Genomic DNA, 63,352 nt, shown 5'->3' with positions numbered 1-63,352 from the left:
GTTCCATGAGGTGCTGAGAGGCGGCCCAAGTGCAGGGCCATGAGTGCGACCACCAACATCAACAATGTGGTGAACCCAGCAAACTTGAAGCAGATCTTTATCTTATCTTATCTTGATCTTATCTTCACCGGTTTGAGAGATGGCACCATAGTGGTGGCCCACCCCTTTGTAGCCGGACTTCGTTGCCGCGCTAAAGCAGTTGGCTGGTTGATAAGCTTGCAGTGGGATAAAGGAATCCAAGATGGCCTCTCAGCAATTTTCACAGCAGTGGGAGTAATGAGGAGTACTTCGAATGGACCTCTGGCTGCCCCATCTGTTTCGCTTCAGCACCTTCATCAGAACCCAATGTCCTGGTTTCACGACCTGTGGTGAAAAAGCACAAGAAAAGTCTGGGAGATCACGGTTGATTTTGAATTGTTTTCAGCAAAAATCCTTATCGTCCAATATCTATAGTAATTCCATCCAGGCAGTGTAATAATGTGAGGAAATTTTTATCAGCCTTCCCTCCTCTTGAGGCATGAGGCAACTCAGGGCTCACCAGAAACAAAACACAAACAAAAGGAGTCCGATACCGGCAAGCATTGCGCCAACCCAACGTTAAAATTGGACCTCACATAACATGTGAAAAAAACAACCATCCCAAGGAACTTGCAATTACTAGTTCACGTCAGCAAGGGGCAGAGTTGTGCAACACAGTGTGCATAAAACAACAAAACAAACTAAAACAAACCAACAACTAACAAAAATAAAAACTATAATCCGTGTAAAGAAAATAGAAACTAAACACAAAAAGTGACTTACATCGCCTAGGAGTAACAGGAGAAATTATAGTAAAAGAGCTGTAGCAAAAACTGTAATCCAATTAAATCAAAAAGAATCAACCCATCTGGGAAAAGGGTAAAAAATAAAAATATCATAGACTCTATGTGTTTGCTTTCATTATGCCAGAAACTTTCACTTCTAATGACTTCTTAATTTAATCTCTTTGCTTCTAACACTGGAATTAACCAACAATGAAACCAGTCCTAATTATAAAAATAATATTTCAACTCCATATAGATTCAGTAAGGTAAGGTTGCGTCAGAGTACATCAACAATGTGCAATGGCACTCAATAATGCTACTCAAATAATGTGTATAATTTGTCACCAGGAGATAAATACTGCTAAACTAAAGCTCCATAAGTGAAATAGGACAACAGAATTATCTAAGTAAAATAAAACTCAGTACGTTAAATTGAACAACAGATTTTCCTAAGGAAAATAAAACTCATTTGTCACATAGAGACAGTGAACGATCAAAAATTAAACAACTGACGGTGTTCTTATAGACACACAACCCTAAATTTGTTTGAAAAGATTATATTTTTTCAGGAAAGGAAAAGATGTTATAAGTAAGTTGAAATTTGTAATTTGTAAAAACGTACACTGTGTAAAACGCTCTGAGGAAGAGCTATAATTTATTTTAAAGATCAAGCAGAGGGATAACAACTAAAGTATTTATATTTAGAAAACAGCAAGAATTAATTAAAAAACTACTAGATGTACATGAAATAGGTTAATCATAACATAATGTGACCATCAAAGAATAGTGTTAGGTCATCATGCCACTGATCAAATCTAAGGGCCATGTCAGCTTATAGTGCTCGTCCAGCAAATAATAAAAACAATGATGATGAGTCAAGGGTGAGAGCTGCTCTCTCTTTGTTGAATTAAGAAGGTGATAAGAAAGTGGGAGCTGATCTGCTCAAAAGTAGGGGCAAAATAAAGATTTAGTAAAAACAACAGAAAGTATTCACTAACCTACTAGGAAGGAGTTCAATATTAATTACATACACAGTTAATCTAGTTTAGAAATGGAGAGATAACACAAGGTAGAGAACTTTTCATAACTTCAAAGAACTAGATTCTTTAACTATTCAGTTAATTTAACAACTTCATAAAAAGTAACTCATCATAAAGTAGACGTTACCGAAATCATGGACACAAAAGCAAGTCTAGGTAACTTTAACTATTAATGGGGAAATCTGTTTATAAGACTCATTTGCTAAGAAAGTTCCAAAGTTATAAATGGACTAAACACATGGTTCTTGTAGGAGTCTGACCTTTAAGAAGTACAATGTCATATGACAACAGCAAACTAGATAAACCATTGTATCTAGAAATCTCAAATGGATAATGTTTATAAAGATATTGGATAGTCTCTAATGGATAATATCTAGGAATCTGCTCAAGGCAAGCGAACCAGATCAAGGTTCGAGATACAATAATGTAGAAACGACATAATCAGTACTTTTGAAAGTTCAGGACGTCATACATTAATCCCTAATTTCCTAAGGATAAGGTAATTTAGGTTTAAGAACAAAACATTTAACCGTCACTCCTATCTGTGACATTCCATGACAGTTCATATGATCTCCTATCAGGGGCAACTTGTACATTCTGCTTAAATATTATTTTGGTTTACTCTTATGGTCAAGGTATTATTGTTAATTCAGCAGACGCAAAAGCGTCATATAGTTGGCAGATCATCAAGAGGAATCAAGTAACCACCTGGCTCGTAAAAGGGTCAGGCCCCACTCTGTGTGTGTGAATAGGTCAGCGTAGCCTCCAGCGGTCTCCTTCTGTTTGGGTTATGATAAGGAGACAGTGAGGTTCGGCATGGCACTGAGAATCGGCCTTATCCCACTCAGTCACATCGTAGTCGTCGTCGTTGTCGTCTTCCTCCGCTTATCCGGGTCCGGGTCGTGGGAGCAGCATCCCAACTAGGGAGCTCCAGACCTTCCTCTCCCCAGCCACCTCCACCAGTTCCTCCGGCAGGACCCCAAGGCCTTCCCGGACCAGATTGGAGATGTAACCTCTCCAACGTGTCCTGGGTCAACCGGGGGCCTCCTGCCAGCAGGACATGCCCGAAACACCTCCCCAGTGAGGCGTCCGGGAGGCATCCTAACCAGATGCCCAAACCACCTCAACTGACTCCTTTTGATCCGAAGGAGCAGCGGTTCTACTCTGAGTCCCTCCCAAATGTCCGAGCTCCTCACCCTATCTCTAAGGCTGAGCCCGGCCACCCTACGGAGGAAACTCATTTCGGCCGCTTGTATCCGCGATCTCGTTTTTTCAGTCATTACCCAAAGCTCATGACCATAGTTGAGGATTGGGATGTAGATCGACCTGTAAATTGAGAGCCTGGCTTTCTGGCTCAGCTCCCTCTTCACCACGACAGATCAGCTCAGCGTCCGCATCACTGCAGATGCTGAACCAATCCGCCTGTCGATCTCCCGATCCCTCCTACCCTCACTCGTGAACAAGACCATGTGATACTTAAACTCCTCCACTTGAGGTAGGACCTCTCTCCCGACCCAGAGTTGGCAAGCCACCCTTTCCGATTCAAGAACCATGGTCTCAGATTTGGAGGTGCTGATCCTCATCCCAGCCGCTTCACACTTGGCCGTGAACCTACCCAGCAAGAGCTGAAGGTCAGAGCTGGATGAAGCTAGGAGGACCACATCATCCGCAAAAAGCAGAGATGAGATTCTCCTGCCATAAAACTCGACACATTCCACACCACGGCTGCACCTAGAAATTCTGTCCATAAAGGTTATGAACAGAGCCGGTGACAAAGGGCAGCCCTGGCAGAGTCCAACCCTCACCGGGAACAGGTCCGACTTACTACCGGCTATGCGGACCAAACTCACACTCCTCTGGCAAAGGGATTGACTGGCCCTTAAAAGAAAGCCACCCACCCCATACTCCTGGGGCGTCCCCCACAGGGTGCCCCTGGGGACACGGTCATAAGCCTTCTCCAAATCCACAAAACACATGTGGATTGGTTGGGCAAACTCCCATGCCCCCTCCATCACCCTTGCAAGGGTATAGAGCTGGTCCACAGTTCCATGGCCAGGACAAAAACCACATTGCTCCTCCTCAATCTGAGATTCAACTATCGATCAGACCCTCCTCTCCAGTACCTTGGAGTAGACCTTTCCAGGGAGGCTGAGGAGTGTGATCCCCCTAAAGTTGGAACACACCCTCCAGTTACCCTTCTTAAAGATGGGGACCACCACCCCGGTCTTCCACTCCACAGGAACTGCCCCCGATGACCACGCAATGTTGCAGAAACACGTCAACCATGACAGCCCTACCACATCCATAGCCTTGAGATACCCAGGACGAATTTCATCCACCCCCGGGGCTCCGCCGCTGTGTAGTTGTTTGACTACCTCAGCAACTTCTGCACCAGAGATTGGACGGTCCATCCCCAGGTCTCCCGGCTCTGGCTCCTCCTCGGAATGTGCGTAGGTGGGATTGAGGAGTTCCTCAAAGTATTCCTTCCACCGCCCAACTATAGCCCCAGTTGACTTCAGCAGCTCCCCATCCCCACTGTAAACAGTTTGAGCAAGTTGCTGCCTCCCTCTCCTGAGGCGTCGGACAGTTTGCCAGAACCTCTTTGGCGCCGATCGATAGTCTTTCTCCATGGCCACCTTGCGACCGCAGCTAGCAACAGCCGCCTCAACAATCGCAGAGTGGAACAAGGCCCACTCGGTGTTGATGTCTCCTACTGCTCTTGGGACGCGGTCAAAGCTCTGCCGGAGGTGGGAGTTGAAGACCGTCTTGACAGGTTCTTCTGCCAAGCGTTCCCAGCAGACCCTCACTATGCGTTTGGGTCTGCCAGGTCTATGCGGCATCTTCCCCTGCCATCTGATCCAACTCACCACCATGTGGTGATCAGTTGACAGCTCCGCTCCTCTTTTCACTCGGGTGTCCAAAACATACGGCCGCAGGTCAGATGATACAACTACAAAGTCTATCATGGACCTGCAACCTAGCCTGCCCTGGTAGCAAGTGTACCGATGGGCATCCTTATGTTCGAACATGGTGTTCGTTATGGCCAAACTGCGGCTTGCACAGAAGTCCAATAACGAAACACCAATCGAGTTCAGATCAGGCGGGCCGGGTACTCCAACTTTGTTTTTACTTCCATGAAAGATCTTCTGAACCGTTCTTTGTCTCACCCTTCACCTAAGACCCATTTGTCATGGCAGACCTTACCAGGGGCACAAAGTGCCCCAGACAACATAGCTCCTCCACCATGATAAGGTGGACTTACTGAAGTCCACACGGAGCGTCTCAAATGCAATAAAGTACTCAACAGCTGTACTTAATAGCAAAAACAAATAGGTAAATTACAATTTTGAGAACCTCTTCAAATTACATTTTCCATTTTTATTTTCTAGTTATAACCTTCAGGCCTCAATTGATACGACCTTATTAGCTCAGAGCACAGCAACCATTGTTTGGGTTATTTATTTTCTTTTGTTTGAGCATGGCTGTGCTCGCTCTCTGTTTCACAACTTCAACCCTTTTTTTCTCTCCACTGCTCTGATCTTCCTCGTAAACATACATTTGTGACACGTCAGCGGTTATCAAAATCACATTTTCCATCAATCCTCTGACAATTTTCAGATCCTTTCCACATTTCCCGGATTGACATTTCCACCAATGTACAATATTAACTCAAAAGATGTTTTGTGAGTTCTTTTTCCCCCCATATAGATACACACCGTCTCTTCTTCGGCATGAGGTCAGATTCAGGCTTACGAATCCACCCTCCAACTGTGCATCTACCCACAGCAGGGTTCGCTTATCAGCCAACCAGTTTAAAAGTCTGACCACCAACTTGACACGTGTGTAAATGAGTTGCAATATCCTTCTTTCTACAACAACAAGCAAGTCCAGACACTCGCTCAACCATTTGAACAACAATTAAAGCAGACAACATCTAAGACAACAAACTACAACACAGATAACTAGAAACTTGACAAAATCAGGGCTGCGTTTATATTTCCGTCCAAAACGCTCAAAAACCAATTTAACCTCTTATTTACCACACTGGTCTATTCACTTATATCTTATCATACCAGAGTTGTGTAAAAACCAAACCAAATCAGAGCTACGTTTATATTTCCGGCCAAAACGCTCAAAAACCAATTTAACCTCTGGTCATGTAGGATTTCTCTCGGTACCACAAAACAAACAACAAACTTGTCTCACCAAATCTCTCCACTCAGGGCTTGAGTGCGTGGATCCGCATTCCTCCTAGCGACGTCAAGATCCCACCGACCCCACCAGCAAAACTCAGCGCTGGAATAGATTTAGGTTGTCGTCAGTCCTCCGGCGTCGGTTCTTGGCGCCACGAGGTGATGAGACCCCAGCTTTCGAAGGACCAAATAATGTCATGGATTTTATCAATAACCCATTTCCTATAGTCGGAGAGAAAAAGGAGACAATGAACACAAGTCAAACAGTTATAACTGTGGCAAGATGCATGAGGCAAAATGCACCAAACATCCAGTCACAGAGTTTATTTATAGAGAGATGGGAGTGGAGAAAGATTGTGTCTGTGTGTGGGAAGTCAAGAATGTGTGTGTGTGTGTGTGTGTGTGTGTGTGTGTGTGTGTGTGTGTGTGTGTGTGTGTGTGTTTTGTGTGAGTGTGAGCATGCAGAGAGGCACAGAGCAATACATTTACATTCAGTTGATTGAGTCCATGATCAAGAATTAATAAACATAAATTTTTCCATAACAGTCACATTTTGATCAACTTTTTGTCCTATTTAAAAATAAATATTCTGATTTCTTAACTAAAGTACACACATTTTTCTTCTGTAAACCATCTTTTAGTCTCTGTAAAATAACTTCTGATGTTTTATCGATCTATGAAACACTCCCATTACATAATCCATCAGTGAAGAGCATCCATTGGCTGTTCAGCATTTTCTGACATCCAGATCTACTTAATTCAGAAAAGCAGCACAGTCTTACAGTAAAATCAGAACCCTATTCGAGTGCAAAGGTAATGAGAAATATAACTTGTGTTTGCAAAGGTCCGCATCCGTTTGTATCGTAAAAAAAGTGTGCGTGTTTATTACTCGGAGCTCGATGGGTGTGATGGTGGGAGAACATTTCAGTTAAGCGACGAGGAGTCCAAACCGGAATAATTTTTGGACCTTCAACATAAAAGCACGAATTTCCAATGTAATGACATCTAGACGCGCATTAGAGGAGTATTGCCATTTTTTGGTTAGAATGTTTACATATTTATCTTTAAAAGTAATCAAAAAGAATAATTTTGGATAGCTTTTTTTCTTTTGTTTTGTGGTTTATTTTATTTTTCTCGATGGAAATACGCAAACCGGAAGTTGTTTGCTGTACTAAATTAACTTAATGGTTCAATCCGAGCAGTTGGAAGGTTCAGCTGACAGTTGAACTGGGTGAGGTTTTTGTGTTTCATCACTTTATCTCTGGAGTTTGATTATTTATCGGCCAGGTTTTACTGCTCCAATCTTCGAAGAAGGACAGAATCTTTATGAAGCCGTCAAAAAGTCCGCCGTGGTCACGATGATGAAGTTACCCGCAGCGACACTTTGCTTTTGTTTGTTGACGCTGTTGGGGACAACTGTTTACTTGGGAATAAGTTCACCGGTTAGCCTTCGAGATTCAAGTAAGTACCCTCTGCGCTACTTTGCTTTCATTTTAACCGCAGTTACTTTAAATTCAACTCCGTTAAGGTCCTATTTTATGTTGAGCAACTTTTTTTATACTGACAGGATCAATAAAAACAACCTTCTTGGCTACAATTTTTAGGAAAATACAAACTATCTTTTGTTTATCTTGGTTAATAATGTGAAGTTATTTATTTCTGACAGGTAAAGACAAACTGCGCACTCATGCCTGTCTGCCGGCTTTCTGTTTCTGCTACATTACTCGCTGCAGCACCTTCTGTGAACCTGTCATGAGATGTTTTCTGTTGCAGAAAACAGGTTCTTTCATATTTAGCTTAAATCACCTAAAATGTCTGCTCAGTTTGAGTTCTGTCCATGTTTATTTGGGGCTTCTGAGAATATATTTGTTTCAAATCACTTCAATCGCCACTGAAATAAATTTTCTAGAATTTACAAACATTCAAAGGGACTTTGTGAAACTCTTTTTTTTCTATCCATGTTTATTTTGATGCATTCAGAACTTGCATTAAGCTTTGGGAGAAAACCAAACAGATGTGTTGTAACAAGAGGATATAGTTTAGTTTAGATTGATTTAATCAAGGACGACACAAAAATCCACTGTTAGCCTACATCTAAGAACAATGCAGCCGCTGTTTTGTTCAGAAGTTTTCCAGCCAAAGGCTAATTTGCAAAGCTAGTCCAGATTAGATTGATCAGATTATAGTTCCAGTTGTTTGCTTTTTTGTTGAAACATTTGTATATTTTTGGCGGGATTCTTTGAATCTGTCATGCCTGTAAAATATTCCTTGCAAGCCAAGTTTCTAATAACTGTGAGTCATAAGTTTCTTTTAATATTTCCTGTTTGTATTTGTGATAGAAACAGGCCTCAACACATTTCTGCTGCAGCTCTGGATCATCACCCTTAAAGGGACATTATGGAAGTTTGACAGCCAAAACGTATAGAAATAGTAAATGTCTTCTTCATACATTCTCCTGCAATGCCCTGGTCCTGTAGAATGAGTCCTGGCATTTTTACTGTGATTGCCTGTTTTTCTGTAAAATCACAGAAAAAGAGAGTTGCTCAGGTCGAGCAGGCTGCTTCATGCGCATTCACGCTCAGGCATCGCCCGTAGTATTTGCTATCAGTAGCTTTAGTCTTTGTTGCTGTTCCTAACGCCTAGTGACAAAGCTAGCTACATTTCTGAGGACCCTTAGCTACTTTCTGTAGAACTTTCTTCTAGATATTTCCTGCAAATTAGCAACAAAATAGCCATTTTGGCTCTGAACCGTTCTTTGAACGTTGTTTCAGCTATCATCAAGGATATAAATGTTACAGATGCATAGTACATCGCTGGCGCTATAGCTCACCTGGTAAGACGTTTGACTTTGGTGCATCAGACCCGGGTTTGATTCCGCATGTCAACATAATTTATTTAGAGTTTCGTTTTTACATTAGTGGTATATTTTTTTACAGTAAGATGACCACATTTTTATTTGAGACTTGCCGAATGGCATAGAATTCACAGATAAAAAAGACGTGGGTTCAACTTTCATTTTGGAACAATTTTTCCAGCAAGGGAAGGGAATGAACTGAGCATGCAGGAGGACTGACCCATCATAAACCTTTGTCGGCTGTGCTGAAGAGAAAGGTACAGGACCAAATTATTTAATTAATTAGCTGCGCGTTCTCCTGTCCTCTGTCCTCCGGGCCACACACACACAAGAGTCTGTCTCAGCTGTTATTTTCCTTAAGGAGTGTGCACATACAGCATGCGCGCCTTGTGCACGAGCCTACTAATGAAGCTGCCGTTTCGCTTTTGGCCTGAGGGGGCAATCGCGAGCATAAAAATTCAAAACTCCTTAAAGTCCCTTTAAAGCTCTGTGGCTCTTGGTTTACAGTAGAAATCCTGGTCGTGACATTTTTCTCACGGCCCAGAGTTTACTTCCAATGTTTTTCAGATTTTATTCAGACATTTATGATGAAATTTGGTCAGTTTGATTTTCATGTTCTTTGCTGTCACAAAAGGAAGTTGGTTTCCCTTTATTACACCCTGCAGCAGGTTTGAAGCACTTCTCCTTTATTCTCCACAGCTAGATTTATAAAACCATCTGACTGATGGAGATGTTTGCCTCTGCATCATTGATAAAGATGGTCCATCTCACTCTTTACCTGCTTATCCAATCTAAGGCAGTTAGGTCTTTGTTACTCAATTTTCATGTCTGCTTTTCCATTTTTGCTCACTATTAATTAGTCAAATTTTTTCACCAAAGATAATCTATAGGTCTAATCTGAGACTTGTGTTAGTCACAGGTCATTTTACAACCAAGTTAATGCAATAACTCATCAGTAATAGTTGTCCTTTTATTAATTTCAGATGATGCTTTCACCATTCAGCACTCGAGCACCAGAAAGTGCCTGGATATAAAAATCTCAGCAAACCTGAGCCTCTCCACCTGTGACTCAAGCAGGACCCAGCTGTGGAAGTGGGGTTCTGGTCACCGGCTCTTCCACGTGGACTCATCTCTCTGCTTGGCATTGGATGTTCAGTCAAAGACGCTGAAGGTGGTCGACTGTGGCTCCAGCGTTTTGCTGTGGTGGCGCTGCCTAGATGGGGTTGTTTACACCGTTTACGAAATGGGCCTGATGGTCGGTGACGGCAAAGTCGGGGTCAAACGGAACACAGATGACACCTGGGTGAGAGGAGGATCCCAGGATGACATCTGTCACAGGGCCTATCAGGGTAAATGTCAACTAATTTTATTCAGCTAACCCAGGCAGTCAAATGTTGTGAGACGTCAGTTAAGTTTTTAAGGATCTTAATGAAAAAACAGGAAGTGTTTTACAAACTACTTTTTATTAAAAATGTTGCTTTACATTCAAACGCTGAGGGAAGGTTGTGTTAAATCATACATCAACAATCTGACATCTACTCCGCCATCAAATATTGAGCGGCTCCTTAGTGGACGACAGGTGAGGCGTATGGAGGAAGTCACAGAGACAACCCAGATGCTTCCTGCATGGAAGTTGGTGACATGATCCCCCAGTCTCTGAATATCTCACCCAATTATGATTGTTAATTGACATTATGTTAATATTAACTGGGGAAATCTAACTGGGGAAATCCCGATGTTTTCATTTGGCACAGCTCCGGTTTTGTGTGGTTTCTTCTTGCGTCAGTCTGTGGGAGCAGTTAAGCCACTATGAAGCAAAACAAGATGTGACTCTAGTTTCACACTAAAACGGCAGAAATGTGCCGAAGGAGGACAGATGATCTACATTTTGAATCTAATGCATAACTGTTCTTGTAGGCCACCCAAATAACGGAGTAAATGAGCAGAATAGAGATATCTTATCAGAATAATGCAGAATTTCAACTTTGAGCTCTATACTTTCTAAAATAAAGCTGTCTTGTGTTTAGCCAAACATAAAATGTGCTGCATAAGATTTTACACAGCTACATTAAACATTAGAGGCTGACTGATATTTGCTTTTCTGTTGCAGATACTGATATGTAGGAGAAATGGTCAGCCGGTGGCTGATATCTAGATATTTTCCACCTTGTTTTTATGCTAAACTGTCACTAATAACGTTGGTTGATGCTGAATCAGTTTTTGAACTCTGAATTCAACTAACTGCTGTTGCTCAGTGTTAAAGTCAGACACCTAAATAAAGTTAGTATTTATTGTGCAGATGTTATTAGTGAATGGAAAAATACATTTAAATTAAATTCTGCAACAGCACCAGGCTGCACGAGGATGTGCCTGAACTTAGGACAAATATCGGCCGATGTATAAAAGATGGTAAATATCGGCTCAATATATCGGTTTACCCCTAATCTGGATCAAAACACATTTTTTTTACCCTCATCTATCTGTTCTTGGTGCCTAAAATTAATTTTTCCATAAATTGTAAAATGTAGTTTTGGTTTCTGTTTTACTCCCATGCTTTCTTTGCGTTCACTTCACTTCCTTTAACAGCAAACAAGATTTGCTAGAATTGTGGAGAAACTCAGTGAATCTTGACTAGATGTGTCTGAGTTCACAGATCTAGTGAAATGTCTAAAATTCAAACTCGGCACCAGTGGTTGGTGATCAGCTCTTGACTGTGTCCATGTTGGGTGGTGTTTGCAGTTATCCACACCAGCCAAGGGAACTCTGATGGAGCTCCATGTGAGTTCCCCTTCAAGTACTACAACAGCTGGTACCACGAGTGTCTTCCTGATGCCAGTGTTCCTGGACTGTTCTGGTGTGCTACGTCCTCAGACTATGACCAAGAGCTGAAGTGGGGGTACTGTCTAATTCCTGGTATGTTTATTTTCTTTTGTTGTTGTGGACACAAACTGTGTGTGTATGGCCTAACATGTGTGAATCCATCTGAGATGATCAGATTTCTAAAGAATGTTGTAACCTACTTGTTGATCAGGTTAATCTCAACATTAATCTCTATGACGTTCCAGAGAAAGGTTGCCAGTTTCTGTTTTCTGGCCCAGAAGGGGAATTCTGCTACCAGTTTGTTTCCGGTGCCTCAGTAACCTGGCATGAAGCTTTGGATTCATGTCGGAGTCAGGGAGCTGACCTGCTCAGTGTGACCGAGTACGACGATCTCAAATCCACCACCTGTAAGACTAACTTCAATCACCACCATAAACCCGCTTTATCTTTTTATTTCCTGGTGATGTTTAATAATAAAGTGCAGAACACAAGTTTACATGTCGTGTTCAGCCATGTCCTTCTGTTCTGTTCCAAGTGCAGGGGAACAAAAAGAAAAATTGCAGAATAAATAATTTCCTTAAGCAGAAACATCATAAAACAAACGTGATTAAATGACCTGGATAATATCGAGTACTGTTTAACAAGCCAAAGGGGGTCTTTTACTGATGAATCTATTTTTAGTTGTGTTTTTGTATCTTGGTAGTTTTTCTTTAAAAAATAAAAGAAAAAGAAGGGCAGGGGTATAATAACTCAGATCTGTTTTCTGTGAAAAGAGCCATAATTCTTAACTTTTAAGTTTTCCTGGGTGTTTTTTTATATCACCTGCATACTCTGAGCTCACTTTAAGGGAACTGGTACACTGACAGCTGCTGTAAGTGGGTGTGCTGAAAACAAGCCTTTTCATCTACTTCCTCCTTTTGTTCCTCTATCACTTTTTTTCTTTCTTGAGCACCATGCTGAGGGATTTCCACAAAACCATCAACTAAAAACAGTTGAAACAAGTTCAAGCGCCAGTGAGATATTTAAAGAGTAAACTAAACAGCTTTGAAAATTCAAAGTTGTCTCGGTTCCTGAGACCTTATTCAGTTTTATAGATCAGAAGGAACTTTTTTGGGGTTTAAGTCTCCAACAAGACTGCATACTTAAATGTTTTCATCATCACAATCTAAGCTTTTATCTCACAAGGGTGTCGTAGAACTTTTATTGAAGTACTTTTATGTTGTTTCTGGGTGAGAGTTTACTCTCTGTGGCACTAAAGCCTCTAGACTGTTTTGTGGAGATGGATCATTGTTGAGCCTGAAGATTTGGGTAGAAGAGGAAGTGGTTTCTTCTGTTAGATGACTCATCTGTGAAATTTGCCGTTTCGCCTCTCACCGAGTCTTAGTACGCCTTCCTTTCAGTCAGGAAAGTGTCTCTTATCCTTTAACCTAATGTTAATGCTTATTCATATTCATAATAAAATACATTTCCAAAATGGTTTATAGGATTAAAAAATGAAGCTAAGTGTGTTCTCCAATTTGTCGACATCTAAAGAGCATGTGGGACACTGAAAATCCATTTTTAATGATTATTTCTGATTAAAATCGGTCACACTTGAGTTTTTCATGCAGGCTGAACATGATGACAGTCTCCTACACTTATTACCCTGCATCACCTTCTGATAGAAAATAGACAGTGAAACTCTAGGATTTGAAAAGCCTGACAGATTTATGTCACACAGTCACTTAACATTCATGGACTCACCCATGTTGACTCACGACGGGGAAGACTGTTGTTTGTTTACGTCCAGGAAACCGCTGAGAACGCCTCGACTAGTAGAAGCTAACTGCTAGCATTAGCAACTCCACCACACGGGAGAAGCTCCTCCAGGTTTGTGCTATTTGTGGAGATAAAACATCAACTTAGCAAGTCAGTGGCATAGTCGTGTTGCTGTTGTCTAATCCAGGGCGAAATGTTCAAATATCAGGAAATAAGACTCCAAAACTTGCCGTCTGAAACTCCGCTGTGACGTGAGTCACTTCTAGTATGACTTACGAGGCGTTCATTCCTACCAGAGACCACTGCAAATGTATTGATTAAATTAGTGTCCCACATCTTTAAGATCCTGTAATGTTGTGATGTTGAATACAAAAAGATTGTTTTCTGTGTTACACACTTAACCTTTCTTCATAGATTCCTCTCTAGTTTTTGTAGGCAGAAGCGTATAACCATGGGGTGTTGATTTCAGGATGTACTGACCATCATACTTTTAAGGATCCTGAGGGCTGATGTTCTTCTCCACAGTTTTGGAAGGACTTGACCAAATGCCTGAGAGAATGTGGATCGGTCTTCACCAGTTGGACTTTTCTCAGGGCTGGCAGTGGTCTGACGGCTCCCCTCTCTCTGTTGTGCGCTGGGAAGCAGGTAACAAGTAACCAGATTCATTTTCATCAGCTGTTGAAAGATGAAAAAAGGGCCTTTGCCAGTGTTGGCAAAATATCCCCCAAACCATTTAGGGATTTGAATAAAACTGTCAGAAAGTCCTTGCATGATGTACAAGTCATTCACTTTTGGAGTTGGTTTGATTCTAGATGGCTGCAACATTCAGTTATCCTTACAGATGTTGAGCTGTAATTGCTGTGAGTCATATAGACACAATGGTGTTATGAACTAAACCAACAGCATAATTTCTGTTTTTTTCTAATCTTGGTTTGAAATGTTGTTGCTTTGTGTTTTGGTTTGTGGGGAAAATGAACCCACTTGCATGAAAAATGTTTATTTATTTATTTGGCACAAGCTTTTATCCAAAACGACGTACACTTGTTAACCTATAGGGCATGTTGTGATCTGTGGGGGAAACCGGAGTACCCGGAGGAAACCCACGCATGCATGGAGAGAACACGCAACTCCACGCAGAAAGACCACAGCTGGGTTTCGAACCTGCAACCTTCTTGCTGCGAGGCAACAGTGCTAACAACTGTGCCACCATGCACCATGTTAAGATGTTTAAGGCTTTTTTTTAAAAGTGCATGTATACCAAATATATACTGCAGATTGCACTTTCTGTTGCAAACAGTATCTGCACCACTTTACACACCAAGGACTCTGTTGTGATCTGGTGCACGTCGCTCCTACACACATTTGTGTCAGTCAGAAACAATATGGGTAGTGTGTGTCTTGTTATTGGGCTCAGTGTGGTACTGCGATTGTTGGTGTTGCTGAATAACTCATTAATACAAATGAATGGCTGGTCTGATCTGCAGTTGATTTGGCCTCTTTATGGTTGAAATAACCCATAATATGTCTGTAGTGCTACAGTTAAAGGTTTGTAAGAAAGACCAACGCCGCAGTCAGTGCTTATGTGTTTTTTTCAGAAATACCATCCAGATACTTTCCCAGAGCTGACTGTGGAGTCCTGAACTCTAGAAGGAACTATGAGCCTGAATCCTGCAGCAAGCGGCTGCCTTACATCTGCAAGAAGAGTGTGAACGCCTCTTCCTCAGCTACCAATGGTGGGTTTTCATCAGCTTTCACTTTCAGCACCTATAAATAGAAGAGACCATAGTCTCTACTGTACCAACAAGCGAGGACTTTCTCTTTCCACTTTGTCCACTTTTCTATTTTATGACATTTAACCCAGGACTACTCACATGTTTAGATAGAGGGTCTTATAATAGAATAGAATTGGAATAATTCTAAAGGTTATTTAGTTCTGATGTTATTGATGAAGCTCAAACCCACTCGTGTGGCTTGTCTTCCCCTCACAGACCCTGGTGTGTATAAAGAAACAGTGTGTGTGGACGGTTGGGTGCCATGGAACGGCTGGTGTTACAAACTAGTGAAGAACAACTCTGAGAACTTTTCTGGAGCTCAGCAGTATTGTAACAGCACAGAAGGAGGAGCAAATTTAGCTAGTTTCCACTCTATTGACAGCACGGAGATGATCAACACTCATTTCCATGCAGGTAAAACTCTCAATCTACTTTTCTGTGGTATGTGACCTTGAGTGGAGCTGGAAATGTCACAATGTCTGCAACAAAACCGGGAGGGATGTACAGTAGCTTCTACAGCAAGATAATAGTTCCAGTATGTAATTTCTCAAAAGGCTTTAGTAACATTCACAATCCTTGAACAGAACTTAAAGGGATACTTAGCAACTTTTTTCATATTTTTTAATATATTTCTTGAGCCAGTATGAGCTCAAATGACCCTTTACAGAGTTAATGAAAGGCCACCCAGCCCCTATCGCCCTCTGTCGCCAGAATATTCCGCTTACAACTTCAGACTGGCGGGCCGCTCTTTGAGCTGACATACCTGGTGCTGCAGTCTGCTTCCAGCATTAACACAGCTCATTTGTTTAATTTAGTGATGAACCACTCATGTAGACACTAAGGAAGGCTGGGGAGACATTTTAGCTGTAAAACTAAGTTGTTAAAAAGAGGAACGCACAGCGAGGAGATATGTTTTTTTGGTTCTACAGACACTAGGGGGTGCTAAACGCAAGCCAAATTGCCTAGTTCCCATTTAAAACTACCAGTTATATAAAACATGTAGAGTGTTGATCAGGTTACAGAGAGACGTGATTTGGGATTAAAAATGTTTTGGTTTATCTTCATTTCTAAGTCGGTGTCCATGGCAACATATTTTGCCAGGTCCCTTTGCACATTTTTTGATTTTTATGTATTTTTCTCCATTTTATACTATCTATAGTAATTTATAATAATGATTTGTAGATTGCTTGAGTCTGTTTATCTTTGTTATTAATCGTGGGAGAGAAAGAAAGAACTTCACTTTACAGGGAAACGTGTTTCCTTTCTGCAAACGACAATAAACCTAAAATGTATTTTTGGTCTTTACCATTTTATTCTGATGTGAAATGAGTCAGAGGTGCTTAAGTCTTCATGTGTCTTGTGTCATCAGATAGCAGGCTCCTAAATGTGTGGATCGGTCTGAGCAGTGTTGGAGTCAACTCCACCGTCTTCAAGTGGGTCGACCAGCAACCAGTCACCTTCACATACTGGGACCAAAACCAGCCGTCACAGCCCAACAAGGACAACAAATGTGTCTTCTACTCTGGACAGGTTATTGTGATGTCAGAGCTTGTGTTAGTGCCGTCTTTTCTATGAGGACATCAGATTAAACCTAACGTCTGTCTTCTACAGTCTCACTGGTGGCGCATTGGGAGCTGCACACAGAAGCTGCCTTTCATGTGTCAGAAGAAAGGAGAAGTCAATGAGTCAGCAGCACAAGTTGGGTGTCGCCATGAAGACGTGAGTGTTGTTTAAGTGACCCGGCTTTCAGAAGTAGTTTGCATAATGTCGTCGTCTTCCTCCGCTTATCCGGGTCCGGGTCGCGGGGGAAACATCCCAACTAGGGAGCTCCAGACCGTCCTCTCCCCGGCCTTCTCCACCAGCTCCTCCGGCAGGACCCCAAGGCGTTCCCGGACCAGATTGGAGATGTGACCTCTCCAACGTGTCCTGGGTCGACCCGGGGGCCTCCTGCCGGCAGGACATGCCCGAAACACCTCCCCGGGGAGGCGTCCAGGAGGCATCCTAACCAGATGGCCAAACTACCTCAACTGGCTCCTTTCGATCCGGAGGAGCAGCGGTTCTACTCTGAGTCCCTCCCGAATGTCCGAGCTCCTCACCCTATCTCTAAGGCTGAGCCTGGCCACCCTACGGATAAAACTCATTTTGGCCGCTTGTATCCGCGATCTCGTTCTTTCGGTCATTACCCAAAGCTCATGACCATAGGATTGGGACGTAGATCGACCGGTAAATCGAGAGCCTGGCTTTCTGGCTCAGCTCCCTCTTCACCACGACAGATCGGCTCAGCGTCCGCATCACTGCAGATGCCGAACCAATCCATCTGGCGATCTCCTGATCCCTCCCACCCTCACTGGTGAACAAGACCCCAAGATACTTAAACTCCTCCACTTGAGGTAGGACCTCTCCCCCGACCCGGAGTTTGCAAGCCACCCTTTTCCGGTAGAGAACCATGGTCTCAGATTTGGAGGTGCTGATCCTCATCCCAGCCGCTTCACACTCGGCCGCGAACCTACCCAGCAAGAGCTGAAGGTCAGAGCTGGATGAAGGTAGGAGGACCACATCATCCGCAAAAAAGCAGAGACGAGATTCTCCTGCCACCAAACTCGACACACTCCACACCACGGCTGCACCTAGAAATTCTGTCCGTAAAGGTAATGAACAGAACCGGTGACAAAGGGCAGCCCTGGCGGAGTCCAACCCTCACCGGGAGCAGGTCCGGCTTACTACCGGCTATGCGGACCAAACTCACACTCCTCTGGTAAAGGGACTGAATGGCCCTTAACAGAAAGCCACCCACCCCATACTCCTGGAGCGTCCCCCACAGTGTGCCCCTGGGGACACGGTCATAAGCCTTCTCCAAATCCACAAAACACATGTGGATTGGTTGGGCAAACTCCCATGCCCCCTCCATCACCCTTGCAAGGGTATAGAGCTGGTCCACAGTTCCACGGCCAGGACGAAAACCACATTGCTCCTCCTCAATCTGAGATTCAACTATCGATCAGACCCTCCTCTCCAGTACCTTGGAGTAGACCTTTCCAGGGAGGCTAAGGAGTGTGATCCCCCTATAGTTGGAACACACCCTCAGGTCACCCTTCTTAAAGATGGGGACCACCACCACGGTCTGCCACTCCACAGGAACTGCCCCCGATGATCACGCAATGTTGCAGAGACGTGTCAACCATGACAGCCCTACAATATCCATAGCCTTGAGATAACCAGGACGAACCTCATCCGCCCCCGGGGCTCCGCCGCTGTGTAGTTGTTTGACTACCTCAGCAACTTCTGCCCCCGAGATTGGACAGTCCATCCCCAGGTCTCCCGGCTCTGGCTTCTCCTCGGAATACGCATAGGTGGGATTGAGGAGCTCCTCAAAGTATTTCTTCCACCGTCCGACTATAGCCCCAGTTGACTTCAGCAGCTCCCCATCCCCACTGTAAACTGTGTGAGCCAGTTGCTGCCTTCCTCTCCTGAGGCGCCGGACAGTTTGCCAGAACCTCTTTGGAGCCGATCGATAGTCTTTCTCCATGGCCTCACCAAACTCCTCCCACGCCCGAGATTTTGCCTCGGCAACTGCCACTGCTGCACCCCGCTTGGCTATCCAGTACCTGTCTGCTGCCTCCAGAGACCCACAGACCAGCCATGCCCTGTAGGCCTCCTTCTTCAGCCTGACGGCTCCCCAAACCTCTGGTGTCCACCAGCGTGTATGGGGGTTGCCACCACGACTGGCATCGGCCACCTTGCGACCACAGCTAGCAACAGCCGCCTCAACAATCGCAGAGTGGAACAAGGCCCACTCGGAGTCGATGTCCCCCACTGCTCTCGGGACGCGGTCAAAGCTCTGCTGGAGGTGGGAGTTGAAGACCCTCTTGACTGGTTCTGCTGCCAAGCATTCCCAGCAGACCCTCACTATGCGTTTGGGTCTGCCAGGTCTACGCGGCATCTTCCCCTGCCATCTAATCCAACTCGCCACCAGGTGGTGATCAGTTGACAGCTCCGCTCCTCTCTTCACTCGGGTGTCCAAAACATATGGCCGCAGGTCAGATGATACGACTACAAAGTCTATCATTGACCTGCGACCTAGGCTGCCCTGGTACCAAGTGTACCGATGGGCATCCTTATGTTCAAACATGGTGTTTATTATGGCCAAACTGCGGCTTGCACAGAAGTCCAATAACAAAACACCACTCGAGCTCAGATCAGGCGGGCCGTTCCTCCCAATCACACCCCTCCAGGTCATGCTGTCATTGCCCATGTGAGCATTGAAGTCCTCCAGCAGGACAATGGAGTCCCCTGATAAAGCACTATCTAGCACTCGTCCCAGGAACTCCAGAAAGGGTGGGTACTCTGAACTGATATTTGGCCCATAAGTACAAACATTCAGGACCCGTTCCCCGACCTGAAGGCGCAGGGAAGCTACCCTCTCGTCCCCCGGGGTAAACCCCAACACACAGGCAGAGAGTCTTGGGGCTAACAAAAAGCCAACCCCAGCCCTCCGCCTCTCACCCGGAGCAACTCCAGCAAAGGAGAGTGTCCAATCCCTCTCAAGGACTTGGGTTCCAGAGCCAATGCTATGTGTCTAGGTGAGTCCGACTATATCTAGCCGGTACCGCTCAACCTCTGCCACAAGCTCCTGCTCCTTCCCCGCCAGCGAGGTGACGTTTCATGTCCCAAAAAACAGTTTTCTTGTCCGGGGATCGGACTGCCAAGGCTCCCGCCTCGGTCTGCCACCCGATCCACATTGCACCGGACCCTTCATGTTCCTCCTGCGGGTGGTGGGTCCACAGTTGGATGAGCCCATGTATCCGGTTCGGGCTGGGCCCGGCCGGGCCCCATGGGCAAAAGCCCGGCCACCAGGCGCTTGCTCACGGGCCCCAACCCCAGGCCTGGCTCCAGGGTGAGACCCCGGTAACCCTCCGGGCCGGGTACTCCGACTCTTTGAATTTACATTCATGAAAGATCCTGTGAAGTTTGCATAATGGTGTTTTATAATGTTAATATTTAAACTTCTGCACATGTCAGACATGATGATCTTATAGATTACTAGCAGATGTTGAAGGAATCAGAAGTAGACTTAAAACATTATTGTTGGTCCCCCAGGGCTGGGTGAGACATGGGAACTCCTGCTATCAAGTCAACACCAAGCAAGTGTTCTTCAAAGATCACTGCAACATGACCGTCAGAAACAGGTATGGCATCATTAGACTGGTTAAAAATCACTTCCTCAGGTGGCCGTCAGGTTGGTTCTCCTAATGTGCTGCACCTCCTCTTTGGTCTTTTGATTCCAAATGACGTAGTGTGTTCAGATGTCAGAGAGAAAAGACTCTGCTGTCAAAACCTTAAAAAACAAGCCAAAACACTCCTCCCAATACTTGTTCAGCTACTTTTTAATTCTTGTGAACTTTAACATAGTTGGAACTCAAGAAGCCACCGATTGTGCAAGTTCTCCCACTTAAAATGATGACAGAGGTCGGTAATTTACATCATAGGTACACTTCAACTGTGAGAGACAGAATGTGAGAAAAAATCCATGAATTCACATGGCAGGATTTTATTTTTGGGCAGCAGTAGCTCAACAGGTTGAGCGGGTTGTCCAGTAATCGGAAGGTTGCAGGTTCGATCCCGGCTCCGGACAGAGAATTCTGCTGTTGTGTCCTTGGGCAAGACACTTAACCCACCTTGCCTGCTGGTGGTGGTCGGAGGGTCCGATGGCGCCTGTGCTCGGCAGCCTCGCCTCTCATCTCCACCAGTGTATGAATGTGTGTGTGAATGGATGAATGATACACTGTAGTGTAAAGCGCTTTGGAGTCCTTACTCTGAGAGGCGCTATACAAGTGCGGGTCATTTATCATTTAAAGAATTTATTTGTAAATCAGGGTGGAAAATAAGTATTTGGTCACTTCAAACAAGGAAAATCTCTGGCTCTCACAGACCTGTAACGTCTTCTTTAAGAAGCTTTTCTGTCCTCCACTCGTTACCTGTATTATTGGCACCTGTTTGAACTCACTATCTGTATAAAAGACACCTGTCCACAGCCTCAAACAGTCAGACTCCAAACTCCACTATGGCCAAAACCAAAGAGCTTTCGAAGGACACCAGGAAAAGAATTGTAGACCTGCACCAGACTGGGAAGAGTGAATCTACAATAGGCGAGCAGCTTGGTGTGAAAAAATCAACTGCGGGAGCAATTATCAGAAAATGGAAGACATACAAGACCACTGATAATCTCCCTCGATCTGGGGCTCCACGCAAGATCTCATCCCGTGGGGTCAAAATGATCATGAGAACAGTGAGCAAGAATCCCAGAACCACACGGGGGGACCTGGTGAATGACCTGCAGAGAGCTGGGACCACAGTAACAAAGGTCACCATCAGTAACACACTACAACGGCAGGGAATCAAATCCTTCAGTGCCAGACGTGTTCCGCTGCTGAAGCCAGTGCATGTCCAGGCCCGTCTGAAGTTTGCCAGAGAGCACATGGATGATACAGCAGAGGATTGGGAGAATGTCATGTGGTCAGATGAAACCAAAGTAGAACTTTTTGGTATAAACTCAACTCGTCGTGTTTGGAGGAAGAAGAATACTGAGTTGCATCCCAAGAACACCATACCTACTATGAAGCATGGGGGTGGGAACATCATGCTTTGGGACTGTTTTTCTGCTAAGGGGACAGGACGACTGATCCGTGTTAAGGACAGAATGAATGGGGCCATGTATCGTGAGATTCTGAGCCAAAACCTCCTTCCACCAGTGAAAGCTTTGAAGATGAAACGTGGCTGGGTCTTCCAACACGACAATGATCCCAAACACACCGCCCGGGAAACAAAGGAGTGGCTCCGTAAGAAGCATTTGAAAGTCCTGGAGTGGCCTAGCCAGTCTCCAGACCTCAACCCCATAGAAAATCTGTGGAGGGAGTTGAAAGTCCGTGTTGCTCGGCGACAGCCCCAAAACATCACTGCTCTCGAGAAGATCTGCATGGAGGAATGGGCCAAAATACCAGCTACTGTGTGTGCAAACCTGGTAAAGACCTATAGTAATCGTTTGACCTCTGTTATTGCCAACAAAGTTTATGTTACAAAGTATTGAGTTGAATTTTTGTTATTGACCAAATACTTATTTTCCACCCTGATTTACAAATAAATTCTTTAAAAATCCTGCCATGTGAATTCATGGATTTTTTTCACATTCTGTCTCTCACAGTTGAAGTGTACCTATACTGAAAATTACTGACCTCTGTCATCATTTTAAGTGGGAGAACTTGCACAATCGGTGGCTGACTAAATACTTTTTTGCCCCACTGTATATGTATATGTATATATACGTATATGTATATATACATATATGTATGTATATATACATATATGTATATATATATATACATATATGTGTATATGTGTATATGTGTATATGTATATATGTATACATGTATATATATATGTATACATGTATATATATGTATATATGTATGTATATATATATGTATATATGTATGTATATATATGTATATATGTATGTATATATATGTATATATGTATGTATATATATGTATATGATATACATGTATATATGTATGTATATATATATATATATATGTATGTATATATATATATGTATATATGTATGTATGTATATATGTGTATATATATATATATGTATATATGTATGTATGTATATATGTATATATATATATATGTATATATGTATATGTATGTATATATGTATATATATATATATATGTATATATGTATGTATATATGTATATATATATATATATATGTATATATATGTATATGTATGTATATATGTGTGTATATATATATATATATATATGTGTGTGTGTGTGTGTGTGTATATATATATATATATATATATATATATATATATATATATATATATATTATATATATATATATATTATATATATGTTGGGAAACCGAACATAAGAGTGAATCTGCTCATGAATTATATTCCATCTGCTTAGAGTTCAGGTTGTCATGGTGATGTGTGCTGTTGCATTTGGGTTAAGATTCAATAAAGCTGTGTCAAAACGCTGCAGTTTTTAGAAGAAACAAACTCTCTGTGACACAGCTGAGGAGTTGTGACTTCCTCTGGGTTTTCCAGCTCATGCCTGCGTGACATTTTTGGGGTTTTGGTGGAAAACTTTATGAGCATTAAAAAAACTAGTTTTGTTTTGCTTTCATTAGGTCTTCCTACCTGATCTGTGTAGTTTTAAAATGTAAGCTTTAAGAATGAAAACAAACGTTTTTAAATATGTGATAAACAAAAACTGATGAATTTTGCAGCTGATGCACAACAATGTGTAATGGCAGTAACCAGGTACCTGTGTTATTGGTGTTCTTAGGTTTGAGCAGGCCTTCATCAACAGCCTAATTGGAAAACTCATCAGCAACAAAATGCAGTATTTTTGGATCGGCCTGCAAGACCTGAAGAATCGGGGACAGTACCAGTGGATGAGCCAGGACGGGTCTCCGGGTGTGGTCTCCTACACAAACTGGGGCTTTCTTGAACCAGGTTGGTGATAAAACCACAAGGCAAGTATGTCAGCTTAGGTGTGTGCACTCATGATGGACTTTGTTTTTGTGTGTGTATTTTAGAACGTGATGGAGGTTGTGCTGTGATTTCCACTGAGGCTCCACTGGGAAAGTGGGAAGTGAAGAACTGTACCCTTTTTCAAGCCGGCACCATTTGTAGAACGGACCTCAGTCCATCCTCAGACCCTGATCCTGATCTAGAGCTGAATTCTACAGCCTCCTGTCCTGATGGGTGGAGATCTAGAATAGGTGTTCGTTATTGCTACAAGGTGTGTGTGTGTGTGTGTGTGTGTGTGTGTGTGTGTGTGTGTGTGTGTGTGTGTGTGTGTGTGTGTGTGTGTGTGTGTGTGTGTGTGTGTGTGTGTGTGTGTGTGTGTGTGTGTGTGTGTGTGTGTGTGTGTGTTAAGGACCAGAAAAACATTCTATAAAGGTTTTCAGCAATTTATATGTAAAAGTTTATTAAATACAAAGAAGAAATTATTATTGGTGCAGAAAAGCAACTTTAGTCTAAAATAATCTGTCTAAATTTCCAGAAGCTTTCCTGTTGGCCTTGTTGTGTTTCCAATGCATTATTTAATAGCAAAATTTGTTTTTATTTTATGCTTTACAAGTGGACTGATTACTTTCTAATGTTTAGTAGCTCATTTAAACTTTTTCCAGGTGTTTCATGAGGAAAGGATCAGTAGAAAACGCTCCTGGGAGGAAGCCTGGAGTTTCTGTCGGGCTTTGGGAGCAGACCTACCCAGTTTCACTGACATTGATGAGATGACCACCCTGCACAGTGTTGTGAGAGAATCCATCAGGTACACACACACACAACTCCTGTGTGCATTTTATTGTCTTTAGATGGCTGCTCATACTGAACCAGGTTCTGTTGGAGGTTTCTTCCTGTTAAAGGGGAGTTTTCCTCTCCACTGTCTCTACATGCTTGCTTAGTATGCTTGTAGTCTCTACACTCCCAGCAAGTCCCTGAGGTCCAGTTACAAATACTTGTGGTTGTGCAGCGCATCAGACTAAAGACCAAAGGTGACAGATCATTTGCTGCTGTGGCCCCCAGACTCTGGAACTCTCTCCCCCTGAGCCTCAGATCAGTGGACTCGGTGGTCTCCTTTAAAAAGCAGCTGAAAACTCACCTGTTCAGACTGGCTGTTGCGTGATCTTCATCCCCACCCTCACCTTATACTGCTCTGTCTACCAGTTCCGCGTTTCCCAGGATCCACCGATTTCTACCCTATTTATTTTCTCCTTCCATTTGCTTATTTTTATTCAGGATTTTTTTTCTCTCATTTTAACCATATTTTTTCATCTTTTTTTTTTTCTTCTATATTTAAAAAAATGTTGTTCTTGTGAAGCGCCTCATGAGTTTTATCTTGAAAGGTGCTATATAAAAGAGTGTTTTCTTTCTTTTTTTCTAGTATGGGGACTGACACAAGTCAGTGACTTGATTCAGTCAGCTGGGCTTTCTTACTTTTAAGTAACTGGAATGACGAACTGAACTCAATGCACAGTAGGTTAAATTGGAATGTTTACTTTGTGAAGTGCCTTGAGATGACTTTTGTTGTGATCTGGCGTTGTATAAATAAACTAACTGAATTTGGCCTTTACACACATAATACTGTTAGTAGAGAGGGCTTGTTATGGTTTATGCTTAAGTACTGATGTGGGATTACTTTAGAGGGCACAGCCTCATGAGCATGGTGAGGGTGGACTTTAGGGGTGTTCTGAGAACATCGTCACAGTTAACAAAGTTGTGTGGGTTTGATGCAGTGATGATCGCTTCTTCTGGGTCGGCCTGAACAGGAGAAATCCAGCCGATGTGTCCTGGCAGTGGAGCGATGGCCGACCTGTGAGTCTAACCTAAACCAGACCCTGTGTGGTGTAGACACGGATGATAAATTCAAGTCAAACCAACTAAATTGTTTCAAATCTGCTAAACTGGGAGGCTACATAAAATATGAAACATTTTATGACCTTTTCATCCTGGAAGAAGAATGAACGTTGGTTTTGAATTGCAGGTGTCCTTTGACACGTTACACCACGAGTTCCATGAGGATGATGCTTACAGTCGGGACTGCACTGCATTCAAGGTCGGATGGTTCAATTTGTGTAATTAATGAGATTATGGGAGAGTATTGTACAGTTGTTATTTACCAGATCATAATCCCTTTAACAGTCGATGCGGAACTCCTTGACGCACATTCTCATATATCTGCTCCACGACGTCAGTCTCACACCTTTCCTCGCCTCGCCGTTCCACTGTGAGGCTCAGCTGGAGTGGGTCTGCCAAATCCCCCGGGGTGAGACTGCTATGAACCTAAGAGTGAGACGTACATAGAACAAAAACTTGTCATGAAGACTGATTCTAGTTGGTGTCAACAATTTTGTTTTGGTTTGTTTGCGAGAATAAATAAGCAAAGACAGGGTGTCCGCGGGGTTTTAAAAAGTATTAAAAAGTGATAAATAAAAATAGTCAAATTTAAGGCCATTAAAAGTGTTAAATGTGGTCACAGAGGTATTATTTTTTCCAAATTAGGTATTAATTTTTTCAGACTATCAGGTGTCGTATTCTGAACATCGACATAGAAATATATTCCGAATGAAATGTTTTGAACGATTATAAAAACAAAACGAGCCGATTATTTGCTCCTCCCACTTACGCTGCCCTGAGTTGCAAATGAAGCGCTCCTCACAGTGTTGCCAACTTGGCGACTTTGACGCTATTTCCAACAGCTTCTCAGACCCCCTTCTTGACTTTTTAAATCTTAAAAGTACCTAGCGAACACCTCAGAAACATCTCTGGTAACCCTTAGCTACTTTCTGGATAACTGTCGTCGACGTCTCCTGCAGGTTAGCTAAACACTCCGCCTGCGCTGCGGACCGTTCTTCAGGACATTAGGAAAGGGAATGATGTAGTGATGTGTCAGTCGCTAAAGACAGCTCTCGGAGCCGGCTTCTTGTTGGATTAACCAGAGTGAGTGACATACACACCGTACCTGCGGACTCCTGAGCCGGCGCTAAAAACGGCTAAATGTGCGCGTGCGGCGCGTGCAGCTTGCCCGATAGCTGTGAGACTGGGTTGGGGGGTGGGGGGTGCAGCTGTGGTTGTGACAATTATTACATTAACTGATGGACGACTTGTAAATAAATAGTTTATAAATAAGGTAGAAATGAGTTCCTCACGCTGATAACTAATAACTAATCTCTCTAAGGACACGGTGCTAGTGCACGCTCCTAGAGCACCTTGACATGACTCAATAAATGTTATGCAAAATTTTGTGAACATCAATTTGCATGTATTATAAATGCCACTGTATAATTCTTGTTGTCAGTATTTGCAAGATATTGGTATTTGGGTCTGTACTGGTTAGACTTAAATGAGTTAAACCAAGGTCTATAGCCCTTGGATCATAAACTATGAGCTATAAGTATGTGGCAGTGTGAGTGTCCTGTCACAGTGTCCCGATAGATCATGCGTCCTGGCTACTTGGCCAAGGGGATGTCTCTTTGGCTGACTGGTTAGAGAGTATGACTCTCACCTGGGAGTCTAGGGATCGAATCCTGCCTGGGCTTTCGTTTATCCACCTTGCCACAAGTATATTGGTCTTTTTATACTGGGAATCGGGAGCCATTTTAGTGATCATCTTGCTTCTTGTTTATTTTTGCCCTGATTGTGCCCTGAGCAGTTTTATGACTGAATAAAAACAAAAACAAAAATCTACATAAATTGAAAAATCGTCTTAAAAAATCGAGATCTCAATTTCAGTCACATTAATCGTGATTATTGTTTTTGCCATAATCGAGCAGCCCTACTTTAGCATATCTGGTCACATAATGATGACGTCATATTCAGTGGTCGTTCTGCATCATTTCAGGCCTCGTGGTCAATTGTCTGGACCACTGAACAGAAGTGCCTGGCCTATTTTCTAAGTAAAATAAATATGTGCAATACGTTGTCAACATCAGTGAGTCTCTAAGTCTATTCTTTTTGTATGTTATATATGTTAAAATATGTGTAAATAGGTCGCTGATTAACACTTGCAATTTAGTGTTGTGATGGTTTTAAAAAAATTCTGAAGGTAGTAAAACAAGTATTAAAAAGTAGTAAATTTTACTTAAGGATTGCTGTATATACCCTGAAAGAAATAAAATGCTTTGTTATTCAGAGGAATAAGTTATATATATATAGAAGGGAAATAGGAAAATTGTCATTTGTGCTTTTTTTGCTTTTGAAACAAATGTGTTTATGTTCCAACAGGAAAGACACCAGAACATCCCGAGTGGTACAATCCTGGTAATTACTCTGTTATTAAACGTTTTTGTGATGAAGGCTGAAAACATCTTTAGTTTTTTTCATTGTGTCGTCCAGCCAGTTTAGATGGGGTTTGTTGTGTTTTTCAGGCGGGTACCACACAACTTCTGTCTTCGTAGATGGAGCCGAGTTTTGGTTCATTAACAGCCTCAAGCTAAGTTTCATGGAAGCAGAGCTGTTTTGCAACAGAAACGATGGCAACCTGGCTTCTCCAAAAACCTCGACTGCTCTTGCAAAGATCCATCAAGAACTACGTGAAGTGAGTTTCAGAAGACCTCGTTCTGGTTTTAGCAAACTCTTGAAGCATGAAATGTGCTATATAAATAAAGCCACCTTGCCTTAATAGGCATTTATTTGGCAAAATTACCTCATCTGCTTAAAGCTTGTTGATCACGTGCTAATCCATGCAGCGGACAGTCTGTTAGCTGTGGAACAAAAAGTCATTTATTGTTTATTGTGAGTTAGAATTAAAAATACATACATTACAACAGCTGGAGCTTTAAAAGACGTCAGTTGAGGCTAAATGAGCTTAAAGGGATATTCCTCCCAAAATTGAAATTTTGTCTGTTAACATATTTTTGGTAAAAAACATTTTGAACCAGCGCAGTCCTTGCCCTGACCTGGCTGTACTCCTTTAGCTATAGCTTAGCATAAGGCTGTAAGTGAATGGATCCAACTAGCATTGTGAGTAAAAAATAGTCTTTCAAGTCTTCCCAATTCAACTTTGATTTAGGATTAAATAAGTCATCTTTATGTAATTGGAAGTTGAGGCTAGTGTGTATATGTAATTTATTTTAACTAAAAGATTGATAATAATGTATTTTGTACAGTTGTCAAGTTCCACCAATCAAAAGTGGTGGATTGGTTTGAGCCAGCGTAGGAGCCCATTACCATCGTAAGTAAAAGTAAAATCTGATGTTAAATTCTTTAATAAACAGAATTAAAAACAGATCTCTGTGTGTTCTAGGATCGCCAGGAAGTATTCACTTTACTCACAGTTCTTTGGTCGATGCAGCTACATCAGTTATGAAGAGCTTCTTCCAGGTGAACTTAAAAATGCTAAAATCCTGTTTGAAAAGGAACAACAGAACTCAAATTTGCATAAAAAGTGCATTTTATCAATGAAGGTTCTGGGTTCAGGATGTCGGGCCTTAGTTCTAGTCTAGTTAGCTTGGATTAAAAGTAAACCTAGCAGATCTAAAGGAGGACTTGACTCCACTTCTCCAACATCCGCTTCTAGCGACAGTAACAAGTGAGAAAGGCGTTTGATTAGTGAGGATCAAGCTACACCAGATTAGTTTAGTCCTGACTTTATTTAAATCCTGAATGCGGAACCTTGTCACCACATTTGTAGCCATTTTAAAAGTTGTTCCTGTTTAAATCATCATACGAGCGAGAAATAAATACTGTGCTAATTTTAGCTTAAAGGGAACGCTGAATAAACATATTTTAATGACTTTCTGGTTATAGTCGGTCACTCTGAGTATTTCATGCAGGCTGAACATAGTCTTCTAACTCTATCTTGTGCATTAGCTTCTGATAGAAAGTAGACGGTGAAACTCTACGATTTGAAAATCCTGACAAGATCCACTGTACATTATCCTGTCCACATTCATGGACTCGCCCATCTTGATTCACAGTGCAGAAGGCTGTTGTTGGTTTAGCGTCCAGGAAACGGCGTAAAACATCTTGACTAGTAGAAGCTAACTGTTAGCATTAGCAACTCTACAACAGTTATTTGTGGAGATAAAACATCAATGTTGCAAAGCAAACAGTGATGAAGTCGTGTTGCTTTTATCTAATCCAATCAGAGGGGAGATGTCCAAATATTAGGAAATAAGACTCCAGATCCTGTCATCTGAAGCTCAACTCTGATGTAGCTAATTTCTACTTCCTGAAAATGGTGCACCAGAGCTTTGTTTCCCTAGAGTATGACTTACAAGGCTTTCATTCCTACTAGAGACCACTGCAAATATATTGATTAAATGAGTATTCGACACCTTTTAAAGCTATCATTTAAAGGCAAACCCAAGCTAACTCAACTGTCTTCTCTGATCTAGATTAATGCCACTAACCATGTCGTATTTTACCTTGCAGCGAATCATCAAAGCTGTTATGAAAAGTTGTCTTTTGTGTGTGAAAAACACAATGTCACATCTGTTGAGAAGAGTCCGCTTGAGCCACAACCTGGAGGATTTTCCTGTGGAAACAGTTCTGTCTCCTTCAGGAATAAGGTCTGACTGTTTTATTCAACATTAAAGAGCAGATTCACACCAGTTCTTATGCTGATTTTTGCTAAACCATAAATGACTTTGTAAAACCAATGAGCTTAGAGGTAAAAAGTGAGAAAAGGTGAAATGATAGTTCATGGTTGTATTGAGAGTGGACAAACTCTTTGAGTGCTTATTTAATATAGGTGTTTTTGTTTATATTCCTCAGTGCTACACACTGATGTCCATGCCAAATGTCCCATTCAAGCTGGCCAATGAGAGATGCCAGTCGGTGCGGGGAAGTCTGGTCACCATCTCAGATCAGGTTGAACAGGGTGAGCACCACTGGTTTTTATTTGTCCTGATGAGTTTTTAGCTTTATGTCTGTATAAAGTTATGTAAAAATACCATTTTTCTGAGATGCTAATTATCCATCTATGTGCTGCACAATGAATTAAGCAATACTTTTCTTCTCATTTTATCAGTATCATCATTTTCCTGTGCTTTCCAGATTTCATCAACACCCTCTTACCAAAGATTGACAACATGGAGAGTATCTGGATTGGCTTGAAGATCAGAAACGGTGGCCCAGAGTGGGTGGACCAGTCCCCAGTTAGCTTCTTCAACTTCAACCCCCTGCTGCTCGGCATGCACAAGACCATCAGAGTTAACGTACGCTCATGTCACCGTATGTGTGTGTGTGTGTGTGTGTGTGTGTGTGTGGGGGGGGGGGGGTAATGTTTTAATTGGCTGCACCAGTAGTTTTTAGAGATGATAATGTAAAAAAAAATGTTTTATTTAAATGTACTTTTTGTTTTGTTTTCCATCAGACTTATGAAAAGGAAAGCATGACCATGTGTGCCTTCTTGATCAATAATCCCAGCTCTGGCATGATGGGAACCTGGGATTACGCTTCCTGCAGTTGGTACCAGGATCTTGGCATTTGCCAACATTATGCAGGTAATTCATTAATTCCAACTCAAAAAATCTGTGCATCATCAGACAGTAGCTGTAAATCGTAACACTGAGGTCGATGGGATTAAAGCTTCTTTCCGGAGTATTTCTCTTATCCGATGGCACCATCTAGTGGCTGACAAGCATATCACACAAAAAATCTGTTGCTCTATTTGTTTAAGATGGCGACTTCATGTTTCTGTTTATAAATGTGCTTCTGTAGCCGACAGACAGAGCTAAAACGCGTTGTTTTACAGGTATTCTCATGTCATGTTGTGTTCTCATATATTTATATTTTAGAGACGTACTTGTCCGTGAAAAGTTAATCAACTCTGCATCAACCGAGGTACTCCTTAAATTTTAAGCAAATGAGCGGTAGTCTAACGCTATTGGTTAGGTCTGGTCGGAGCTCAGTTTCCTATTGCACGGAGCTCTGCGGGGCAGGAGGCGTACTTTGCAAAAAAATAAGAATACATATCGCTTACGTTTGATCACAGTACATGATGAGACTATCGCTTTTACGGATTTCTGAAAAATCATTCATCATTTCTGAAAGGGGAAAACTCCGGAAAGCAGCTTTAATTTGGATTTATTTTGGAGATTTTACTTCTTTTTAAATCAGGCATTTGGTGGCCCTCTATCAAGCTGTTGAAGTAGAGCAGCACTATAAAGTTTTCTATGTATTTTAGGACATTTTAGTTGTACAAACTTAAAAGGTCACCACAAAATAACTTTTGCGTCTTTAAAAAATAAAAAATTGTGGCTCGTGAGGGCTTTTAACTTGATTCAGTTCAATTCAGTTTATTTATATAGCGCCAAATCACGACGACGAGTTGTTTCCAGGCATTTCACAAAGTAAACATTTTAATACAGTTCAGTTCATTAAGCCAATCAGAAAAAAGTTTCCTATATAACGAACCCAGCAGATTGCATCGAGTCACTGACTAGTGTCAGAGTCTTTACAGCAATCATACTAAGCAAGCATGTAGCGACAGTGGAGAGGAAAACTCCCTTGATGATTTTGGCGCTCATCTTGTAAAGTTTGGACACCCCTGTCTTAAAAAACCACAGTAGCTGTGAAAGTGCAGCAAACAACCTCGGCATGTTTTGAGATTTTATTTAACTCGTTTTTTTATTCCAGATAAAGTGGAGGAGCCTTCTGTTCCCCAAGAGCCCATCCAGGTCAACAACCACACCTTCCTGCTGATAGTCAAACAACTCACCTGGTTCGAGGCTTTGGAGGAGTGCACCAACAAGAGTATGGATCTCGCAAGTATTTCCGACACGCTCCTACAGTCCACCCTCACCGTGCACGTGAACCGTGCACGAACACCCATGTGGATCGGCCTCTTTAGTGAAGACGTAAGAAGAAATTATTTTATTCCTCTTCATTTCCACGGTTCTTTTTGTGAGACACTTGTGTTGTTTCCAGGATGGGATTCACTACCGGTGGACAGACCACAGTCACACTGTGTTCAGTCGCTGGTCTTCAGAGCCCACCAGAAGCCGCTGCGTTTACCTGGACACGGATGGTTTCTGGAAAGCCACACAGTGTGAGGAGGAGCGTGGAGGGGCCATCTGTCACAAACCACACAGTGAGTTCAGCTCTCCAAGCAAACTGACTGATGTCACGTTGTGTGCATGTTACCTGTTTTTGTTGTTTTGTTTTTTACAACCCAGCTGATAGGTTAAATGTTCAATTAGGGGAATTTTAAACCTTATGAATATTTGCCTCAGGAGTCATATCTGAACTGTGTTTGTAAAATAGTGGGATAGGGTTGTGAATAAAAAACATATTGCTATTTTAACTTCTTTATCCTTTTACAGACCCAAATCAAAAAGAATAATTAGCCTTTTAAAAATGTTTCATCCACATTAAATTCATTTAAATAATTTATTTTATTGCTATTTGTAATCTAATTGTTTCCAGTGGAGACCATCACCAAACCAGAGGATGTTGCTGTGAAGTGCCCTCATGCCATTAAAGGCCCAAACTGGATCCCCTGGAGGAAGAACTGTTACAGCTTCCAGCTCAACCCCAAAAGATGGGATGCTTTTAACAAAGGGCAGCTTTCAGAAACCTGCAGACACCATCGTAAGAGCCCTGCGTCACTTCTGATCGCGCAAAAACCAAAAATTATTTTAAAGGATGTTGTTGAAGGCGTGGACGACGTGTGTTTCAGATGCAGACGCAGAGATCCTCACCATCAGAAACCAGCAGGAGAACGAGTTCATCGCCAGCCAGCTCAAACCCTTCACAAGCCTGGTCCAGTATGTGTGGCTGGGATTATTCAGAGATGAAGGTCAATGTTTTTTTTAGGGTACTGAGAATATAAACATCTCACGGGATTATAATTCCTTTTTCTTTGCTACATACGTATTCTATGTATTAAAACTGAAAGCCTTACTGTGTTTGTGTGTTTTATGCCAGTATCTCGGGGATAACAGGTTTTACTCTGCTCTAGATAACGAGACAAAGTGGTTTGATAAGACTTACGTCCAGTATTCCAACTGGGCTGGTGGCCGACCTGATTTAAACGCACCCTTCTTGGCGGGTCTCACCACTGATGGCAGCTGGAGTCTCATCAAGAGCTCAAACTTCCATGAGTTTAAACAACAGTCGATTGTGGCCTGTAAGCTGGATAAAGGTGCGCATGTCTTCTTTTTTCTTTCAATGTGATAATTCAGAATAATCTGACCACCTCTGATGCCAAAAGTCATCATTTCTGTCATCCAAAGCTTCCAAAGAGGAGTACCGGCAGTCAGTGAAGGACCTGCAAAAGCTGGACAACATAACTTATGAGGTCATGACCAGAAGTGTGACCTGGTCTGAAGCTCTAGAGGAGTGTAGTCAGCGTGGTGGACATCTGGCCAGTGTTCATGACCAAAAGCACCACGAGCATCTGCGAAGAATCGTACAGACAGACGGCTTCCCTTTGTGGATCGGCCTGTCGAGGCAGGATGTAAGAAACCTTTGTGCGCTTTATTTAAGTCTTCGGTTTTCCCTTCACAGTCTAACAGTGTTTTGTTTGTTTGGACAGGGGAGTGGTTCGGCCTACGAGTGGTCTGACGGGACAAACTGGGATTACAAGATTAACAGCACCGACACGCTGACGGACTCCAACTTAAACCCGCACAAAGCCAAGTGTGTGTTTATGAATCCCGCTGGAGAATTAAAGAAAACCAGCTGTGACGTTGTACAAGAAGGTGCCATCTGCTACATCACCAACACCACCACCCCCTCCCAAAGTGAGACAACCTGCTTTTTTTTTTTTATCTGCTTGGAACAAAAATGATCAACAGGATGCCTCTAAATCGTTTATTCAGTTCTTTTACTCCGTTTGGAGCAGATTAGATGTTTTTCATGTTTTTGTGAGTCAGGAGCTAAACTGAAAGCTGCCCCCGACTCCAACCACTGCCCAGAGAGCAGCGACGGGGCCTCCAACTGGGTCCAGTATGAAGATCACTGCTACCTATTTGATATGAGCTTCTACAACTACAGCGTGTACGAGATGCTGGAGGCCAAGAGCATCTGTGACAAGCTGGGTGAGAGGTTTGCTACTTTAACCTGTTAAAACCATCAGCAACATTGTTCATCTTCTCTCCAGCTGGAAGTCTTTTGCTTTGCTTTATTTACACAACAAACGGTTAAAAACAGATTTTAGGAGCAAAAACTCACTAAATGAATGCTTATGGGTGTGTGGGGGGGCTTATTAAATTTTTTTAATCTAATTAATTAGAAGCTTTGTATTTAATTAATCACATTTTAATTGGTCAAGAAAATTTTCCCCAACAGCTTTTTAAAATTAGGCAGAGAATCAAACGATAGACATTAGGGCTGGGGGTAAACGATTATTTTTAAAACGATTATTCTGACGATTATTTTATCGAATAGTCGACTATTCTAATGACTATTTATACAATTAATCTAATGATTATTTTTCTATTGCACAATTAACAAAAACCAGAAAATCTCAAATAAATTCCTCAAAAAAATTGATAAATTCTTACTGTAAGAGAATAAACACTACAGGCCTTCCATTTTGTATAACACTTCTTTTATTGTGTTGGTTGGTTATGTTCTGGTGACGTGTAGAACTTGGGAGTGCAGGCTGCTGCCTGAGAGGTGGTAGAAGATGGAGTGTCTCCACGCTGCTTTGTTTTGGTCACTTATGTACGTGAGGCGAGTGGTGTTACGGCTTAAACCAAACTCAGGTGATATTTTACACTAAACCGAAAACCCACAACACTCTAAATGTAATAAAAGGGAGATCTACACCACAAAAAAGATGAACTCTAAACCAAAACATAACAGCTTATCCCAACGCAAGAAGCTGTTAGCGAAGATGCTAACAGTAGCTTTACCAATGTTAAGTTCAAGTTGCCAAGTTTAAATAAACCAAAATACCCAGCAGCAAACAGACCAGCACGGAGGAGAGACTGCTACCACCAAAACAGCTCTCCTCATGTCTGAAAGAAGCTCCTTTATTAAGGGAGAAGCGCTCCCGGTGATTTTCTACATCTGCGATAGACACGAAGCAGCGCATCTGACCCCGGAAGTTGTTGTCCGTTGCCGGGAGACGAAGGCGGGCAAAACAGGAAAGGAATCTAGTAGTGGACGGACATTGTTCAGGGTCTTCGGTATTTGGCGGAGATGTTAGTGAAGGCGGAGAAGAGGGCGAACTAGAGGAAAAACGGGCAGATTCCTCCTCTATTTACAAACTCCTGGGGATGCAACATGTGGGCGCGGTGCGTCGACTTCCGGATCTGACGTCGACAAATTTTTAGAATCGAGCCGTCGACTTCGTCGAGGCTTCGCTACAGCCCTAATAGACATGGACATTATTAAACACTCTGCTGGAAAATAAAACATTTCTGTTTTTGTTTCTCTCTGGCTTGTATCTCGGTGAATTTTATATGTAGAGTGTTGGAAAATAAATATTTAGAATCAGTAGGGCCTTGGTGTCAAAATGGGTGGTTAGAATGTTTGAAATTTTTATTTTAGCAGCGTTGGAAATGAAGGCAGAAACACCCACAAGGGTTTCTGATCACTCATTTGTTTGTACCTTTAGTTGTGTCTGGGGCAAATAAAGAAAGGTCTGCGGGGTTTTGTAGCCTAGGTTCTGATGTTTTACAGGTGCATCTTGACAATATTTATTGATATTTAGTGCATGTATTTAGCTGCTAAACTTCAACGCCCTCCAGTTAGGGCGCCCTCAGGTCCAAAGGGTTAAATGCATTAATTTTTATTAACAAGTAATTTTTTCTAATCATTAATCATAATTAACGTGTAAAATCTCATCTACTTATTACATACAGTGGGTACAGAAATTATTCAGATCCCTGTCAATTAATTAATTGATGTACACACAGCAACCTCACATTGACAGAAAAATAGAATTTTAGAAATTAATGCAGATTTTTTTTTCCTTTTTTAAAGTAAAAGTGAAATATCACATGGTCCTTAGTATTCAGACCTTTTACTCAGTATTTAGTAGAACACCCTGTTGAGCCAATACAGCCATGAATCTTCTTGGTAAAGATGCAACAAGTTTCTTACACGTGGATCTGGGGACCTTATGCCATTCCTCCTTGAAGATCCTCTCCAGTTCTGTCAGGTTGGATGTTGAACGTTGGCGGACAGCCATTTTTAGGTCTCTCCAGAGATGCTCAGATGGGTTTAAGTCAGGGCTCTGAATGGACCATTCAAGAACAGAATTGCTGAGAAGCCACTCCTGTGTTATTTTAGCTGTCTTCTTAGTGTCATTGTCATGTTGGAAGGTAAACATTCAGCCTAGTCAGAGGTCCTGAGCAGTCTGGAGAAGATTCTTGTCCAGGAGATCTCTGTACTTGGCTGCATTCATCGTTCTTTGGATTGCAACCAGTCGTCCTGTCCCTGCAGCTGAAAAACACCCCCACAGCATGATGCTGCCAACGCCATGCTTCACTGTGGGGACTGTATTGGACAAGCGATGAGCAATTCCTGGTTTTCTCCACGCATTCCACTTAGAATTAACGCCATCTCAGGGTCCTTCAGGGGTCTTTTAGCAAACTCCATGCGGGCATTCATATGTCTTGTACTGAGGAGAGGGCCATTCTTGTCATAAAGCCCTGACTGGTGGAGGGCTGCAGTGATGGTTGACTTTCTACAACTTTCTCCCATCTCCTGACTGCATCGCAGGAGCTCAGCCACTGTGATCTTTGGGTTCTTCTTTACGTCTCTCACCAAGGCTCTTCTCCCCCGGTAGCTCAAATTAGTCAGATGGCCTGCTATAGGAAGGGTTCTGGTCATCCCAAATGTCTTCCATTTAAGGATTATGGCTGGACTCCCTCACCCCACACTCTCCCAGAAACCCAAATAGGGAACGCTGCTTGCTCTCATATGGCCAGCAATCCAATAAGACATGGGCCACAGTTTCCCATTCCCCACAATCACACCTCTCATCCAAGTCTCTAACACGCATTGTGAGCTGTAAGGTCTTATATAAACAGGTGTGTGGCTTTCCTAATCAAGTCCAATCAGTATAATCAGACACAGCTAGACTCCCATGAAGGTGTAGAACCATCTCTAGGATGATCTGAAGAAATAGAACGCACCTGAGTTAAATATGAGTGTCACAGCAAAGAATCTGAATACTTAGGACCACGTGATATTTCAGTTGGTCTTTTTTAATGACTGCAGTATAACACTTCATGTCCATGTTGATGGATCTTAGCGCACCAACTATCCTTTCTTCGTTTTGCTGACAGATGCTCATTTGCTGACCATCAATACCAAAGAAGAGAATGACTTTCTGGCTCGGTACATCACTGAAGACTCTCTCATCACCAGCAGAGTGTGGCTCGACCTGAAGTTTGATCTTCAAGGTAAACTAGATGTCTAGTCCAAGGTTGTTTTTAAGGCGTTGTTGAGGTTTTTACACCATTACAGCCTGAAGATTAGACTGTGCAGGTTTGCTGAAAACATGATCAGCTTGGAAGTAGCTGGATCAACTGTGATGATGATGTGTTAGCTGTTGTAGGTGACAAGCAGGGGGATGTGCGGAAGTCTAAAGCTATTGACATTTTGGTGAAAAAAACTATTTTCTTGATTTGGAGTGTCTAAAATTTAAGGGGAAATCTCACTTATCTATGAAAAGCAGATCTCAGCACCTCTCAGAAAACATAATTTTTTCTGATTAATGTAAGAATTATTCTTCATTATCAGAGGAAGACTGATTTATTCTTACAAATTGGTGCCTTTAATCATGTCTAATGGGAGTTTTCTCACAGATTAACGTGACATCAATCTTGAAACTTTAGATTTTTTTCTGAAACTTACCCTTCCTCTCAAAGTACATCCATTTTTAAAATCCACTTTTTCTGTGTGTGTGTGTGTGTGTGTGTGTGTGTGTGTGTGTGTGTGTGTGTGTGTGTGTGTGTGTGTGTGTGTGTGTGTGTGTGTGTGTGTGCGCGCGCGTGCATGTGCGCGTGTGTGTGAACCGAAGCCTTGAGGATGCAGCCGCACCCCTGAGTACAGCGTGCGTGCGTGTTGGGACGTTTATAAAAACCGTCCATGACCAAGATGGAATGTTACGTTGGACTTTGTGGTACCTTCTATGTGTGAGTCCCACGATGTGAATTACATTGATTATCACACACACCTTCCCCTTCATCAGGTCGGCCCGTATCCTGGCAGGACGGCTCGACTCTGTCCTATACAAATATGAAGTCCGAGTCCCCGTCCACTGGGAAGTCTCTGGAGACCCCCTGTGCCATCATGATGGCAGCCTATGATGGAGGCTGGAAAACGGTCAGCTGTGACCTCACCAAGAGTCGTGTTGTCTGTAAAACCCATGCGAGTGAGTATCACGGCTGAGAAAACTCATCTTTTTAGGGAATCTTAACAATTCTGAGGAGTCCTTCTATTTCTGATGATGTTCCTAACTCGTCTTCTGGTCCTCAGAGTCTTCCAGCTCTCATGTGGTGCTAGGTTTCTTCATCACAGCCCTCATCATTCTCCTCTTAGCCGCCGGCTTTGTCCTCTACAAGAAGAAACAACCCCTTTTCTCCTCCAGCGTTCGTTACGAGAGGACCTTAGATGATATGGACACCACAAGTATTATAACAGTTGCTGAGTGAGCATCAGAGATCAGCCTACAGGACAACTGACACACCGCCTCACGTGCATTCTACTTCTCCTCTACACTGGATGCAGCCGTCCCTCGTTTTGTTATTTATTGTGTTTCTTGCTCACACCTGAAAGAAAATCCACAATTCTGTTTAAAACTGTAAATATTGTGTGGATATCTGCCCGGGTTTCTCCGGTTTAGGGTTACTGGTGAGTGTTGATCTTTGACTAAAGCCGAGCTGGTTTACAAAAATATGCAACCGGACAAAAAGTCGTTCACAGAGGGCTCGATGGCACTGAGTAGCTTCAAACTAGCAAACCCCAAGCGTGTTGTTGTTTTTATTCAAACTAAGATTTCATTCATTAAGATGGATCACCTCAGTACCAGAATACATATTTATTCTGTAGTTCAAGTGTTTTTATGCAAAAGTAGTTTTAAGTACAACACTGCCAAATCGCTACAAGCTATTTAAATTCATTTGTTGTTTTAGAGAAATTTAGTTCTTAAATTAAAATGCATTGACTGTGTCCACTTTAGGACATTTATTGTTGAACAAAATCACTTTTCCAAGTCACAGTAAATTAAACCATGACTGAAGGTAATTTTAAGTTAAACTTTGCCTTAAAACGGGCAGAAAGCTTAAGATTGTGCCTTCTGACGCCACTAATGGATGAACTGCGTTCAAAGATGTATTTTTTCTGTACTGTTGATGCCTTCCAGCAGTTTTGATACTGTGTAAATAATGGAAGCCAGAATGAGAAACTTTAGTCTTACTGATCAGCTTTGAACAGAGAGGAGGGCGTCTTGGCTTCTAAATAAGCCGAAACCCGTGTGTAGTGATTTGATTTATCTATGCACTTAACTACTGATGGAGAACGCACTTTAAAACCGATGAGGGGACGCGGTTCCTGCTGTGTGTTTTAGCTCATGGAGAATCTGAGGTTTTCAGATTGGACTGGTATTTTCTGTAAATATGTGTTTTGTTTTTAAACTGAAAATGAACCAAAGATTCTGTTTGGATGTTCAAACCCGAGCTTTTCTGAAGCCACTCCCCCCACTGTGGCTCGTTTACTCTTTCGTGTCACGTTGCCAAGCATGTTTTTAAACATTTTCCTTTTCCTTCTTATGCTCATCAGCTTGAATAAGGTACAGCAAACGTTCAAATAAATGTGTCCACCTTTGAAGGTGCCTTGTTCAAGTTTGTTGTGTTTTTTAACTTCTAATTTGACAGTTCAAGCCAGCTTTTGCAGTTTATTTGATTATGTTTGCTAAATTTGAATAAGTTTCTTTAGGTTAATTTTAAAGGAAAGGTTTCAAATAAAATAAAAAATGTTAGCGTAACAAATTAACATCCAACAACTTTGTTTTAGATTTCATTTTATAGCAGTAAAATCATTCAGTATAGTTGATTTCTAGTATTGTCTAGAACTGATCAGTGTGCTCCTTAAAGGGGCAGCAGTAGAGCAGGTTGTCCAGTAATCAGAAGGTTGTGGGTTCAATCCCATCACCCACCAGAGAATGCTGCTGTTGTGCCCCTGGGCAAGCCACCCAACCCACCTTGCCTGCTGGTGGTGGTCAGAGGGACATAGCTCCTTACCTTCAGTGTGTGTGAATGGATGAATGATACATTGTAGTGTAAAGCACTTTGGAGTCCTCTGACTCTGAAAGGCGCTATACAGGTGCGGGTTGTATATCATTCACTTCTGTGTTCATGACTTTAAAAAAAGTTGCATTTTTTATCAATGAGAGGAAGAAAATTGTCTTTTATAAAGTGCCTCTCAAGTTAAAAACCATAAGGCACTTAACAAAAAGGGGGGAAGGGATGGTGCTTGTCCATGTAAGCAGAGCTCAGGCATTCTGAACCACCTGTAGACGGTTCAGGGAGGTTCTGCTCAGACACGTGAAAAGAGAGTTACAGTAGTCTTAAGCAAGAGGAGAGGAAGGTGTGGATAACTGTCTCAAGTTCAGAGCGGGACAGAATGGGAGTCAGCAATGTTCCTGAGATAGAAGAAGGAAAAGTGAACTGTAATGAGAATCCAGGGTGAGAGCTGGGTCAAAGGTCACAAAAAGATTCCTGACAGAGGGCTTGGTGTGAGATGCAAGCAGACCTCGAGCCACCTTATGGGTTGGGCAATGTTTTAGTTTGGTAGTTCAGCTCTGACCAACGACTCTATGGGTTTAAGGTTTGCTCCTAAACCCCAGAATGAACCAATGTTTCAACTACATATATTTTATTAAAGGACCTTTAAATGTTTACAGGTCCTTCTCAAAAAGTTAGCATATTGTGATAAAGTTCATTATTGTCTGTAATGTACTAATGAACATTAAACTTTCATATTAGATTCATTACACACAACTGAAGTAGTTCAAGCCTTTTATTGTTTCTAATATTGATGATTTTGGCATACAGCTCATGAAAGCCCAAAATTCCTATCTCAAAAAATTAGCATTTTTCATCCGACCACTAAAAGAAAAGTGTTTTAATACAAACAAAGTCAACCTTCAAATAATTATGTTCAGTTATGCACTCAATACTTGGTCGGGAATCCTTTTGCAGGAATGACTACTTCAACGTTGCATGGTGGCAATCAGCCTGTGGCACTGCTGAGGTGTTATGGAAGCCCAGGATGCTTCAATAGTGGCCTTAAGCTCATCCAGAGTGTTGGGTCTTGCGTCTCAACTTTCTCTTCACAATATCCCACAGATTATCTATGGGGTTCAGGTCAGGAGAGTTGGCAGGCCAATTGAGCACAATGATACCATGGTCAGTAAACCATTTACCAGTGGTTTTGGCACTGTGAGCAGGGGCCAGGTCATGCTGAATAATGAAATCTTCATCTCCATAAAGCTTTTCAGCAGATGGAAGCATGAAGTGCTCCAAAATCTGATAGCTAGCTGCATTTACCCTGCCCTTGATAAAACACGGTGGACCAACACCAGCAGCTGACATGGCACCGCAGACCATCACTGACTGTGGGTACTTGACACTGGACTTCAGTTTTTTGCCACACTTTTTCTTTCCCACTGAGGTGCCTTGATGCAGCATCTGGGAACAGCCTATTTGTTCAGAAATTTCTTTCTGTGTCTTACCCTCTTGCTTGAGGGTGTCAATGATGGCCTTCTGGACAGCAGTCAGGTCGGTAGTCTTACCCATGATTGCGGTTTTGAGTAATGAACCAGGCTGGGAGTTTTTAAAAGCCTCAGGAATCTTTTGCAGGTGTTTAGAGTTAATTAGTTGATTCAGATGATTAGGTTAATAGCTCGTATAGAGAACCTTTTCATGATAAGCTAATTTTTTGAGATATGAATTTTGGGTTTTCATGAGCTGTATGCCAAAATCATCAATATTAGAAACAATAAAAGGCTTGAACTACTTCAGTTGTGTGTAATGAATCTAATATTTGTAGCGTCACCGAAGGTCCTCTAATTTGTGGCAAAGGGCACATCTACCCAGCTGGGTCAATCTGGGTCAAACAGTACTTTTAAATCCACAGATTAACCCAAGGAGCCGCGATGTCTGCTCAAGATCGTAACCATATCTGCTGCTGTTCCATCCCAGGAGGAGGACACTTCAAGTCACGATGATAATAATTTGATAATAATAATTAATAAAACTCATTGATTTTACTACTGTTTAATATAATCTCATAAACGATCACTTGGTTCAATATAATGGTATTTTAATTGCATGAAATGGATTATTATGCTTTGGGTATAATAATGATTAATTATAATAATTATGATGACAGTAAAAGATTTGCTCAGCAAAGGTCAGTTCACCTTATCCAGCTAACACAGAGTCCAGATAAACGATAACTGCAACATGTTTTTGACACATGATCAAAGCTTTCTTCCTGAGAGAGTGGGAGTGTCCTGAGAGCTTGGTAAAACTGTAACCATCACCAGCTTCAAGTCAGTTCTTGAACCAAAACCACGGAGGAAGGGAACGGCCACCTGCTGTTCCAGTCCCGCCGACAAGGATAGCTAAGAACAAACGCAACTGTAACCAGCTAACGAAGACTCTACCCAGAGTCATTGATTTCTGAGTTAAGACAAAAAACTCCTTCAGAGTTACAGACTTTGAGATGCCAATAGTTCATCAGTCGTGTGACCCACGGAGAGAACCCAGGACTGATTTGGTCGCATAGAGGTCCTTCTACCATCCTCGTGCCCGGAGGAAATCATCTCCACCTGACATCTCGGATCCGAAAGGGGGTCTCCAGAAACTGGGTGAGGTAGACACTAATCGACAGATGACGTTTGATGCTGTTTTCTCTAAATAACTCAGTTAGCCGCAGAACATCATTTTCATCCAGAACGCTTCTTCTCTCCCTGAAAGAAACCTAATAATTCCATTCATGCATCCAAACTCGTATTTTTCAATTTAGCTTCCATCCAGCCACAGGTTTGCTTTTAAAACAAGTTCATTATCAAAGCTGTTAAAATTGTCATTAAATTGTCATCCATGACTTGCCATTTCAAATCTTTGTTTAAAATTGTTAGTAATAAATTTCTTCTTTGGTCATCCCTAAAGTCAGGACACACTCACAGTGAGGCGTCCTTCCAGTGTTATGGCCCTCGCCTCTGGAACGAGCTGCCAGAGGACCTCAGGGCCGCAGAGAACGTTCGCTCATGTTTTTAAGTCCAGGCTCAAGACCCATCTTCTTAGGTTAGCTTTTATTTAATTATTTACTATAGTTTTATTCCTCATTTTACATGATTATATTTTATTACTTGCTTTGCATGTTTTATATGATTATATTTTAGCACAGTTTATTTAATATTATTTTACTGTCTATATGATTTTATTTATTACTTATTTTCTAACTTTTGTCATTTATATTAGCTTTTTTATTATATTTTTACTCATTTTAATCCAGTGTTTCCTCTGTAGGGGCCCTCTGCCCCGGGAGCGGTGGTCGACTGTAGCTTCCTGGGTGCTCTATAGGTGGGGGTCTATGCTCCCCCTCCACTGAGCACCCTGACTTAGTGTGGAAGACCTGATGCTGCCGGGGCAGATGGCTCCTCTGATGGCGTTTCCTTGCCTTACCTTACTGGGCTCATCTGGACTCAGCCAAATATAATTTTTACGTGTGTGTGTGTGTGCTCTTGCATATGTCTGGTAATGTTTTTAACCTGTTATGGGAATCTGGGGTCATTTTGAAAAGCACTTTGAGTAGCACTTTGTTTGAAAAGCGCTTTATAAATAAATCTGATTCGTTTTTAAACTTGCCTCATTATTGAAACGAAACACAGAAAAGGTGTATTTCTGGTTATTGTAAAGCAAAGATCCTAGCTTCTGATTCAAAATAACTTTTGCTATAAATTTAACTATTTAAATTAAACATTAATCTTTGGATTAAAATTAGACCAAACAGGTTGGTGTATGAACTTGGATCATAAATAAGTATCTGGTATATTTATGTATAAGCGTCATAGATTAATATGCTTGGTCATTTTTCACTCTAACTGATAGCAAACAGTGTTGATTCTAGAGTGTAGTTTAATTCTCTACATATTTATGAAAGTCTAATGTTTATCAGTGCATCAGCATTACAGACAATAATGAACTTTATCACAATATGCTCATTTTTGAGAAGGACCTGTAAATTAGATCTGTGGGACGACTCAAAATCACAAGTTGTTTACAAATCTATATAAGGCGACACCCTCAAAACAAAAATGTAACTCTGAAAAGCCCCAAGTGATTCCAGAAGCTCTTTCAGCTCCAGTGCTGCATAGGGCATATATCTGATCCCAGTACAGAGCTCCCGTTAGCCCATTAGTTCTTGCACTCGTGTTTTAAACACACAGCACAATACACAACTATGCTAAAGTACAAAGACAGGAAGTTTGTATAAAAGCCATTTAAGGTTCAAAGAAAAGAACTTCAATAACCCTGCTGCATTTTAGCTCCAGACTACTTTGATGTGTTTGGCACCTTGGAATCAAAGTATGAAGCAATTAGGGGTGATTAAGATTTTTGCACAGTGTTGTAGCATTATGGCCGACTAGTGGACATTGATAAGCGTAAAGAAAACCAGTTCCTATTTAAAATAAACAAAAACAAGTCTGATTTAAATCAGTCTTTATTCCCAAACTTAAAAGCATGAAACTAAATTTTAAAACACATAAAGCTGAACATGACAAAGACATTTATGTGGACAGGCCCTAAACTTGAAAAATTTCCTAAGTGGAACACCCAAATTTTTAATTCTGTTCAAGTTCGCTTTTTAACCACAACTGAGAAATCTCTTGTCGATGTTGTCCTCGTGTAACCATTAAAGCACTTGTGGTATAACCATTAGAAAACACTTGCATTTTGATTTAATCTGTCAAATAAAGTGCACTAGAAGAGAAAACGGACAGAAAGTGGTCTTAAAATATTGTATGCATTAGGTAATTCCAGATTTGCATATTTGCAATGAAGATGAGACGAGTCCTGTGTCAAAACTAGCTGAGCTACCACCTGACACACAAGCCACGCCCCCTCACATTAGTACTCTTCAAGGTCATCGTCCAGGTCAGAGAAGTCAACAGATGGTCTGCCGTCTTGTCCCTCACCGTGAGAAGCTGCAATCCAGAGACATGGAGTCAAATTATCAAGACGCATAAAATAAGTGATTTTTTTGGTGTTATGCAAGTTAAAAGCAAATAAAAACAACTTTCAGCAGAAGAAAAACATACTTTCAAGATTGTCCATGTGTTCATGAAGAATTCTCACCAGGTTGAACAACTGGTGAGAAAACAAACATTTGTCTTTTTTCCAAAAATCACAAGTTAAAAATGATAAATCTAAGTTAGTACAAGGATTAGATTACAACATCCAGCCTGTGTGCTGCACACTGTTGATTTATCTATAGAAATGCAACAAAGAAGGAAGAAATTAATTAAGTTTGCACCATGGGTAGATGTGTGTGCTCCCTCACCCCAGCTGCATCGACCGCTCGGAGGACGTCTGAGAACCTCTGCTCACAGAAGTGCAGCAGCACCACCAGGTAGAGCCCGCTGCTGATGAACTCATCATATTCTGACTGCAGAGAAAAACACGTCTCAGTAAAAAGTCCTGCATTTTCCCAAAGGAATAATTCTAACCTTTTAAAAAATGTTTTTCCTCGTGTGCATTTTTGTTAATATAAATTATTGTTATGATTAAACAGTTGAAATCTTAAACGAGTTTACTTTTCCTTCATGGAAGCTGGAGTTACTCACCTGCACGTGTGCCCGGTACAACTCATGAATGTCAAAGTTGTCAATGTTCAAGTGCAGCGTCTCCTTACAGAGTTCACATGTTGTGATGGCTTCAAGGTTTGTGCCTAAGGGAAGAGAGGAAGTGTGTTTAAAAATTTAAAGTGAAAAACATCATCATCATCATCATAATCAAGACAATTTCCACACCTGAGCCAATCTTGGAGCGGAGCCACCTCTTGATGCACTCCTGATGGACGTACTGCAGGCTGCCTGTGCAGCGGCACGGCTGAATCAGGGGGTTGGACGGAGACTCCTCTCGCATCTGGCAGATTCGGCACAGGTCACCTTCCTCCTCATCAGACTCCAGCAGCAGTCTGGGACAGAAGACAGGAATAATTCAGTTTCCTGGTAATGCCGTGCGCATTTTATTATTTTTTCCTGTGTCATGCACAAACAACTATAAAAACAGGTTTACAAAATACAAAAAAGGCAATTTAAATGAATTTAGATTACTTCTCTTTAATCTTGCGCAGCTTCTCTTGATCTCCAGTGGAAATGGTCTTCTCCTTCTGGCCTTCTGGTGGTCTCTCGAGATTTCTCAACGGGCTCCCAGAAACGGATAAATTCTCTAATATTCCAATTCTGCGTCGGGGCAAAAATCTAACAGAGGCATCTTCAAGTTCAGGCAATGTCTCATCCCCACTTGTGCAAACACAAACGGGATCAAGAGAATCCCCAACTGCTCCTTCCTCTTCCTCATCATCCTCTTCATCATCCTCCTCCTCATCATCTTCCAGATCGTTTTGGTAAGGTAACCTCCTGAGTAAGCGGTGTGGGACTTCCTCCTCCTCCTCCTCCTCCTCCTCATCATCCAGATCATTTTGGTAAGGTAACCTTCTCATTAAGCGGTGTGGGTGGCTGTAGCCTTCATCCAAGTCTGAAGCTGACTGCATGCCCTCTTCTCTAGCGTAACGTCTGAGGCGAGAGAGGAGGGGAGGACAGCGGCCTCGGAGGGAAGAGGACAGCCAGGAAGAGCTCTGTCCTCCCCCACTGCTGCTGACCGAAGGCTCCCTCCAGGAGGCCATTCTGCGTCGAGCCAGTCCGCTATGAAAGCTCTCTTTATTGTCTTCCTGGATAGGGGAGAGGTCCACTCTATGACTCCTGAGGCCCTCCGAGGTCTTCTCCACACCCCCACCATCAGTGTCCACACTGGACATCCTGGCTCCTTCGTCACTGTCCACCGACTCCCCACAAGTGGACGGACTGTCATCTTCAAGGGAGCGAATGCTGGAAGAGCAGCTGGAAGAATCCTGGCTAGACCTCCGAGAAAAGAGACGGGACAAAAGGCGACGAGTAGAGCTACGGCCGTCTGTCTCCACAGCTTCAGCTGCTGGGCGTGAGGGCGTGGCCTCTGGCTTGGCTGTGGCAGAGGGAGTGGGGTACCAGGAGGTGTGGGAGGAATAGGGAGAGAAGACAACAGAAGATCTAGTGTTTCGTGTTTGTTCCTGAGATGTGTGGTTGGATGATGAACCATTTCCTAAACGACTCGTGTTTCTACTGCCGACGTCTCGAGGCTGAGGAGACGTCCGCTGGCAGGTGGAGGACAAAATGTGTCGATTCAGGGAACTTTCTCTTGTGGTGGGGGAGAAAGAGGAGGGAGAGTAGGTAGTTTCTTTAGGACGAGCTCCTTGTGCGTATGAGGACAACACCCTGTCTGTCTGGTCTGAAATGAGAGGATGGAGGAGAAATATACATAAACTGACCTGAGATCATTAACATACCTGCAGGACGTGTGCTCCGTGCAGGTGTTTACATAAATATGCCTACACCGTGAGGAAGTAATTCCTTGAGTCCCGACTCGTCTTTCTCCTAAACTTGAACGACCGGGCTCCTTCTTAGAGTCTTGCTCCCTGCTGGACAGCAGTGACGTCGAGGAGGTAGATGATGGTCGAGAGAGTAAACGATAGGAGCTCCATGATGAATCAAGGGTATCACTTTGTTTTTCACCTGCAACTAATGACAAAACTATTAGCAGGTTTACTGTCAGGTCAGTAAAAACAAACCACCCTGAAACACTTTAACATGAAATATTTATCTTAAAATAGAGAACACACGAGTTAAGATTGTAACATGAGACCGTACACACCCCTGCCACTGCTGAGCCCACTGGAGGAGTAGCTGGATCCTGTAACAGAGGTGCCGGCTGTTCTCGAGTACAGTCCCCTGTTGCTGTATGAAAGTTTGGCCCTTTTAGAATCAGCATCTTCACTGGCTTCCAATAAACCAGAGCCGATTCCCAACCTCCCCTCAGAATCAGTCTGGGGGGGAGCAGATAAAAAGCAACCACCCTCTTACTTCACCAAGTAGCGTTTTCTTTAACCTCAAACAGTTTAGTACTCTTTTCAAACTAAAAAGCAGCAGCAGTACCAGTTTGCTCCTGCTGCTGAGAGAAGAGTCAGTCCACGGCCGATCGAAGGACCTGCTGGAGGACGTCAGCGACGGCAGCTTCCAGCTGGGCGAGCGGGTGTCAGAACTGCTGTAATCTCTTGAACTCAGGAAACGAGAACTCTATTAAAACAGGAAGGCAGAAGACAATGTTAGTATTTCAGGTAGGGCATTTTCTCCTGGATAGGGTTCCTCATGTTTGCATCACAAAGCCTAACTCCAACACTAATATTATGTATGCGTCACACACCTGAGCAATACTCAGAAAAAGTACAACATCCATTCATCCATCCATTTTCATCCGCTTATCTGGAGTCGGGTCGTGGGGGCAGTAGCCTAAGGCGAGAGGCCCAGACTTCCCTCTCCCCAGCCACTTGGGCCAGCTCCTCCGGGGGAATCCCAAGGCGTTCCCTGGCCAGGTGAGAGACATAGTCCCTCCACCGTGTCCTGGGTCTACCTTTAGGTCTCCTCCCAGTTGGACGTGCCCGGAAAACCTCACCAGGGAGGCATCCAGGAGTAGGGCTGGGGGTAAACGATTATTTTTAAAACGATTATTCTGACGATTATTTTATCGAATAGTCGACTATTCTAATGACTATTTAGAAAATTAATCTAATGATTATTTTTCTATTGCACAATTAACAAAAACCAGAAAATCTCAAATAAATTCCTAAAAAAAAATTGATAAATTCTTACTGTAAGAGAATAAACACTACAGGCCTTCCATTTTGTATAACACTGCTTTTATTGTGTTGCGGTTGGTTATGTTCTGGTGACATGTAGAACTTGGGAGTGCAGGCTGCTGCCTGAGAGGTGGTAGAAGATGGAGTGTCTCCATGCTGCTTTGTTTTGGTCACTTATGTGCGTGAGGCGAGTGGTCTTACGGGTTAAACCAAACTCAGGTGGTATTTTACACTAAACTGAAAACCCACAACACTCTAAATGTAATAAAAGGGAGATCTACACCACAAAAAAGATTAACTCTAAACCAAAACGTAACAGCTTATCCCAACGCAAGAAGCTGTTAGCGAAGATGCTAATAGTAGCTTTACCAACGTTGAGTTCAAGTTACCAAGTTTAAATGAACCAAAAACACCCAGCAGCAAACAGACCAGCACGGAGGAGAGACTGCTACCACCAAAACAGCTCTCCTCATGTCTGAAAGAAGCTCCTTTATTAAGGGAGAAGCGCTCCCAGTGATTTTCTACATCTGCGATAGACACGAAGCAGCGCATCTGACCCCGGAAGTTGTTGTCCGTTGCCGGGAGACGAAGGGGCAAAACAGGAAAATAATCTAGTAGTGGACGGACGTTGTTCCGGGTCTTCGGTATTTGGCGGAGATGTTAGTGAAGGCGGAGAAGAGGGCGAACTAGAGGAAAAACAGGCAGATTCCTCCTCTATTTACAAACTCCTGGGGATGCAACAAGTGGGCGCGGTGCGTCGACTTCCGGATCTGACGTCGACAAATTTTTAGAATCGAGCCATCGACTTCGTCGAGGCTTCGCTACAGCCCTATCCAGGAGGCATCCTGACCAGATGCCCGAGCTACCTCAACTGGCTCCTCTCGATGTGGAGGAGCAGCGGGTCTACTCCGAGCCCCTCCCGAATGACCGAGCTTCTCACCCTATCTCTAAGGGAGAGTCCAGCCACTCTTCGGAGAAAACTCATTTCGGCCGCTTGTATCCGCGATCTCGTTCTTTCGGTCACTACCCAAAGCTCATGACCATAGGTGAGGGTAGGAACATAGAACGACCGGTAAATCGAGAGCTTCGCCTTCTGACTCAGCTCTCTTCACCACGACAGACCGGTACAACACCCGCATCACTGCAGATGCAGCACCAATCTGCCTACCGATCTCACGCTCCAGTTTTCCCTCACTCCTGAATGAGACCCCGAGATACTTAAACTCCTCCACTTGGGGCCAGACCTCATCCCTGACCCGGAGAAGGCATTCTACCCTTTTCCGAATCAAGTCCAACATCTAAACGTTTAAAACTACATTAACATAAGCAGGTAAGTGTAGTCAGAGGCAAAAAGCAACACAGCCTTCTGAACGGACCTTGTTGAGCGGCAGGACTGAAATACACACAAGGAATCTAGGCTGTCCTATAAAAAGACCTCCAAAGAGCCGGCTACTGCACCACTCATTTACGCAGTCGGCTACTGTACCACGCTCCAGAGGGAACGTGTAAGGAAAAAGTTATTTGAATACTAATTTCATAGAATAGCGCAGAAGAGCAAAGGACACAAAAGAGGAAGAGGGTCACAGCAGTGGTGCTACTAAAGAACAAAGGCAAAAGAACACAAACAAGCAAAAAGAAACTTCAAGTAAAAATCTGATTATCTGAAAGTGATCCTGGTAAATCATACTCCGAGGGTAAATTCTTATGGGGTGTTATCAGTGTTTACAACAGAAACAATACCTTTGATTTCAAGCTTCCACACTGTTGAATAATAAACTTGCCTGTTTATCCTTGTCTGATGTGTAAGGTGTTGAAGTCCTTGGGAAGCGGTCATTATTCAGCACTGGTTCTCTAGTATACAGCCTACTGGAGCCCAGTGAGGAGGCGGCAGCAGATGAGCTGGATGTGTAGGAGGACCTGGAGCCGGAAAAACAAAAAGGAAGTCTCCGAGACCTGGAGTCCATCACCGATTGTCTTGAACCTTGTAAAGACAAGATAAGAAATTAAACAATGTTTTCAAAACAGGAAACACTAAAACTCAGATGTATGTGAACAGATGGGACTCAGAAATCCAATTTAGTCCACAGATTTCTCAAAAGCCCATCACGTTTCAATCTGTTCGGGAACAAGACTCGAGGTGGAAGTCTGCAGATTTGCTGGTGCAGCACACGTGACCGTGTGTCTGTAAACACTAAAACCAGCCACCACACTGCTTCCTGGACTTTGTACCGAAGTCACAGCGTCTATCTTTGGAACATGAACTCTTTCACATGAACCTGACACTACCAAGACATTAGATAAGCATCTATGCAAGCAAGATTCTCTCTAACACCACCCCGATACACAGGTCATTTATTATTCAGCAGCACTGAAATGCAGGCAAGTCACCTGTATCCTTCTCAGATTTTTTAAGTCAACAGATTAATTGGCAGGACTAGTTGACCTGAACGGAGACTTGAAACTTCTGACTTGAGCTGGAACAGTTTAGGTTTCTCCCTGGTAGTGACATGGATCTGTGGAAATTAGCCACAGGTCCTGTAGTCAAAAATAAATCAGCTGGGCAGCAGTTTTGTCAGGTTGAAAACATGCTGTGAATAAAACCCGATGCAGACTGAAAACATGAAATCATGAAACACTACATATCATGTAGGATAATGTAAAGAAGTTAAGACAGCACAACAATGAAAACTCAGTAAACACGAATATTTAAGCGTAATTTCCTAATACGTTATTATTGTATTCATACACCCACTTTATTTAAAAATGTTAATCTGCTAATTACAACTGGATTTATAACCAGATCACCTCTGTATTAGCTGAATAAATGTTTATGCTAAATGTGGTAACGCCCTGTGTTTACAACCAGTATTTTTTCACCGTAATAACTAAAATATACTTGTTCAACATCTACTATAGTTATTTATAACCGATCCTTTTAGCAAGAAAGTAATGCATTACACCAGATTGTGCAAACTGCTGCTTAGCATAGCATCTATTTGGGAACTCGCGTTCCTGTATATTATTAAATTCCATCGCATAGCAGAGTTAGCTTCAACCCAGGAATGCACTTTCTGTCCCTTTCCGTTTTCGGCATTATCACGTCTGTTGTCATTAAACAGCAGTCTGGTTAGACGTGCCATTGTGTTAAATAAATTCACCCGCTGTTTAGCAACACTCCGACAAAAAACACTAGGAAATGACAGCTCGGTTAGCTTCTAGCTAGCTCATTAGCTTCCGGGTTCTAATCCCCGTCATTTCACACTCTTTAGTAGCGCAAGGCTAACCGTGCTCGTTTGGATGTTTTTCGGTCCCAAGTGTAACAAAATAAAAAGTATTTACACAACACCGTACGTTATAATTTCCCAACCTGTTTTCTCGTTCTTCCTTGTTTCAACTCGACACGGACGATGGCGTGTGTTAGCTACCGTTGTTGACGCAGAAGGTTAACTGATTAGCATTGACCCGGCGGGCGTGGTTTCAAATGCTGTAAATGCTTTCAGGTGGTTAGTTTGTGCACGTTGTTCATCCTAGATGTAAAAAAGTACATTGCTCAAAATGAATGGGTCACAATGTAAGTAAGTCAATCACACTTCTATGAAATGAGCCTGTCCCCTCTGGAAGCAACACTAACTGACAATCAGTTCAACGTGCTGTTCAGCAAGTAGAACAGACAACAGATGGAAATTTTAGGCAATTAGCAAGATATTCCCAATAAAGGAGTGGTTCTGCAGGTGGTGACCACAGACCACTTCTCAGTTCCTGTGCTTTCTGGGTAGTGTTGATCACTTTTGAATGCTGGGGGTGCTTTCACTCTGGTGGCAGCCTGAGATGGAGTCTACAACCCACAGTGGCTTAAGCAGTGCACATGGCACAAGCTGTGGAGAGAAGGTCTGCGGTGTCTGTCAGCGTAGTGTCCAGAGCATGGAGGAGCCACCAGGAGACAAGCCAGACCATCAGGAGATGAGGAGGAGGCCGTAGACGGGCAACAGCCAGCAGCAGGACTGCTACCTCCTCCACTGTGCAAGGAGGAACAGGAGGAGCACTTCCAGACCACTGCAAAATGACCTCCAGTTGACCACAAATGTGCAAGTGTCTGCTCAAATGGTCAGAAACAGACTCCATGAGGGTGTTGTGAGGGCCCGATGTCCACAGGTGGGGGTTGTGCTTGCAGCCCAAAACCGTGCAAGATGTCCTCCAGCATGATCGGTTTGGCAGTGGGTCAGTAATGGTGTGGAGTGGCTATTCTGTGGGGGCTGCACAGCCCTCCATGTGCTCCCCAGAGGAAATCCGACTGAGATCCTCAGACCCCTTGCGAAACCATATGTTGGTGTGGTTGGTCCTGGGCTCCTCCTAATGCAAGGCATTGCTAGACCTCATGTGGCTGGAGTGTGTCAGCAATTCCTGAAGTCATCATCATCATCATCATCATCCTTTATTATAGCACCTTACAGGTATGAGGCATGCCACCAAATTGCTGCACAGTAACAAATAAAAACTGATAGTCAACACAGAAGATTAAAACCAACAAGTAAGGATATAATAAAATCATATAAAAGCTCAGCAAAGTCAGAGTTAGACGAAGGCATTGATGTGATAGACTGGCTCGCCCGTTCCTCAGAATCCAATTGAGCTCATGTCTCTCTCTATCCACCAGCAACACGTTGTACCAGACTGTCCTGGATTTGGCAAATGCTTTAGTCCAGGTCTGGAAGGAGATACCTCAGGAGACCATCCGCCACCTCATCAGGAGCATGCCCAGGCGTTGTAGAGAGGTCTTACAGGCACGTGGAGGCTACACACTCTACTGAGCCTCACTTTGACTTGTTTAAAGAACTTTAAATCAAAGTTGGATCGGCCTGTAGTGTGTTTTTTCTGCTTTAATACTGAGTGTGACCCCAAATCCAGACCACCATGGGTTAATAAATTTGATTTCCATTGATAATTTTTCAGATTTTGTTGTCAGCATATTAAACCATGTAAAGAACAAATAATTTAATAACTCATTCATTCAGATCTATGGTGTCTTATTTTTGTCTTCCCTTTTGTTTTTTGAGCAGTTTATAATAAAGACACAAAAATATAACCATTATTTACCAATAATGTTTTTGCCTTTTGCTGATTCTCAGATGAAGTCAAACAACGCTCCCTTGTGGCACTGAGGTGAAGATTTATTACCTTCATATTGCTGTAAGTAATCCCTACAGACCAGAATATTTTTTCTGCTCATGAAAAAAAAATTAATTCTAAATTACTTACAAAAGGAAGTGTGGTCTCATCACACCTGATTTTAGCCAGCAGGTGATTAACAGGCTCCTGGAGAGCTTGATGAGCTGCTGAAAAGGAGAGTCAACCACTGAGTCAGCTGCGTTGGAGTGGGAAAACAACTAAAACGTGCTGGATACGGTCCCTGGAGGAACAGGGTTGGGAACTGTTGTGCCGAAGGCTGTGGGACCATGGCTGTCAGACAGGCTGCAGGAACGCTGGCAGCAGATGGTGTAATCTGTTAGGATGAACACATTTTCTAAAGGATGGTCGCATGCAACACCCCGGGTATGAAACTGTTAGTAAGTTTCATCTATGTTGTCCACCATGAGAGTTTATCTGCTACCCACCAACTCACGTGACATTATCAGCTGAAGTGTTGCCAAGCTCCTAACAGCAGCTCAGTGATCTCTAGAGATTTCAACCCTAGTCGTCTGTTTTTCCTCTCTGTCTTTTACATATTTCAGCTGTTTTTTTTTGTTTAGTTTTTTTGTCTCTACAATTTATACAGCAGCACTAAGTTTCAGGGGAATGAAGGAAGTATTTTTAATTTTGAAGTCTAACACTTTAGGATGAAGACAAGCAGCTGAGCGATGAGCGTTTATAGACCTGAATTGTCTCGCAGCTCAGTAGATTGAAGCAAAAGATTTTTTTTACAAATAATAAATGTTGTGAAGGAAAAACAAGTTAGAAACAATAACAATCATAACAGAAAACTGATTTTCTAAACATGTGGCACAAATCATGTAAAAAAAAAAAGAAATGACAGATTTATAAACAATGTAATCCCTCCAGAGATCATTGCATTTACCTTTCATTTTTAGTCAGTATTATACCTCCTTTTCTGCTTTCATATTCTAAACAATAGAAGGAAATACATCTTTTTCTGATTTCCTGCAGGTGAAGTTTAAAATGACTGCAGTGCTTGCAAGGAAACTGATCAGCTTCCAATAAAATATGAAATATAATAGAAAAAGCCTGTATCAGTGATAGCTGTCAGTAATGTTGGTGCCAATCTCTGAAGGCTGGGTGTTTGGTTTATTGCATCAAACTGCACTGTAAACACCAGCCAATAAACCAGACCACAAATAAATAATATTTCTTGAAATTAAATGGCTTTTCAATAAAATGGTTGCCCTGCTTACTGGTTTTGCCTTTTAAAGCACAAAATAAGTGATGTGTATTTCACATTTCAGATTTGATTCACTTTTCTGCTTTATTGTCCTTTTTCAAGTTGATGACATTTTTAAAGAGTTGCAAAAAATTCTAACTGCTTAACTTTTAGTATAAAAATGGTTCATTCTGCAAGAGTATTCAGCACTTCTCCCCTCACACAGTGCTGACATTTTCTTAGATAAAGCAATTTTCAGCATTCGTTGTATTTTTTCTTTCTTTTTTTAATTGTGGTTTAGCAGTTAGAGTCTCTTGTCATTTTATTTGGTCCAGGCATCTGAGATAAGCAGAGGAGGAGGCAAAATAAATCCAACTGGGAGCCACCCTAAATGCAAAGTGTGGAATGAGATAGAATGAGTAAGTAGTTGATGAAGCAAACATGATAGTTTTTGTGGAATAAGATTAAAATTAAAATTTAATTAACTGTATTTATTTAACAGAATATGGTGATAAATGTAGAATCTGACACTCTTTCTTTCTCTCTCTCTCTCTCTCTCTCTCTCTCTCTCTCTCTCTCTCTCACACACACACACACACACACACACACACACACACACACACACACACGTTACTATGCTAAGCCTTTTCTGTCTTACTGTGTACATTCTGCTACTCATGTCTGTACCCACCACATGTGTCACTCTACTGCTCATGTCTGACGTCATTATTAAAGCAACAGAACGCTCTCACCACTAAGGGGCGCTCAAGTTCACTCTTTTCCTTCAACATCTTTGATCCGCATTGTCATTTGCATGTCACAACTTAATGTTTGTTTAGTCAGGGGGCAATTAAAGCCAATTTCCACAAGTTTAATCAGATTGATTAGAATAATTGCATCAAAATGCTTCATCACTGTGAATGCAGGATTAGGGGCATGGTTTGAAGCACTGATCAGAGTAAAGTCTGAACACATACATTCCTTATTCATTGCTAAGTTTTAATGTTGCTCCCCTGCACCTGAAATATGATTAATGTACAATCACAGGCAGCGAATTTGTGTTAAGAGTGCAGGGGGTCTTGGAAGGTCAGTTTGGAGCAGAGTGGGAGTATTGTTGGACAGCAAATGCATAATAATGTGAAGGTCAACAGCACACTCATCATGCTCTGTAAAATGAAGCTGTTAAAAGTGCCGGACCGATCCATTATCAGTTGCAAGTAGATGCAACAAAGCAGTGATCAAATCAAGTGTGAATCCAGCCAAGGCTAACGGAACAAGAGGTGAAGGAGAAGCGGAGAGCCAGAGGGATAAATATAGGAGGGAGGAGCTGCAGATTAATTGCAGACAAAAAGGACGCATGACCTAGACAAATGAAGAAGAGCAAGGTCTGGTGAGCTGGGGAGGAGGCTGCTCTACCCAATTGCAGGTCTGTAGGCCAATGCAGCCCCCCTTATTCTGAAGACATGAGTCTGCACACAGCTAAGTGAAGGGAGACTACAAGCCCTCCTCCCCCAGTGCTGCTGATAGGACGATAATGGAGCATTCCTTCGAGCTCTTTTTCATTCATGGTAGCCGTGACAAGAGCAGGACGTGCTTCTCCACACTGCAGGCAGCAAACCCTTCAAAGTTCCTTGGCATGTAACTTCAGATTTGTGCACAATGGCCTCCTCTTGCTCGGCTCTTCTGATGTTGCTGCAGTGGAGATGAGATGGGAGCCTACCTGCCTCTCTCTTGTTCTCTAACTCCATCTGTAAAGGACGGAGTGGTGCAGCATCAAAGTTTCCCAGTGCTCACAGGAAATGCATAATTATTGCAAATTGATCCTAGCCTTTTCCCTCAGGTTTCCTCGGAGCTGTGTTTATTTAAATTTAAATGCCTTCCCCAAAAAAGAAAAACCTGTAAGAATTTCTGACATCTGCAGGAACAAAGCAACGAGGATGTTTACACACTTTAACTCAAGCCATAAGACACAGAATAACTAGAAGAATGTCTGGATTTATCCAGCTCTGTGTAATCACAAAGGAATGTCCTGAGACATTTCTGCTTTTCCTCTTACAAGACCCCTCTTTTCCCACGCCTGGGCCAGGTCTTGAGAATTGGTTTCCTCTCCTTCTCCCCTCCCGGCTCTCATGCTCTGTCTGTTTGTGGAGACGTCTGAAAATCTCTAAAGAAGTTGAGTTGAGAACACAACAACAAGCTTGATCAGAAACCTCCAGGAAGTAAAATATAGGCTAAGATTTTGAGAGGTTTTTTAGGTCAGGTTAAAAAAGGGAGAATTTAAATGAACAAACAAGCAGCTGAACCTAGTTTTTTTTTAAACCTTGTCAGTTGCCGTCCCAGAGGACTTTTTAATGTTGTGCTGCTTTCAGAAACCTCACCAGGAAATGTTGTGTGATTCAAAAACTGCAAAACGGAGACTAAATATGGCCAAAGATCGGTGTGGTATGAAGCTTGGCTGCATTGTCCATGCTGTTAATGATCTCATAGCTACATGAATAGAAAGTCAATATGTTTTTTGAATTATTTCTCTTTCACAGCTAGGCTGTCTGCAGCCACTTGGTGCATGTGCACGATATGGGTCACACATCTGATCAGCAACAAGGGCAGAGACACAACATATGTTAACGCTTTAGCTCGTGTTGGAGGGGCACCGTCTAGATCTGCTCATGAGCTATTTGTAGGCAACTGTGTGTTTTTTCCTGTGACCCACCGAGCAGAAACATCTTACATAAAAAAAACATGCAACTGTCTCAGGAACGGAGGAATTATTTCATTTTAGCTACTTTCAGCCCAAAAAGGGATCCTCCAAGGATTCAGAGACGTTTGTTGGTCTTAATGTTCCCCAAACACAAAGTGACATCTGCTTCCCTCCCTGCATGCCTGCTGCTCTTTGTTCAGCAGAGCACCAAGGGGAGAGCACATTGTGGGCATAGATGATGTCACCGTTGTGATCATTACCGCGGTGCCCTATTTTTGACCAGCCGTCACTGAGGGCAGGCAGGAATGTCTGCCTGCTGCACGTCGCCAGGAGGAACCGCGGCCTGCAGGGTTAATTAACACAGAGCCTGTTCTCATCAGAGCTGAGACAACCACTCACTGGTTCACCTGCAACAGGATTTTGGATGATCTTCAGGAATAATCAGATCTAAACTTGACAGTCAGCTGTTTGAGTCAGATTAAGCTTCTCGGCACGACTTTTCAACTGTTCATGATGGAGCAGATATTTCTGTGTTCATTATTTATGGGCACCTGCCTTCCAGATGCTCAAAGTCAAAATGAAAGCAGAAAGAAACATTCCCAAAAAGTTTAACTGAAGATTAATCACTGGTGTGGGCAGCAGTAGCTCAGGGGGTAGAGTGGGTTGTCCAGTAATCTGAAGTTTGCAGGTTTGGTCCTGGCTCCCACCAGAGAACGCTGCTGTTGTGTCCTTGGGCAAGACATGCCTTGCCTGCTGGTGGTGGTCACGGGGATCGGTGGCGCCAGTGTGTGGCAGGCCTCGCTTCCATCAGTGCGGCACAGGGCAGCTGTGGCTACATCTTACTTCATCATCACCAGCGTGTGAACGTGCATGTGAATGACTGGTTCTGTTGTAAAGCACCTTGGGGGGTTGTAGAACCCTAAGAAGGTGCTATTACAAACACAGACCATTTACCATTTTTACAACCAATAAAAATAAACTCGTATAAAATCAGAAGAAATGAAGAACACCTTCGATTTAAAATTGATTCCAAAGTTGTGGTCCACAAACTTTTCATTTCTTTGCGTTTTGCACCAGAAATCAGTTTTCTACAAGTCAGCATTTCCATTGACCTTTGGTATCACACATGAAAAAATAAACAATCATAATTTTGATTATTGTCACATTGTGATGTCGGTGATTCAATTTGGGGCAAATTTCAAAGTAAATTAAAATTATCTTCTCTTGTGTTGCATTTTTCTGTGTCAGAAGACTCCAAAGCACATCACACCACATACACACACACACACAGAGAGAGAGAGAGAGAGAGAGAGAGAGAGAGAGAGAGAGAGAGAGAGAGAGAGAGAGAGAGAGAGAGAGAGGTGAAGCTGCTGCTGAGGCACCACTTGTCCCTCTGACTACCACCAGCAGAGGAGGAGGGTGACGTGTCTTGCCCAAGAACACAATGACTGAAACAGACAAAGCCTGGCTTTGAACCGACAGCCCTCCAGTTGCCGGGCAAACTCTTAACCCTGAGCCACCGTCACACCATTTGTTAATGAATGTGGTCTAAAAATAAAGAAAAAAAATCAAACCAGCATCCTTTGCGCTGGCTGTCGTCTGCCCTAATTAAGTCCTTGAAGTTTATTTAGCAGCTCTATTGATAGTGAAACTTGTCTGCAGCTTCAGAAAACCAAACAAACTGACATTAACACCTCCGTCACACCTCTGTCAGCCATGACGATGTGTGCAGCTGCATCCTAATCTGAACAGATAACTTACAGTACCCATGGTCACACAGGTACTGTAAATAGTCCCATGATGCTATGAGGTCAAAGGTATATGATGTGGCCAGTTTCGGTTGGTGTCAGAAACTACCAAAGTTCCTCCCAACTGAGCATTTGCATTATGAGTTTCGAAGCATGACAACAGGGCCTGAAGGGAAGCTGAGCATTTGACTTGTGCAGCAACATAATATCCTCTAAATGCAAAGTCTTCAGACATAGAGTAAAACTCTGATCACTGCCTCTTTTATGAATATTGCTGCATTCATGCTTTCACTTCAAGCAACCACACGGAGTTACCGGAAAAAGTCAGTGTTTGTTTTGCACATCAAAGGTGATCAAAATGATCAAAGCGAATTAAGAAGAAAAAGTCACAAGTTCTGTGAAAAACCACAGGCCGCTGTGTTTTCTCCTGCTGCATTTGCTGACTAAAAACAGCCCGGATGCTGTCCAGTAACGAGCACGCGGACCTTCTGTCAGCAGGAGGTTCCTCTAGCATGAACTCTGTGTCAGCTTGTTCAACATGGATATTTCTTCTGCTTGTAAACAGAACAGCTAAAATTAGATCAAATAGTGTGAATACTTATTTGAACACATTTCACATAGGGTTGTGTTTTGATGTTTCATGCTGGCACGTCAGTAAAAGAGAGACGATCAAAACAAAAAAAAAAAGTCTTTTATCTTGGTGATAAATTCACACTACACCCTTTAAAATGCTTCATGTCTGAAATCCAAAGAATTAGATGTGGTGTGTGTGAGACTGAAAACATTTGAAAAACAATGTAGTTTTTTTTGTTATTTAATGTTATGAAGCAAGTAAAGTCACATTTGGATCGAGATCAGCTTTTAACTTGGTGACTTTTTGCATCCAAATTTGGTGAATTTTCAAAGTGTAATTGGTTTTTATTGTTATCATTTATTTGCTTTTAGATCTTTTGCTTTCACTGAGCTGCTCAAAGTTTCAAACCCTTGGACCTAATCAGAAAACGGGTTTCCTCCTCTGTAATGCTTTGCTTGGCATTTCCTGCAGCTGCTGTGGACCCTGTCTCACTGCCTTGTTGACAGACCTCTGTGCGTCTAAATAAAAGAGTTTTTCTAAATGACTAACGATGATTCAAACCAGAATCTTTGCTTGTTTGGGAAAGTTATTGAACTGTGACATTAAAAAAATGACATTTTTCATCATATTTGAACCAAACAGCCGTTTGTATTTACCCACTCCCTGTTTACAGGTTTATATATTCTCTGGTTTAAAGACAGAAAACAAACAGCACAGGATTTTATCCAGGAAACAAAATACAACCACATAATAATCTCTGCCATGTGGCTGGACATAATTTATGCTCTAAGTTGGGACACCTGTGAGTGATTCTTCTCTTTCTGGAAAGTTGATAATTCAATTTCCAGGGGTCTCATTTATCAAACATTGTGTAGAATCCTTACTAAAACCGTACGTAAGCTCAGCAAAAAAAATGTACTTACGCCAAGTAGGTTTGTGATCTATCAAACATGGAGTACGCACAGCTGCACACAATCTCCACTTCATAAATCGGAGACTAACAAGAAAGTTTCTCAGCTGCATTTTAGTCACACCCCGCCCTCACCACGCCCACTTACTGCCATAAATAGTCAATGCAAAGTGCCGTGTGGATCTCATGCACATAAGCCAGCTGTTGCAGCGCTCCGCCAATGACATGGCGACCGTAAATCAAGGCAGATCAAGGAAGCGCAATTTCACAGAAGCAGAAGTTGAGGTACTTGTGGGTGGGGTGGAGAAATGAAAGGAAGTGCTTTTGCAAAAAAAGCAAGAGAAAATCCACAGAGTGGCACAGCGTTGCTGAAGCCGTCAATGTTGTGAATTCTTCAGAGAGATCTGTGGCGGATATAATAAAAATGGTCCAATCGGGATTCAATCCCCAGACTCCCAGGTGAAAGTCACGCGTGCTAACCAGTCAGCCAAACAGAGATCTCCCCTGTACAAGTAGCCAGCGTGCATGATCAATCAGGTCACAGTGACAGGACACACACTGTCACAGACGCATGACATTCTGTCTCAATCTGTCCCCCTGCTGATATTCCGCATTCCGTATTCTGCGCTTCAGGCTGTGCGTGTGTGTGTGTGTGTGTGTGTGTGTGCGCGCGCACGTGCGTGTGTGTGTGTGTGTGTGTGTGTGTGGGGGGGGGGGGGCTTGTTCTGTGTGAAAATGAAGCGGTGCAAGTGATAATGCTGTAGGATTTCATAATTTTATCCTTCTCAGCCGCAGCACTGCAGGTGCTCTCCATGTTCAAAATGTGCGTAAGCACGGTCCTTAGTCAACTTAAAGTTGCGCACATTTTTCCGCTAAGTTTTCTTTCATAAATCCCAAAGTTTGCGTGGAAAGTTGTTTGCACAGTTTTCCGACCCCGTTTTGTGCGTAAGCAAGCTTGATAAATGAGACCCCAGCTCCATTACCTGTAGACGTATTCTTGGGTAGTACACTGAGTCAAAATTTGACCCATATGTCTATCAGTGAGTGATTTGTGAGGAAGAGATGTGTGTGTGTGTGTGTGTGTGTGTGTGTGTGTGTGTGTGTGTGTGTGTGTGTGTGTGTGTTCCTTTTGCCGTCATTTCCACTTCAGAATCTATCATTATCCACAGTTATTTGCATAATTTGGACAAAACGTCAATAATTTCCCACAAGAACTCAGTTTCTATTCTGACTAAATGCAGCTCCAAACATCAGGTTTGGTTTCAATGTCACTTTTGGTACTTGTTCATTTTCCATTTCCTTGTTTTATCGGTTTGTAAAGAAGCTAAACCAAACATGTCAAAGCTGCTGCATTTA

The 63,352-nt window shown here is 42.5% G+C and overlaps 2 protein-coding genes across 7 annotated transcripts; one reads left to right on the top strand and one right to left on the bottom strand.

Moving 5' to 3' along the window:
• The first annotated feature begins 7,235 nt into the window (after positions 1-7,235).
• Positions 7,236-40,208, top strand: ly75 (lymphocyte antigen 75). Its single transcript, XM_054732374.2, has 35 exons — positions 7,236-7,497; positions 9,874-10,239; positions 11,630-11,803; positions 11,956-12,117; positions 13,994-14,113; positions 15,064-15,201; positions 15,457-15,654; positions 16,610-16,770; positions 16,852-16,959; positions 20,338-20,426; positions 23,601-23,770; positions 23,854-24,059; positions 24,451-24,593; positions 25,558-25,636; positions 25,806-25,877; positions 25,964-26,087; positions 28,046-28,081; positions 28,189-28,358; positions 28,930-28,994; positions 29,067-29,143; positions 30,197-30,333; positions 30,539-30,644; positions 30,821-30,981; positions 31,140-31,269; positions 32,405-32,625; positions 32,696-32,858; positions 33,194-33,358; positions 33,447-33,566; positions 33,729-33,911; positions 34,003-34,226; positions 34,305-34,512; positions 34,645-34,809; positions 38,014-38,130; positions 38,922-39,104; positions 39,209-40,208. Exons 1-35 carry the CDS (start codon positions 7,395-7,397, stop codon positions 39,382-39,384), a joined length of 5,220 nt encoding a protein of 1,739 aa, XP_054588349.2. The 5' UTR covers positions 7,236-7,394; the 3' UTR covers positions 39,385-40,208.
• A 5,237-nt stretch (positions 40,209-45,445) lies between these two features.
• marchf7 (membrane-associated ring finger (C3HC4) 7) lies at positions 45,446-53,168 on the bottom strand. Of its 6 annotated transcripts, none has more exons than XM_015953445.3 (11): positions 53,061-53,168; positions 51,475-51,674; positions 48,993-49,133; positions 48,712-48,883; positions 48,393-48,590; positions 47,079-48,288; positions 46,773-46,939; positions 46,587-46,690; positions 46,277-46,408; positions 46,062-46,110; positions 45,446-45,947 (listed from the first exon to the last, which is right to left on the bottom strand). In XM_015953445.3, the coding sequence occupies exons 2-11, from the start codon at positions 51,655-51,657 to the stop codon at positions 45,871-45,873; spliced, it is 2,433 nt and encodes an 810-aa protein (XP_015808931.3). In that variant the 5' UTR covers positions 51,658-51,674; positions 53,061-53,168; the 3' UTR covers positions 45,446-45,870. The 6 variants fall into 6 exon arrangements, with proteins under 6 accessions (XP_015808931.3, XP_015808935.3, XP_015808933.3 ...); XM_015953449.3 differs by having other exon boundaries at positions 46,304-46,408; XM_015953447.3 differs by having other exon boundaries at positions 48,393-48,578.
• Between the last annotated feature and the right edge of the window lie 10,184 nt (positions 53,169-63,352).

This window comes from Nothobranchius furzeri, chromosome 9 (assembly GCF_043380555.1).
Source record: "Nothobranchius furzeri strain GRZ-AD chromosome 9, NfurGRZ-RIMD1, whole genome shotgun sequence".
Lineage (NCBI taxonomy): Eukaryota > Metazoa > Chordata > Actinopteri > Cyprinodontiformes > Nothobranchiidae > Nothobranchius > Nothobranchius furzeri.
This window is presented reverse-complemented; position numbering and strand designations above follow the sequence as displayed.

Excerpts from the sequence above, each read along its gene's own strand:
- ly75 (XM_054732374.2), top strand. The coding sequence starts at position 7,395 with ATGATGAAGTTACCCGCAGCGACACTTTGCTTTTGTTTGTTGACGCTG. Across the intron at positions 32,859-33,193 it reads CATCTGTCACAAACCACACA|TGGAGACCATCACCAAACCA; the intron begins GTGAGTTCAGCT and ends AATTGTTTCCAG. Across the intron at positions 33,359-33,446 it reads AGAAACCTGCAGACACCATC|ATGCAGACGCAGAGATCCTC; the intron begins GTAAGAGCCCTG and ends CGTGTGTTTCAG.
- marchf7 (XM_015953445.3), bottom strand. The coding sequence starts at position 51,657 with ATGGACTCCAGGTCTCGGAGACTTCCTTTTTGTTTTTCCGGCTCCAGG. Across the intron at positions 46,940-47,078 it reads CTGCGCAAGATTAAAGAGAA|ACTGCTGCTGGAGTCTGATG; the intron begins GTAATCTAAATT and ends CTTCTGTCCCAG. Across the intron at positions 46,691-46,772 it reads CCGCTCCAAGATTGGCTCAG|GCACAAACCTTGAAGCCATC; the intron begins GTGTGGAAATTG and ends CTCTTCCCTTAG.